The sequence below is a fragment of the Eulemur rufifrons genome, chromosome 3, assembly GCF_041146395.1.
Source record: "Eulemur rufifrons isolate Redbay chromosome 3, OSU_ERuf_1, whole genome shotgun sequence".
NCBI lineage: Eukaryota > Metazoa > Chordata > Mammalia > Primates > Lemuridae > Eulemur > Eulemur rufifrons.
This window is the reverse complement of record NC_090985.1, coordinates 95,999,803-96,071,891: the sequence shown is the minus strand read 5'-3', so window position 1 is coordinate 96,071,891 and position 72,089 is coordinate 95,999,803. Positions and strand designations below refer to the sequence as shown.

Genomic DNA, 72,089 nt, shown 5'->3' with positions numbered 1-72,089 from the left:
CAAGCTGGGTGTACACGAAAGATTTCTAGGAGGTATGTGTAAGGTTTTTTTGAAGTAGCCGGCACCAGAGAAAGAAAGACGAGCAGAGTTGAAAGGGATAAGTAAAGAGGCTTTATTGGAGCGCTCCCGGGTGGGGGTAACGAGTCCAAGGGACTCGGGCGAGCCTCACGGGACCCACGGAGGGGGACTCAGAGAAGCTGCCCCGCCCAGAAGTCTGAGTGGGTTTATATAGATTCTTAGGGCTGGGGGATGGGAGCGTCTTCGGCCAGGAGATGTCGGTGGGAGGAGTGAGGAATTTCTTTGTTTCAGCTTTGGGGCGGGTATTGAGGGATAGGAGGGACTTCTTTTTTCATTAGGGAAGGGAGGGGCCTGCCACCAGCCTTACAGTATGCAGACTGGATAATTTTAAGGGCATCGATTTCCAGGTCTTCAAACTCCACACGTGCTCTTTTCTAAAACTGATCTGCTGGAGAACAGCCTGTGGTCTGCTGGTTCTCCTTTCTCACCTCTCCTCATAATCAACCTTGTCCTATTGTATAAAACGTGAGAGTACCTCTCACCCTCTCTGAATCTTACTCTGTGCGATGAGGCACAGTAATCTCTATAGCTCTGTGAGCCACAGTGAAGCCATCTTGTATGCAGGCTAGTGCAGCCATCTTGTGTACGGACTCACTGTTGTGTGAAGTTAAAAAGAAAAAAAAAATACATGAATAACAAAAAAAAAATTATACAGTGATTAACTTATAAGTGATTGTTTAAAATCATTAGGTATGTATAGTTACATTGTAGTACGCTTGGCAGTTCCTTAGAAAAATGTTCCTTGGATGTTCCTCAAGGAAATGTTCCTTGATTTAACAGATGCTATTTGCTTCTGTAAGTTTGCTTGCTTATGAATTATTGTAATCAACATATTTTTAGCCATATGTGTATTATTAATATTGTTAGTGGTGAAGATATATAACCCCTGCTCACTTTAAGATCGGGGCCATTCTCTGTCTCTGGACTTTCCCAGAACAGGGGGAGGTGGTCGCTGGCCAGCTAATAAAGACTCCTAATTTGGCTCAATTCGGTCTTTAGGTGGTCATTTCTGGCATCTTAGGCTATAACACTCTGGTTTTGCTCTGGGCTACAAACACCTCCTGGGTGACAGTTGACTAATTCAAAAATGGATAGGTGCCAAGGAAGAGCTCCACAAGGGCAAAAGCAAAACTAGCCACAGTGCAAAGTGCTAAAGAGGACAGTGCCTTTTTCATCCAGGTGGGAGACTCAACACTTCATGCCTTCTCTGTCTGTGTTAGAGCTAGAATTTAGAAGTGAGATTATTGTCATGGGAATGCATATTAACACTTTCATTTTCAAGGCAAAGTCAGACGTTTCCTAACACTAAGTGTAAATTTGTTTTGGCTCTTTGGTTTGACAGTGAAAACTGGCTTTGTCCTTTGCATGGCAGATTCATCTCACGTGAATGAGATGAATGTTAATGATAAAAAATATGCTTAAAGTATGTGCAATACACAGTACACTGGAAATTGCATCTTTTCAATTTCTTACATTTATGATTGAAAGATTTATAGGTGCCAGATTAAAGTGTGTGAGGAGATATATAATTTTAAAAGTTTTTCTAGGCATTTTCCCAACAAGTTTGAAGACCATTGACATGTACGGTGCCATTTTTTCTTTATGTTTTTGTCTTTTTAATTGCTTTTACAATTACTGTTTTGGTATTTCATCATTTTGGTAATTTTAATAATAGACTTGGAATTCATGGTTCTAACTTCGTAAAACTTTTAAAACCTGTTTCATCTAGCTGGAAACTATGGAAAAAATAAGCAGAGGGACTATCCAGTTATCAAATACAGTAGATTTGTATGTAACTCAGCTCCCTGATGAACAGTGCATATATGGCAATATTTAATAATAACAATACTATAATGGCTCGTATGTGATAATACCAATACAGTGTAATACTGTAATAATAATACGCTTGTAGTGTAATAAGTTACAGAAACTATTGTGCTTTTTTTAATTCAAACAAACAACATAAAAACAAATTCATATAAAAAGTTTAGACAGGAGATAGGAGAAATTTCAAAAAAGAATATTAAAGGTTAGTACTCACCGAATGCTGCATCTGTGTCTTGCTTACTGAAAGGGGCATTTTTGAGGCAAAAGATAGGCTGACATTAATCAGCAGATGGTGGAGATGGTGCTGGGGAGGACGGAGATGGTGCTGGAAATCAGGATTTGATTCTGGTGCTGGGGGAGGGGAACTTATCACTGAAGTTGGTTTCTTTTTTTTTTTTTTTAAATGAAGACTTTTTTATTTATTTATTTTTTTCAGGTATAATATATATATATATTTTATATTTCAGCTTATCATGGGGCTACAAAAGTTCAGGTTATATATATTGCCCATGTCCCGCCCATCCCCCCGAGTCAGAGCTTCAAGCGTGTCCATTCCCCAGACAGTGCACATCGCACTCATCATGTAGGTGTGCACCCATCCCCTCCCCCCACCCCCCACCTCAGTCCGAAACCCAGTTGGTGTTATTCCCAAATGTGCACTTAGGTGATGATCAGGGAAACCAATTTGCTGGTGAGTACATGTGGTGCTTATTTTTCCATTCTTGGGATACTTCACTTAATGGAATGGGTTCCAACTCTCTCCAGGAGAACAAAAGGGATTCTATATCACCATTATTTCTTATAGCTGAGTAATATTCCATGGTATACATATACCACATTTTACTAATCCACTCATGAATTGATGGGCATTTGGGTTGTTTCCACATCTTTGCAATTGTGAATTGTGCTGCTATAAACATTCTGGTGCAGGTGTCCTTTTTATAGAATGACTTTTGTTCTTCTGGGTAGATGCCCAATAATGGGATTGCTGGATCGAATGGTAGGTCTACTTGAATCTGTTTAAGGTGTCTCCATATTGCTTTCCATAGGGGTTGTACTAGTTTGCAGTCCCACCAGCAGTGTATGAGTGTTCCTGTCTCTCCGCATCCACGCCAACATGTATTGTTTGGGGACTTTTTGGTAAAGGCCATTCTCACTGGAGTTAAGTGATATCTCATTGTGGTTTTGATTTGTATTTCCCTGATGATTAGAGATGTTGAGCATTTTTTCAAGCTTCTGCACAGCCAAAGAAACAGTCACGAGAATAAACAGACAACCTACAGAATGGGAAAAAATTTTCGCGTACTACACATCAGATAAAGGAGTGATAACAAGAATCTATTTAGAACTCAGGAAAATCAGTAATAAAAAATCGAACAACCCTATCAAAAAGTGGGCAAAGGACAGGAATAGAAATTTTTCAAATGAAGTTGGTTTCTTGAAAGAGGTATCTAGGGGTGTTTGCACAGCCTTTTTTCCTCTTTTCATCATTAATGGCCTTGTAGCAGTGGATGTTCTCACTAACTGCACAGTATACCTTTGTAAACCGCTCAGTGTTAGGATCTTGCTCCTGAAGCTTAGCAGATCCCGCTTCACTGAGACCAAAGGCATTCCGTGAATTCCCTTTGTCATGAACTTTCGTGGCTCTGCATCTTCTGATTCTTTGTGCTCTAGTGTTTCCATCAGCTGCTTCTCTATCTACCCATGAGATTAGCTGCTAAAAGATGCTGTGCAGATGAATGCTTACGCCATGCAGGTTTGTTCCTGAATTGCTAATTTAATTACTTCATTATAAATTATCCTTATAGGGAGGCTTGGGAGCCCATTCATAAGGACGTAACTCCGTAAGTCTGGTCGTCCGTAACCCGGGGACTGCCTGTACCAATCTGTGTGATAGGAATGGGAACAGTGATTACCTAGGGACTCTTAACTGACAGAGGGCACAGTGGAGGTTTCTGAGGTGCTGTCATGTTCTACATCTTGACCTGGCCAGTGGTTACACAATTGTGTTCACTATTTAAAAACTTATCCAGCTGTATACACTTGTGTACACTTTTCGGAATGTATGTTCTATGTCAATAAAAAGTTTACTTAAAAAAGACTGTGAGCTTCTTATCACCAAAAGAAAACTGTGGCCCCTATTTGATGTTAAATATTCTTTGTTGTATCTATTGTTTGTGGTTACTGATGAAGATGTTGGTGTTCAGGTGAACACTGTCACCTGGAATATTATTTTGCCTTAGGCTGTGCAGACAATGCAGCTTTCTCTGCCAAGTTCCACCTTGTTAAGGATTCATGTCTGTCTGCAGGCCTTCTGGTTGATACGATCACTGGAAGCAGGTATCATTGTGTGTGGGATCATTATGTAACAGGCTTTCACCTGACCTCTGTTTCCTGCAGCATTTTTCATTTCTGGCAGGATGGAGGTGGTATTCGAAATGTCAGGTTCATTGTGGATTTTTTTTTGTCCAGTTGCACAGGCCTGTGCATGGCATGGACCCTGTGAACCTTTCCTGCTGGACCTTTGGGGCCTTAAGCATCTGGGGGTCAGCTGCTGGCTTCCAGAGACGCCCCCGAGCACAATGGACCACACCCCCAGGCAAGGCGCAGGGGGCTCCCCGCTGGAGCTCTTGGCACCCTTTCCTGGCACCAAGGGCACGGCTCTCCACCCTCCCTTCCACCACCACCCTGCCCTGCCCATGTCTTTCCACCCACCCACTGTCAACTAAAGGAAAAAACATCAGGCTTTTAAAGAATGAAAGTTAGTTTTATTCAGGGTCTTACTGAAGATTGATTGCAACCTGAGGGAGTCTTCCCGGGAGTTTCTGTTAGACGGCTCCGAAGTGTTGTCTCAGCCCACAGCTTACCCATCAGGTGCTGGAGTTTCTGCAGGTGCTCGGAAGTTACATCAGCGCAGAATCTCATCAAAGTTTGGGTGCAAGGGTACCTGTGGCTGTAGATTACAGAGCATGATCATTAATCCTGCCAGATGTTATGTACAGGAAAGGGTAAGGGCTAGGATCATTGAATTTATCTTTTCTAAAAATGCAGTGATTCAGGCAAGAGACATGGGAGCCTGTGTTCTATCGTGCTTCACACCACCCACCTCTGCAGTGCTTCCAGGGGACTCTGCCGTGCTCCCAGGGCAGCACCCTACTTGCAGCAGGAGCCTCCGGTGCCAAGACAGCTCATCTCCTGCTTTTAGACTTAGCTGCTCCCTCAGAGGCTTAGCAGTAGCCTCACATTCTTAAGACAGAGTCATTCACAGAGAGCTTCCATGTTATCGAATGCATAAGTTTGGTTTCCCACATACCGTGCCACAATCTTATCTTTACAATTTGAAAAATGACACTAGTAATAACTTCTGGAGAGTCACCTCTTTTAGATTTGCTAGTGTGAAGGGCTATCCTCCCCAATTGGGGCCAATGACACCCCTCCCCTGCCAGGACTAGCAGCCTATGTACCTGACTTCTCTCCCACCGTCGGGGGCCCTTCCTTTGCCCTTTCTCTGCCGCCACCCATGCGCTCCTCTGCATCCCAGCCTGGCCCCTCCCCAAACATGCCTGTTTCTGAGGATCAGGGTCCCAAGGATGAAGAAGAGGAGGAGGAGAGAGCCATAAGATAACAATCACATCTGGCTCAGCAAAAACCGAGGAGGAAGCTGAACTCGGGGCTTGTGGTAGAGGCTGACGGGCGGCATCGTCATGTAATTGCACACCATCATCCTGGGTGTGCGGATACACCTAACCTGTCGTGGGTAGTTCAGGTATGTCAGTATATACTGGGGAAATTGCAGATGAGTGAAATTCACATGTAGAAAAGCCAACATAATGTTTGCAGCAACTTGGATGGAACTGGAGACCAATATCCTAAGTAAAGTATCTCAGAAATGGAAAACCAAACACCTTATGTTCTCCCTAATAAGGGGGAGCTAAACAATGGGTACACATAGGCACAAAGAGATATAAAGGACATTGGAAATCAAGTTGGGGAGGATAGGATGGTGGGAGATAAAAACTTACCTGTTGGGTACAATGAACACTATTTTGGTGATGAACACACTAAAAGCCCTCACTTAAGCTTTATACAAGTTAGCTATGTAACAAAAACATTTGTACCTCCTTGTATTTTGTAAACAAAAAATTAAAAAATATATACTCAGGAAAAAAAAAAAAGAAAGAAAAACCAAGGAGGTGATGTAATATGATTTTGACTTTTATGGCATGTTAGAGCTGGAGGGAAAGGATTTTGGAAATCAGTTAAAGCCAGACGTTTTCTGTGGATTTGCAGAAGTAACATGGGAGATGTGGGACCCTCACCACCAAATTAACTAGATCAGTTCTGCTTAGAATGTTCTGTATATGGGGGAATAGCAAAGGTTATGAGCTTAGCTTTTGGAATCCGCCCGAGCTGGATAGAGGTTGTAAAGCCTTGTGCTTGCGACCTAGTTCTACCCCTTATTGACAGCGTGACCTTGGGTAAACTGCTACGTGATCTCTCAGTTTCAGTCTTCTCATCTATAAAGTGGGCATAACAGCACATACCTATTCTGGTGGTTGTGAGGAATAAATTATGATAATGAAAAATATTCATAGCTAACATAGCTGAGTACTTATAATGCACCAGGCATTTTTATAAGTTCTCTATATGTTCTAACCATTGAGTTTTATTACAGATGAGGAACCTGAAGCACGGAGAGATTAACTTGCTTGGACTTACAGTTAGCAGTTAGTGGCACCAGAATCGCTTCCAGACAGGAATAATCTTAACCACAGCCATACTCTTAACCATGAGGCTCTCTTCCCTCTTGTCATAGGTAACAAAATATTGAGAGCTATAATTTACTGTGCATTTACTCTGTGCTAGGCACTGTGCTAAGAACTTTACATGGATTGCTGCAAAGCAATTCCTATAGCAATTGAGTTGTGGCTTGTTATTATTCCCATTTTACAGAGAATAAAACTGGGTCTTTGCAACTCTAGTTGGTCAGTTGGGAGTTTGAATTTGAAGCAGGGAGTCTGACGCCACCACGTGACCTTTCTCCCAGAAGATTCAGCACGGTGTGTGACACAGAGGGGCGGGGCCAGCTTCAGGAACCTGTTAGGCTGCATAGAGTCTTCTGCTTAGAAGGGCCCTCTGCTTAGTTTAATGCTTTGCATTTACTGCCTTAAAATTCTTCATAATTTATCTTTGAACTTGTGTTTTGTAGGTGAAGTTCAATGGGACAATGGTGCGCGCACATGTGCACAGATGGTGTGCCTGGTGGCAGCGTGCACACGGGGTTGTGGTCCAGGAGCAGCCTATGTGTGACCATCAGGTTCTGGGCAGAGCGGGCTCTGCACGCAGTCGCATGCCTTAGGGGAGTTTAGAGTCCTGCAGGGCCCCAAGGAGGTGGCTAAGCCTGGACCTGGGCTCAGACTGGGGGGCTGTGGAGTCAGCAGCAGCAGAATCGGGGGAGGCGGGGGCTGTGCCCACAGGAGAGAGAACCGTTCCACATGGGGGCAGTACCGGGATCAGGGTGGAAGGCTGGCTTGCCTGTCATCTCCCGAGTCTATCCTCAGGCATATGCACAGAATATTAACTTTCCCACCTGAGCACCAGAACAGGAAAAGCCGGTGCCTAGGCAGTAAGCTTTGTCAGTAAGTCATTACTAAATAAGATTGTATGCATAGACATTTCAAGACAGCATTTCACAGAGTTATTAGAAGTCTTCAAAGATTTAGGATTTCTGGTTTTGAGAACTGCTGCTACATTACAAAGCAAACATTTACAGACTTATAGAGATTCACAAGTTACAGGAAAAGTCAGAGGAAACATTAAAATGCCATTGTATAAATTAGCACTGAAAATTAGACTTCCATGTAACTGATGTGTATGAAGAGTTAAATATTAGAAAAATTTTTCCATGAGATTCATCAGTTCTAGATGTACTAAAATTTATGTTTTGAAGTAATTTGTCAGAAATACATCTTAATGTTGTCACAGCCTATAACATACTCTGAACAGTGGCATCAGCAGAAAGTTCCTTCTCAAAATTAAAAATTATTAAAAATTATCTGCAATCTTTAATTTGCCTAGAGTGACAGGTGTCATTTTCAATTATATTGACCGAACATGAAGTTGCTGAAAGTGTAGATTTTGATGATCTAACAAGTAAATTTGCAAAAAACAAGTGAGTCTGAAAAATCTTCTGACCAATCAAGTCATCACATTAATAAATTATTGTTTATTGTATTATATGAAAATTATAAAACTCCAAGTTTTACAATTATTTGTAATTTATAAGTTTCTGTTGTTACCCATGTATGAGAATTATCACTAGTCTATTTTATAAGTAATGCAATTTTTTAAAGAAAAATGCTTTATATTTTAGTACCTTGTCTGGCACTTTTTCCCCGCTTTTTCAACAGAGGCCCCACGTTTTTATTTTGCCCTGGGCCCTGAACTTCCTGTCCCCGCTTTGCACAGCAGTTCTCTCGACTCTCAGCTCCCTCTTCGTGGTGGCGCCTTGAAGCTGCCTGGAACCCTGGCCCCTGGAAACCTCTTTCTTGCTCCTGAACCTGTGGTGTTTTGAGAGGAAATTGTGGATAGCACATGCTTTAGTTTCCTCGTCATTTCTTTGATTGCCTCCAGTATTTTTTTTTTTTCTTTGTCATCATGTGATCCAGGTATTGGGGTCTTTTATGGGCCAACTTTGCTTTTACCCTGGATACACTTGAAGGCCATACTTAGCAATTTAATAGCATCACCCCAAACAGATCCGTCTAAATAGGGCTCTAACTGAAAAATTTTGTGAAGAAATGAGAAAGATAATGCATATCACATAACACGTATCAGAAACACAATAAACCCCCCATTTCAGGACTTGCCCTTTCCCTCAAAGTTTCTCTTTTCTCTAGCTAGCTTATCACATTTTTTTTCTCCACACAGTCTCTCAAGAACCCTTCCAATGTCCTAAGCGATTCAGATCTACCCCTAAGCTTGCACCACACCTGAGCAAACCAAAGGCCAGTGGTGAGTCAGAGGCCACCTGCTCTTTTCAGTCCTGCTTCCTGGTTCAGGGCCGGGGATGGGGTCATCCTTCGTTCCAAAAAGTTTCTAAAACTCCCCCCAGAAAAAGCATGTTTCATCCTAAGGTATAATTCTTCTAAGAAAAGATATTCTCCATTTTCTTTTTGGCCTCTCCACTTACCTTTCATTGTTTATTTTTTCTAATTTCTTCAGAGTTATCCTTAGACTCTTTTCTTTTCTTTTTCTCTTACGGAGTTTTATTTGTGAGTCAAAAATATGTTTAATAATTTCACAAATATTTGTGCTTTACACTTAGTTTCTTAATAAAGATTTATTATAAGAACAAGCCCTATGTGATTCTATTACTCTTAGAGATTTTCAGGATTGGAAGGGGTCAGAAAATTTAATCATTAACCTCCTTTGATTTTTCAGAAATGGAAAACTTATTAACACTCAAAACAGTCACTATTATCTTGGGCAGCTGTTATTATTAGAAAGCTCTTTCTTATATGTTAAAGCCAAAATCTGCCTTGTTTCCAGTACTAAAGAAAAGAAAAGGAAAGAAAAGGCTTATTTAAAAAAATGAACTCAGGCAAAAGAAAAATGTTATTTTTCAAAGCCCGTGGGAGATTCTAAGTAGTCTCTTTTAGAATCATCACAAACTTATATTTCATCAGCTTTTAAAATATTTTCAAGCGTTTGATTTTAAAATGGTTAATTCATTATTAAACACTGTTTTCACAGATTTTAATTTTTAATATTTCAGACTATTTTTACTGCATTAGACTGGGAAGACTTTTGTAGGATGAGAGTAACTACCAATTGTAATATTGTGCTAATGTAAAAGTGAATCTTCAATTCTCCAAACTGACATGCTTGTGAAGTGTTCTAAGTGCAGAGTGCTAGTAAGGTGGGGGCTATGCATGAAAAGTCTTATCATAACCATGTGCTTTTTGAGAACTTGCTGGAAGGAAATAATAGAAGTGACCAAATTACAGACCCACTCAATTCAGTGTTGTTGCTTTTGTTAGATTTCATGAGCGTGAGAGAAGATTTAGAGAAAAGTTACATGGACAACTACTATGTACTCCGAAATTTCAAGGATATCAAAACAGGAGGAAAAAGTACAATGCTCACTAGGGAGACTTTTTAAGTTCAACTCAACATTCAGGCTCAGAAGACAAGCATGGGTGAGAGCCTGCTCAGAGGATGAGAGAAGGAGCCACAGGTGTCAGTGGGTGGTGTTGGGCAGCCCTCCCACCTGATGGGGTAGGCCTCCCAGCAGTCCACGCAGCAGTCAGCATGCACAGGTTTTCTCCTCAGATGCCAGCTTCAGTGTGGGGAGACACATAGGGCAGGTGTGTACTTGCCCTCACGTCCCATAGAGCCAGTAACTCCATGAGCACAGCTTCCAAGTTCCCAGTTACCAGGATCCCTAGCCTAGGGAAGCCCAAAGTGTGGTGTCCCACCTCATTGAGTATTTCTAGTTCATTTATAACTCCTCCCAGTTGATTGCAAGTTACCAACCAGGGATTCTTTTTATCATAAACAATGTTGCTTAGAAACATATTTGACATTTGATGCTTACTGGGTTACCAGGGGAACATAGCTAGGAAGTTAACCTAAAAGAAAATTTAATGCAGGAAGGCAATAGGTTTTGTTAACCTTTTATCCATAGTATGTAAATACAAATGAAATGTAACAGAGGAGTAGACTGTGCAGTTTCTAAATATTATAAACCTGACGAATGAGAATTTAGACTTTCAATAATATTAACCAGGGGACAGGTAAAACCAAATCAACCCAAAAGTTCTTGTGCAGCTAATAGCTATTAGATAGATTTTGTACCTTATTAAGTGACTGCCTTATTCAGTACTATATTTCTAGTACCATAATTAGTAGTCAGTAGATACATATTGATTGAATGAATAAGGGGATGAATAACAGACTCTCCTTAGACTAGACAATTAAAAATAAGTGAACAAATAACCATGCTCTCTCCAGTGCTAAAACCACCACATGCCCATATACAACCCTGGGGGCCTGAGGTCCAGCCTGCCTGAGATTTGCTACCATTGCCAGTGACTTCACCCCCTCCAGCACAGAGATGCTTCATGTATGTGCACATGCCCTGGAGCCCAAGGACTGGCTTGCAAGGCATCCCTTCCCTAAGGAAAACCACACCACAGTAACCACAGCTTAGGCCACTGGAACACTCACAGAAACTGCTAATGTTGGTTACAGCCAAAGAAATCATACAGAGACTACACTACTGTTTTCACCCAGAACAAAGCCAAAGCACCTTACCCAATTGACGCTACAGAACACATCTACAGGAAAAAGGTCTTTCTCTACAAAAGCTACTCCATAAAATTGAAAGAAGTGACTGTTCCACAGTTGTTCAGATATAGGGACACAGGAAATATGAAAATACAAGGAAACACGACACCTTCAAAGGAATGCAATACTGTAGTAACAGACTCCAAAGAAAAGGTAACTGATGAAATGCCTGAAAAAGAATTCAAAATAATAATCTTATAGAAACTCAAGAAGATATAAGAGAACACAGATGGACAGTTCAACAAAATTATAAAAATTCATTATCTGAATGAGAAATTCAACAGAGGTATTAATAGAAATCATAAAGATGAACCAAATGGAAATCTTCCTCAGACAATCAAAAACTGGGTAATTTAGTCATCACTAGACAAGCATTGAGAAATGCTTAATGGAGTGCTACATCTGAAAGCAAAAAGACAGTATCTACCATCATGAAAATATGCTCAACATAAATGGTAGATCATATTCACAAATAATAAAGAGAAAAGAATCAAATATAATCACTACAGAAAACCACTAACTACAGAGATAAACAATAAGAGAGGAAGAAACATATTATATTTAATACCCATTGAATATAATGGGCTTATTTACTAAACTAAAACGATGTGGGTTTTTTTTTTGTTTGTTTGTTTGTTTTTTGAGACAGAGTCTTGCTCTGTTGCCTGGGCTAGAGTGCCATGGTGTCAGCCTAGCTCACAGCAACCTCAAACTCCTGGGCTCAAGCAATCCTTCTGCCTCAGCCTCCCGAGTAGGTGGTACTACAGACACGTGCCACCATGCCCAGCTAATTTTTTCTATATATTTTTAGTTGTCCAGATAATTTCTTTCTATTTTTAGTAGAGACGGGGTCTCGCTCTTGCTCAGGCTGGTTTTGAACTCCTGAGCTCAGACGATCCTCCTGCCTCAGCCTCCCAGAGTGCTAGGATGACAGGCGGGAGTCACTGAGCCCGGCCTAAAATGATGTTCTTACTTATCAAACTAAAAAATGATAGAAAAGACTAGATAGGTAGTTTGAATACTTAGAAAAACAATTGGTATGTAATTTGTGTCCTGGGAATAAAGTCAGCACATTTGAAAGCTTCAGTGATCCTTGGTAGACTGGAATGCTTTAAGCATTACGAGGAATTCCAAATAGTCTATCCTTAGAACACTTTGATCACCACATTTGCGGCTTCAGTTATTGGTGATTTCTTTTGGTTTCAGTCAAGTTCATTTGCTTGCTCTCTGTTTTTGAAAGAATCCATGCAAGTGTCCACTCCAAGGTATTCACTAACGACAATCATCATTTTTGGAGATATTATTCTAGAGGGAAGCAGAGAAAAAATTATCCTTAAGAGGTGTAGAAGAGACTACTTTGCAAAGATTAGGTGCAAATTACACAAAGTTCAAAATATCACTTAGTGGGCGGCCTGAACAGAGAAGTGCTGTGTCACATCTGAGTGCCATCAACATCTGCAATGCCAATGGCTGTCAACTCTGGCTACACCTTGGAATCACCTCTGTAGCTCTGAAAAGTCCCAATGGTCAGACCACAATTTATCCATATATCACACTGAGTGGGTTCTGTGGAAAGACTACATATATTTTTATTTAATAGACTAACAAACAAATAGTAGCAAGAACTAGAAAGAAAACCAGACCAATTAAAGGAGAATCTCTGGGAGGTAGGGCCCAGGAATCAGTAGTTTTAAATGTTCACCAGGTGATTCCAATGTGTACCCAAGCCGAAGAACCATTGCTTCAGTTCCTTGAGGATAGAGGCTGTATCTTCAGCTCAGTTCTGCTTAGATCAGCTCAGTTTTGCTCAACTCAGCTCAACTTATCAAATGTTTATTGCATGGTTATTAAATGTTGGGTACTGTCTTGTGCCATAAGCATGGAGCAGGAAACAATTCAGACAATGTGCCTCAGGGAAGATGTAAGCTAGCAAGCAAGCATTGGTGCAATGAGTGCTCCAAAAGGCAGGGACAGGTGTGATAGAATGGTACAATGAGGAACTTTGACCTACCTAAGCAATCAGGGCAGCTAAGGATGAATAGAAAATATGTTGAATAGATATAAATAAAATATTGTATTTATCAATAACCATAATTTTATAATAGTGAATCTCTGCTAGTACTTATAGCAGAGGATGATGGTAAGAGCTTAAGCTCTGTAATCAGATTGGAAACTTTGGTTTGAAACTTTGTTCCAGCATGTATTAGCTGTTTAACCCTGAAAAAATTACTTATTCTCTTTAATACTCAGATTTCCTAAATGTGACACAAATTCATGCAAAGCTGTAAGTGTAGTAGCTGGCACATAGTAGGCACCCCATAAATGTTAGATGTGGGCCTGAGCAGAATCCATTTACAAATACCTTGGAGCTCATAGCACAGGCCTTGTCTGAAGTTGTAGGAGCTCTTTCACTAAAAGAAATGAAGAAATTGCCAAATACTCTTAATGTTTTTCTGGGAAGGAAACACACTTGGGTTTTCTGGCCCTTGTTTTCAAAATAGAACTCTACATTAGTCAAACTAAATATGTGACTAAAATCAAAAACATAAAAACAAAAACCTCCAAACAATTTATGTGCTATATGTTTCTGTGTTGAAACAAAGTATGCTCTGCAAGGCCTAAATAGTTGCTAAATTTTGGTTCAATGTCTGAAGTAACCAAGACACAGCTTGTAATAGTACAATAAATTGTCCTTTCACTATTAATGTTCTTCCTCTCATCATTTAAAAAAAATAAGAAGTTGCTTTCTAGGCAAGATAGTGATGACTGGACAATTTGTTCACAAATAACCAAGGTGATGTTGAGGCCATTATTAACTTACTGTTTAAGGATCAATGTGAAAGATAAAAATTTAGGTATTGGTACATAAACTTGTTCCTCTAAAATAGCATTTACAATTGTTTTGGCCACATACTCCTTCTCCAGTAATGGCAACAGAAATGGACGCCTGGAATAACAATAACAAAAAGTGAGATCATCAGAATGGCAATTTTTATTGTCATTATGAGCATCAATTAATAAATTTCAGATATGGAATTATAATACATATATATATATATATATATATCTCAAACAAATGTAACTCTTAGGAATTACCTCGTGTTTTCTCTCATGATCAATATGGGACCAGTGCTAATATATTTAATTTCCTAGAGTAATTCTTCCTGCTTTTGTTGATTTTCTGCTATTGGGTGGTCTGGACATACAGAAGCAATTGCTTTTAGATTTTTGGGGGCTATCTTTTTTCCCCTCTTTCTTCCTCCCAAATGTCAAATAATTGTATGCCATTAAGAAGCAAAAATTGAAAAATTATCTACTGAAAAAAATCTTTTCAGCATGTGTAATGTATCATTTTAGGCAGATCATTGTTATAGCATTAAGCAGAAATAGATATTTGTGAAATAAATAGGAGTTGAAATGGATAAGAATATAAATAAAGATCCTCTAAAGTATTACTTTGACATTTTATACCTTTATATTATTCTTTTTAATTACTTGAACCACACCCCCTCAAAAATTCTATTTTGGGTGATTCTTGGAATCTGATTCATTTTCCATTATTGAATGTTGGCAATTAGTCTTTATATTTTATTCTCCCAAAGGTTCTTTAGAACTATAACCTAAAGGGCTCTAACATTTATTTAAAAATATAGGCTACATATCATTGTTTCATTCTCTAACATTTAGGAGTATTAATCTTTCTTTTTCTGGAGACTCCTTTTTTAGCTTTTGTGGATCTAAGAATCCCAGGTTTATGAAAATCATCATTTAACATCATTGCCTCCACTAGCTACTATGCCCCCATCCTGGCTGGTCTCATTCCTTCTGTGATCTTGATAATTTAGCCTTTAATTGCACTTAGTCACATGTTATTATCAATTCTTACTAATATTGTTATTTTAATAATAATGTTAGAAAGAAGATAACAATTTAAAAAATATATATGTATTTTGAAGCAGATGAGAAAAAAAAGACAAAAAAAACGAAAAAAAATATATATGTAATATACTTACCTTATATATGCATACATATGCATAAATACCTAAGTTTATTATAAATATTACTGATATAAAGTATGTATAGTACATGATTTACTATGACTAATAAAATGCAATACTTTTTGTTATAAATTCCATATAGTCAATTACTTCTCAAAGCATGCTTTTATCAATTTTTGTGGAATTCTTATGTCACATATATTCTATGGTAGGGATATGCAACATTTTGGTTAACCATTCATCAGTTGGATATTTGGATTGTTTTTGCTTTTTAGCTGTTATGAATAATGCTGCATGAACATTTGTGTACAAGTTTTTGTGAGGACGTGTGTTTTCATTTCTTTTGGGTATATACCTCAGAATGGAATTGATGGGCCATGTGGTAACTTATGGTATATTTAACATTTTGAGGAACCGTCAAACTAATTTCCAAAATAGTTGCACCAAATTACAGTACCACTAGCAAAGTATGAGGGTTCCAATTTCTGCATATCCTCACCAACACATGTTAATGTCTGTCTTTTTTATCATAGCCCTAGTTGATGTGAAGAGTTGCTCATTGTGTTTTATTATAATAGCTTTATTGAGATATAACTAATATGCCATAAAATTCACTCTTTTAAAGTATTCAATTTAGTGATTTTTAGTATATTCGTAAAGTTCTTCATTACTATCTAATTCTAGAACATTTTTCATCATTGCCCCCCAAAAAACCTCATACCCATTGTCAGTCACTCCCAATTGGCCCTTTCTCCATTCCCTGGCAACCAATAATCTACTTTCTGTCTCTATATGCTATGGATTTGCCTATTCTGTACATACATATTTCATGTAAATAGAATCATAAAATATGTGGCCTTTCGTGTCTGGTTTCTCCCACTTAAAATAATGTTGTCAAGGTACATCTTTGTGGTAACATGTACCAGAATTTCATTCCTTTTTATGGCTGAATAATATTTAACTTATGAATATGTCACATTTTGTTTATTCATCACTTGATAGACATTTGAGTTGTTACCACCTTTTGGATACTATGAATAATGCTGCTGTGAACATTTATGTACAAGTTTTTGTTCTAATTTCTCTTGGGTATATATCTAAGAGTGGAAATATGGTAACTTTATGTTTACTTTTTTCAGGATCTGTCAAACTGTGTTCCAAAGTGGCTGCAGCATTTACAATCCCACCAGCAATATACGAGGGTTTCAATTTCTCCACATTCTCATCAACATTTGTCACTGTCTATTTGAGTATAGCCATCCTAGTGAGTGTGAAGTGGTTTCTTATAGCAGCTTTGATTTATGATTTCCTAATGACTGATGATATTGAGCATCTTTTAGTGTGCACATTGGCCACTCATACATCTTCTTTGGAGAAATGCCTATTCAGATCTTTTGCCAATTTTTAAAATTGGGTTATTTTTATTTTTATTATTAAGAATTCTTTAGTCTGGATACAAGTCTTTTATAATCTATGAGATTTGAAAATTTTTTCTCTCATTCTTTGAGTTGTGTTTTCACTTTATTGATGTTCTTTCAAGCACAGTTTTTAATTTCTATGAACCCAATTTATTTATCTTCTGCTGTTGTTGCTTATATTTCAGTGTCATAGCTAATAAACCATTGCCTAATCCAAGGTCATGGAAATGTACATCACTTTTAAAAGAGTTTTGTGGTTTTGTCTTTTACATTTAGTTTTTTAATTTATTTTGAGTTAATTTTTGTATATGATGTGGGAATTGGGGTCCAATTTCATTCTTTTGTGTATGGCTGTCCAGTTGTCTCAGCACTATTTGTTGAATAGAGTATTATTTCCCTGTTGAATTGTCTTTGCATCCCTGTTGAAAATCAGTTGAGCATAAATGTAAGAGTTTATTTCTATACTCTCAATTCTATTCAGTTGATCTGTATATGTCTATGTTAGTACCACACCATCTTAATTAGAGTAGCTTTGTAGTAAATTTTCAGATTGTTTTGCCCATTTTTAAATCAGATTATTTATTTATTTTGCTACTAAGTTGAAATCCTTATATATTCTAGTTATTATGCCATTGTTGGATAGTTTGCAAATATTTCCTCACATTTTTTGGGTTGTTTATTCACTTTATTTATTGTTTTTTTTTTTTTTTTCGTTTTGTGCTGTGCAGAAGCTTTTCAGCTTGATATAATTTCAATTGTCTATTCTTGCTTTGGTTGTCTGTGCTTTTGTGGTATTACAAAACAAATCTTTTCCCAGACCAATGTCCTGGAATTTTCCTCAATGCTTTCTTCTAGTAGTTTCACAGTTTCAGGTCTTGGATTCAATTCTTCAATCCACTTTGATTTGATTTTTGTGTGTGCTGAGAGATTGCAGTAAGTTTTGAAATAGAAAAATGTGATTCGGTCCAACTGTCTTCTTCCTTTTCAAGATTGCTTTGGCTTTCTGGGTCCCTTGCATTTTCATATAAATTTTAGGATCTACTTGTCAATTCTTGCAAAAAAGACAGCTAGAATTCTGATAGGAATTGTGTTCAATCTGTAGATTAGTTTGGAGAGTATTAACATCTTAACGATATTAAGTCTTCCAATCTATGAACGTGGGATTTTTCCTATTTATTTAAGTTTTATTTAATCTCTTTCAAAGATATTTTGTAATTTTCATAGTGTAAGTTTTGTACTTTTTTTGTTAAATTTAAATTTATTTTTAAGTATTATTTTTGATGCTATTGTAAATGGACTTGTTTTATTAATTTCATTTTTGGATTGTTCATTACAAGTATATAGAAATATATAATGAGTTTTATATATAGATTTTATATATTGATCCTGGAACCTTGCTGAATTCATTTCAAAGATATATATATATAGTTGATAATAGTTGAGTATGTGTGTGTGTGTGTGTGTGTGTGTGTTTGCATTCCTCAGGATTTTCTATATACAAGGTCATGTCATATGAGAATAAAGATAGTTTTACTTCTTTCTTTCCAATCCATATACCTTTTATTTCACACTGCCTAAATGTTCTGTTGAACCAGAGTTCAATCAGAGTGGTGAAGATGAACAGCCTTGTTTTGTTCTTGATAATCGGGGCAAAGACATTTAGTCTTTCACCACTAAGTATGGTGTTAACTGTGTGTTTTTCACAGATGCTGCTTATCAGTTTTTAGATGTTCCTTTATATTTCTAGTTTCTTTAGTGTTTTATCAAGAAAGAGCATTGGATTTTGTAAAATGCTTTTTCTGTGCGTGTTGAGATGGTCATGCAGCTTTTGTTCTTTAGTCTACTGATAATGATATATTACATTAATTTCTTTTAAAATATTCATCCAATTTTGCAAGCCCAGGATAAATCCTATTTGATCATGATGTATTATCATTATTATATGGTGCCAGATTCAGTTTGCTAGTATTTTTTTTTCCTTTTTTTTTTTTTTTTTTTTTTTATTTCAGCTCATTATGGGGGTACAAAAGTTCAGGTTATATATATTTCCCATTCCCCCCCTATTCCCCGAGTCTGAGCTTCAAGCGTGTCCATTCCCTAGACAGTGCACATCGCACTCATCATGTATAAGTTTTGTTAGTTTGTGTCTCTCTGGGAATTATTCCATTTCATCTAACTTAACTATTAAATAGTTTTTTTGCATGCTGGTTTTTAAACAGTATTTCCTTATGGTCCTTTTTTTTTCTGTAATGTCAATAGTGATTTCCCTTCTTTTTCATTCCTGATTTTAGTAGTTTGAGTCTTCTCTTTTTTTGTCTTTCTTGGTCAATCTAGCTAAAGTTTTATTAATTTTGTTGGTCGTTTCAAAGAAACAACTTTTGGTTTCATTGATGTTCTCTAGTTTTCTACTCTGTTTCATATATTTCTGCTATAATTTTTATTATTTCTGCTTGCTTTGGATTTACTGTGCTCTTTTTTTTATAGTTTCTTAAGGTGGAAGTTTAGGTATTTATTTAAAATCTTTTTTTATGTATTCATTTACAGCTACAAATTTCCCTGTAAGCACTGCTTTAGCTGTATCACAACTAAAGCACATAATTTACAACATAAATTCTGATAGGTTTTATTTTCACATATCTGTAAATTCAAAAAAATTTCTTCTTTCATTTCTAATTTCATTTCATTTTAGTTGGAGAACATATTTTATATGATTTCATTCCTTTCAAGTTTATTGATGGTTGTTTTATGGCTCAGTTTACACTCTATGCCAGAGAATATTCTCTGTGTACTTGAGAAGAATATGCATTCTGCTGTTGTTGGGTGGAGTGTTCTATAGATGTCTATTAGGACTACTTAATTTATAGTGTTTTATGCCCTTTTGATCACAGGGGCATCCACTGATAATTTTTAAATTATATTTTAAAAGTTATTTTCTTAGTGGTTTTTCTAGGGCATATAATGTACATCTTAACCTATCAGAATGAACTTCAGATTTATATTCTCTTAATTCTAGTAAGATAGAGAAACTTATACAGTTGTATGACTTCTCCCACTTTTATGCTATTATTGTCATACATATTATGTCTATATATGTTATAAAACCAATAACATGTTGTTGAAGTTATCGCTTTATAGATTTTATGTTTTAAAGAAGTTGAGAGGATAAGGAGAACAAGTAAATATTTATAGAGTTTATTATATCAAACTTCTCTATTTCCAGTTTTCTTCATCTCTTCCTGTAGATTTGAGTCATCATTTGGTGTCATTTACTTACTTTAATACAGCTTTGTCTCCACCCAGATCCTTTGTTCCCTTATAGTAAAAAATATTACATTTCTATATGTTGTAGGCCCAACAATACTATTATGTATGTATTATTTATGCAATTGTATTTATAACCAAGAGAAGAAAGAAGAAGTATGTATTTGTGCTGTCTTTTAAAAATTACCTACTTTATTACCTTTACTGTCACTCTGTTTTTTTCATGTGGATTCAGATTATTCCTTGGTATCACTCACTTTCACCCTAAAGAAATTCCTTAGTATTTCTTGTAAGGCAGGGTGCTAAGCAACAAATTCTCCACTTTGATTTGCCTCCATTTTTTGAGAAATAGTTTTTGCTGGATATAAGATTCTTGGTTGACAATTTTCTCCCAGCACTCCGACTATGTCATCCCACTGCATTTTGGATTCCATTGTTTCTGTTGAAGAGTTGGCTGTTAATCACATTTGGGTTCCTTTGTATATGATGAGACTTTTTTCTCTTGCTTCTTTTAAGATTATCTTTTTGTTTTTATTTTTCAACATTTTTACTATGACGTATCTGGCTATGGGACCCCCTGTGTTTATCCAATGAACTTGGAGTTCATTGAGTTTCTTGAATATGGAAATTAAAGTTTTTTTTTTTTTTGTAAATCAAATTTAGGAAGTTTTTAGCCATTGTTTCTTTGAATATTTTTTCCTGCTCCTTTCTCTGTACTCTTTCTTTATGTTATTCTCCTCATGTATATGTTTACATATTTAATGGTGTCCCAGATTTCTTTAAGGCTCTGTTTGTCTTTCTTCATTTTGTTTTCTCTCTTTTCTTCTCATTGCATAATCTCTATTCATCTATCTTCAAGTTCACTCAGTCTTTCTTCAGCTAGTTCAATTCTACTATTGAGCTTCTCTAGTGAATCTTTCTTTTCAGTTATTTTTCTTTTCTATTTCCAAATTTATGTTCATTTTTTTCTTTATACTTTGTATTAAGATTTGATGAGACATTGTCATCATATCTTCTTCTTGTTTTGAAACATAGATTCTTTTTGATCTTTGAACCTATTTATAACAGCCCCTTGAAGTTTGTTTGCTAAGTTCAACATCTGGACCCCCTTAAAAGTAATTTATATTATTTATGTTTTTTCCTGTATATAGGTTATACTTTCCTGTTTCTTTCCATGTCTCATAACATTTTTGCTAAAAAGTGGGCATTACCGATAATGTATTTTAGGAACTCTGTATAATACTTTCCCATAGGGCTTATTGTTATGGTTGTTTGCTTGTTTATTTAGTGACTTGGTAGACTATTTCAGTAAAGCCTACCTTTCTCTTCTACTGTCAATGTGCAGCTTTTATGTCATCCCTCAGAGGATGCAGTCTTGGACATGCACACAACATTTCTGACTGCTAGGAATGATTGTGGTTTTAGACAGGCAATCTTTTACTATCTATTTCACTTCATCTCCAATTAAACTTCTGGCTGGTCTGCTTATACTCATATCACAGCCAGCTCTTAACCTCCACAATTTGCTAGCTGGCAATGCTGTTCTTTTTGTACTTTGATTCATGCTCTTATACAATTAAAGTTAGGTCCTGTGGCAGGGGTGGAGAGTTGCCAATCTTTGAGGTTGGTTTTGACTCTCACCTGGCAGAACATCTGTGCTATGGAACAGGAGATAGGAATGATAGGAAGCTTACTTTTCACCAGCTATTCCACCCAAATTGTCCCTATCAGTCAGGATGTGAAGGTTGGAGGCAGGATGGCAGGAAATAGTGCTGCCAACCAGCTGCTGCCATCACCCTGTATGGATCTTCCACAGCCCAGAGCCTGGGAGGATGGGGTCTGCTGATATTAACTGCCTGGTAAATCTACCCAAAGAGGTCTTCTGTCTTAAGAAGCTGGGGAAGATGGGACCTATCACGTGACTGCTGAGCTTACTGGAGTAGTTCTCTCACAAGAAAGAGCTGTTCTGGGAAAAGGAATTGCCCTGTCCACCAAGAGCCCTTCTCTGGATTTTCCCTATCTAGTGGGAGTTGGGGGTGGAGGAACAAGCACTGTCTAGATGAGGTTATTCACTCAGTATAGGCCTTCTCCTGCATGGAGCTGTCAAAATGGGACTTGTTCATGTTTCCCCACTGCCAAACTATCCAGAATAGCTCTTCTACCCCAGAGAGCTGAGAGAGGTGGGAACTGCCACTTGGTTGCCAAGTCTACTGAAACAGTTATCCCACAAAGCAAAGGTGTAGTCCCTAGCCCCAGTGCCATGGCCTTCCAGTGTTCTTATTGAATTTCCATAGATTTTATTGAAGAGATGCATCTCAATTTGTGGCATGTCCTTTGATCAATCTCCTGAGATTTTAAATGATTGTCTTTCCTAATTTTGACCAGCTTAGTAGATGTCTCTTTGGAGGAGACCTTTCCTTTTTACATTCTGTCAACTCTTCACCACTGGTTTTGGAACTCTTCATTTAATTTTATAGTATCGCTAGACTGTAAATAATTTCATTGCCAGCCTTTTTATTGGCTGTCTCTCTCTCTTTTGCAAATATAGATGATTCATGTCATTTGGATCATATCAGTCCCTTTTTTAACAATTGTAATGACAACACTTGTCGTCATATCTAATTTACATTTTCCAACATACTCAACTAATTGACTCCCTGTGTAAAATCTCTCACATTTCGTTTGTATCCTAGTTTGGACTATTCTAGCCAAATTTAACCTTTATACTACAATGTCACTCTGTAATAGTTCCCCACATATCTTAATAATTCTTACAAAATATTTTATTTTTGCAGTTATTTATACCTTCTTTTTAGGAAAAAATTATCTTCTCAATACCACAATGCTAAATATTTTAAAAAGTTCTCACCACCAATTTCTCTGTTATATTTTATATTCTGATTAGTATTTCTGTTTAGTTTTTTACCACATCATAAACTTTATAACTATATTATCTTTAAATTGAATAAATTTATAAATTTCATACATACTGAAATTTTTTTCTTTTACTAAATTAGCCATTCAAATAGTTTCTTTTGTTTTACTGTCGATATTTCAAAATGATCAGGTGATGACATATATTGGAAAATTATTATAAGAGAAAAGATTATTGTAAGAGTTCACTTACTTGGTTTTACAGCCCTCAAACATTCCAGTTTTGATGAAATATGGGCAAATGATGGTGGTTTTAACGTCACTTTTCTTTAACATACTTAATTCAAGAAAGAGAGATTCAGCAAAGCCAAAGGCTGCAAATTTACTTGCAGAATAATCTGAAACAAAATAAGGAGCTATTAGTAATAGAGTTTGAAAAGTTAATTCTTGGAATTATTTTGAAAATTGAAACTCTCTCCCCTTTCTCTGGCTCGTTCTTGGGGACAAAGCGTCACTGCTAAAGTTATTTATGTGGACAAATATTCCACCCCTGTATCACCACACTCTATCCCAACAAAAAAATGGAAATCATTTGGATTTCTATTAACTCCCCAAAACCAATGAGCCAATAGGCACATTTTTTTTTTTTTTAAAGATGAGAATGTCTCTTCTTATGGAAATGGAAGTGAATGCTGACATTATAAACAGAACCAAATGTTCCAGAGATTTCCCCTGGTGCAGGAAGAGCTTCTGTCTATCTCGGAAGAGTCCTAAGTTTTGTGTGCTGTAGATTGGGGAATACAAAGGCACATGGTGAAACAAAGTACTCACCTGATAGTCTACTAATACCAACTAGTCCTGCTGCACTTGAAATACAGACCAAGTGACCATGGTTAGCTTTAATCATGGCAGGAAGGAAGGCCTTGTAAGTCTGGAAGGTATAAATATACTGTGTCAACATGTCATTGATGTATTACTTTATTTGTTCAATAAGTATTTGATGAAAATTTACTAATTCATTTAACAAATATCTAACAGTTGTAATGTTTTAAATTATGGGGCAATACAAAAGCAGGTACCATATTGTCACTGTTCTCAAGGATATTAGAGTTTATTATGTGTTAATCTATGAGATATTATTTGATTTCTTTTTCCTTTGAAGTAAACTATATGAACATTTTATATTTATGGTTGGCTAAAAATTTTAAAGCCTAATTTTTCTGTTATGCTGAGCTCTTCCATATAGTCTTCAACAGTTTGTATTAAAATTTAATTGCATTTACCTTCCTGGCTTTACCATAAACAAGATTTGCCCTCACCTCAATGGACTGCCAGAATGGAAGAAATTGCTTGAGGAAAGGTGAATTTCAAAGCAAGGTAAACACACTCTGGTAAATAAAGGGATTTGGAATTGTCTCCCATGACTTAGGGATAATATATTCTTAGCCATTTTGGTAAACTTCACTCATTCATCCTCAAGCAAGATGGTAATTCAATGTTTTATGTCCCCAGGCCATGGCCAGTCTCCGATAGACTCTGTGCTGTTGGGGATCATAGTTGGCTGAAACTTGGATGCTCCGGGTTCTTTGGCAATAAGTCCTGAAACTTGGGAAAGCCTGTTGTTAAGGGAACTATTTCTTTCTGGCTGTGTGCCATTGCTTGTTGTTTTGATTCCATTTTGGGACTGTTGTTCTCTTTTGTCCCATCATTACTGTTCACTCCTACATTCCTCACCCTGTATTCAGGTCGGGTAATTGCATTAGCAGCCAGTCCCGGTTTTGTTTCATTTTTATCAGATATGGAACCCCCCTGTGCTCTTTGTCAGTGTTTTCTTTGCTTTTGTTGCCACATGGCCCATTCTCTGTGGCCCCTGTCAGTCTGTCCCAAGGTCAAGACTTATTTCTTTCCCCAGCAACCGGTTGATTTTCGTCCTCAGGGTTGCTTGCTCTGCCATGGTCAAAATAGCCATCAGAAGGAACAGAACTTAAAGGATTTAGTTTTGCTTTATTATAATCATCATATAGATCAGTGGCACCTATTTAGAACTCTAAGGCTCCAGATTTATCTTTGGTTTTTACGACGGGCAAGAACTTTGTCTGTTTAGCCTATTTGGAGACTTCCGCTTGTTGGCATTCTGGTCATTTCTTTTGTTGCCAGCTTTTATTCCTTTGCCCGCAACCAAAGCACCTTTTCCTGTTTGTGCGGAGGTCAGATTATAATCGTCTTTTTGGTCCTTGTTGCTCTATTTGTAGGGAAAACTCACAACTTTTACAACTAAATGTCCCCCCCTCAGTTGCCTCGCTTACCCAAATATCTTTTTTGGTTGTATCCCGTTTGTGGGACCCCAAGGCCCTCATTCTTCTTCCAACTCTTTTTGTATAATTAAAGTGCACTGTGCCTTGTGAGCCTCCTCGTTTCCCCACCCCTTGAAGGTACTTGCCGCACTATCACTACTTTCTTTTCCGGAGGAGAGGGGAGGTGGAATCTGAGAGACCAGACAACTGCTTTTTGCCAGGCTTAGGAAGACCCTTGTGTCAAACCGAAACCCTAATCAGACATGGGGACATCCATAAGCATTCCAAAGGATTTCCTGCTAGGTTGCATCAACAACTGGGAAAATTTAAGCTAGAAAGTCTAAAAAGGAAAAAGCTCATTTTCTATTGCAGTACTACCTGGTCTCAGTACCAACTTGGAGGCCAGGAAATTTGGCCCAAAAATGGTTATTCAAACTATATAACACATTTTTACAATTGGAATTATTCCATAAAAAGAAGGGGAAATGAGGAGAAGTCCCTTACGTATAGGCTTTTACAGCTCTCTACCAAGATCCAAATTTGAGAAATAGCTGTAGGATGTGTCTGGCTTGAATTACTCCCAGGCACCAAGAAACTGCGGGGGACATTCTAGGTGATCCCCTTTTAGCTGTCCCCCCAGAAGGTCTGCATCCACTCCAACAGACCTGCCAGTTGCCGACTCTGAGGGGTGTTCTCCCGCACAGGTCTCTGCCTCAAGGTCATTAGATACCCCTCCTCCTTATCCAGCCAGCTGCAGTCTATACCCCCTGCTGCCTGAGGAAGTCAGCCCTACTGGCACCACCAGGAGTGGGGCCCCATGTCAATCTGTCAAATCAAACCTGTGTCTGTTGTGGGAAGTGGCAGACAGAGATGGGGGGATGATCAGAGTAAATGTGCCTTTTTCTATGTCTAATTCAGCCTTATGCAAAGAAAAATTTGGCCAGTTTTTGGAGGATCCAGGAAAGTTTATTGAGGAATTTGTTACGTTGACTATGTCCCTTGACCCGACTTGGCATGACTTACAGATCTCACCGTCCACCTGTTGTACTGTGGAGGTGAAACAGAGGATGCTTGGTAATGCTCGTGGGCATGCAGATGGAACAGCCACTCAAAATCAGGGCCACGTCATCTACCATGTGGGGGAAAATGTGGTCGCAGACCTTGACCCCCAGGGGAATTACCAGAGAGGTTCCCAAGACCTCGAGCACAGGAACCACATGATAACTTGTCTGATACAGGGTGTGAAAAGGGTGTGATCAAGCTGGTCAACTATGAAGGGTTAGGGAAGTGACCCAGGGAGAGGATACAAACCCTGCTCTGTTTCAGTACTATCTAGTAGAGGAGCTTAGAAAACATATTATACCAATGCAGACCCTGAAACTTCAGAGGGATGTGCTCTTCTGGGCCTGTATTTTATCACATGGTCTATTCCTGATATTAGAAGGAAATTGCAAAAGCAGCAATGGGACCCCAAACACCCACGAGCCAACATTTAGACATGGCCTTTGGAGTTTATAACAATAGGGACAGAGCAAAGGAAGTGTAGAAAACCAAGAAAGACCTAAAGGCACAATTGTTGGTAACTGCTTTAAGACCTCTGCTGCCTCAGGGTTACCCATCCTGAGAAAGTACCATGAGGTCGGAATCTGGGAAGTCCAAAGTAATAAAATGTCTCTTTTCTTCTCCCTCTCCCACCAAAAAAAGAAGAGGAAATGCCCTTTCAAAAATTGCATATCTCCCGAGACTCCTTGGCCAATGTTGTGTTGGACAACTGAACAAGGGAGAGGTTTTGCTGTTATCAACACCTCATTTTGCACGAGTCAACACTTCCGGGGAAGTAAAAGCAGACATCCCACAAATCTACCAATAGGCTAAATTGTACGTAATTTCAATAACCCTTCTGTTCAAACCATCTGGGACTTTATTAAAGGATGCCTACCATGTGCTACTTGGTTTCTGCTTCTGCTGGGCCTCTTAGTAGCCATATTATCATTGTTGCTTTTTGGCCCTTACTTGTTTAACCTTCTTATAAAGTTTATGTCTTCTAGAGTACAATTCCACATAAACACGGTGCTGACAGCAGGCTTCCAACCCATCCCAACTTCTGATCCAGAAAATTAAAAAAAATCCTGCCTTTGGGCTCTTTGGATCAGACATCCAGAGATTTATACTCCTCCAATACTAGACAGGCCTATGCCCATAACATTAGCAAGTTAGAGAGAAGATAGACCCTGACCTTCTACAACCCCTTAAGATTAAGGAGGAGTATATAATCTCTGAGGGAGGAATGAGATAGGAGCTCAGCAGGACTAGTTTCACAAGACACAGATCACACGACCCCACTAATAAAACAAGATGAGTAAAGGAGCCAGCCAAAACAGCTAAAACCAAAATGGTGATGAAAGCAACTTCTGGTTACCCTCACTACTCATTATACACTAATTATAATACATTAGCAAGCTAAAAGAAACTCCTACCAGTGCCATGACAGTTTATGAATACCATGGCAACTCCCAGAATTTACCCTAAATGGCTTAAGAACCCTCAATTCTGAAAACTCCCCACACCTTTCCCCCCAAAATCCATGAATATTCTGCCCCTTACTTAACACACAATGTGGAGATAACCTTAAATATAGATAACCGGCTACCAGCCCTGCCTGTGCAGTGGCCTTCTTTTTGTTTCGTTGTTTCTTCAATAAACTTACTTTTGCTTTACTCTGTTGATTCACTCGCTCTTGAATTCTTTCCTTCATGAAGCCAAGAACCAGCTTGGCCTACTGGGCTAAGCCCCGGTTTCCAGATTTGCCTACATCAACTCCTCTTGCTCGGTCTTATACTTTTTCAATGTTATCTCTTTGAGTATCTTTTAATATCACCAGCGATCATGTTGTTCTGTAGTGTTGACTTAAATTACTTGAAGATTTTAGGGTAATATCATATTAAGTTGGGTGAATTTATGAGAAATCCTTCATTACCTATACAATTTTTTTAGAAAATTAAAATTTATATTAATAGAGAAAAGGTATCAAGTCACCAAGCACAGTTTTGACTTGTTTTTTTGTAAAGCTTCAATTGAGATGATAAATTCAAAGTATTAATAGTATATACCTTGCCTTTTAATATGTTGATAGAGTTATTTATATTTTTAAGTTATTGTTGAAAGCTAAAATGATAGTTACATAAGTATATGTATATTTTGTATGTTTAAGCTCATGCATACATATAAGCACATATTACAAGCACATATTACAGTGAATGAGCAAAAGCAACTATTTATGATAAAGATGAGGGACCTGGTAGCTTAAAATTGGTCCTGGAGTATTTATTCTGCTGTAAACAAGAGGTATTAAAAGATTATTCTTCGCCTTTGTGTATTCTACCTGGAGAGCAGAGATTCTTATCTTGTCAGAATATACTCACTCTGAGCACTTGAGCCCTAACTAACTTTTGTTATGCCATTGAATTGTTAAATCAAATAACCCAAAATTGTCACATCTCAAAGATCTAAAGTCCCTTAATAATTATATTAGCTGCTGTTAGGTTTATTTAAAAAAAATAAAACTATTGTCACTCTAGCTCTTAAGGTAGCCATTTACAACGATTCAGGATTTTTGTTTAGAAAAATAAAACTGTGGAGGTATTTTGCATTCAAAGTTACCTCTGGCACTTCTTAGGTGACCACGGTCTGCTCCCTAGCCCGAAATTTGTGACATGGCCAACAGCAGCAACAGGGGTGCTAGAAACATGAGGTGCATTTGGTGTGCTACATTTCTTAATTAGCTGAACCCTATTTTAGGACCTTCCATGAGGAAATGTGGGGGAAAAACTATCAAATCTAAAAGAGAACCTCACCTTTTCTGGGGTGAATTTATTAATACAGATATGTTCCCACAGAGACGGCCCACTTGCTGGGATGCATAGCAAGGGCCTGGGGCTTTGTCCGTGCTCTCACTGTAGTAATTAACCAAATCCTTATAAGATAACTATGTCTTACACCCCGATAGCTGTTTATACGTTCTCTAATTTGGTATTTTTGGTTATTGAAATAGATTAACTAGAGCCATTCAGTTTTGTTATCCATAGGAAGTTTCTGGGCTCCCCCTTCTTGCCTGAAGGCTTCTGATACTACATATCAGAAGTTGAGCCTTGAGAAGACATGGCACAGAAGGACATACTCAAAGTCACAATGTGGCTTGGACTGTTTCAAGGACGGACTTGTTGGTACAGGCATCCTAGTGTAAGTGCTATTGTTGCGAGAAGGCCCTCGTAAGGCTATGCCCAGGGCTGAATCAGGTCAGGAGAATCTGCTTGGTCCAGGAGCAGATGGCTGAGTGAAAGCAGATTCTGACCAGGATGGAGCAGGACAGAATTAATTACATAGCACTGGATCATGGAATCAAAGGGAAATTTAATGTGGTCAAGGGTCTATTTTCTGATAAGCATATGAAGAAACCCTTTTTCTTTCTTCTTGATCTATTTCTAATCCTCTCTTCAGGAAGCTATAGATATGCAAGCTGGAATGAAACTCTTTTTGGACGGTATCTTAATCGAACTGATACCCCCTGAAATCAGGGAAAATACCTTACAGGGAATCTTAATTGAGATTATAAATTGAGTGAGTCATCAAATGAAAGATGATAATTCTAGTAATTTTAAGATGAATGTTTCCACAATGGGTTAAGCTTAGAAAAACATATGGAATAAAATTTAACTTATCCTAATCACCATATATCCATAAACAATCAAACCATTTTATAGATAACACAACGGGTATTGATTGCCTTTGTCCACAAATCTACTTGGGGCAGTAGGCAGACTCTATTACCATGGCTCTTCTGAGATCCTTTATCTTTCATGGTGAGGGACCAAGCATACATTCAGTAAGAACCAGGCTTTCTTTATACTAGGATATAAATGAAGAGTTTGATAATGCAACCACAGCATACGTGTGCCCTATTTAAGAATAAGTTTCATGTAATCATGTATGACAAGCCCACTCTTTAGGAACACTGGTTGTAGTTAATATGTGGAACTGATGCCAACCAAGCTGCCTCCCCAGGAAACTGGGCTGATACTTGTTCTATGGCTTACACAACCCCTTCCAACCTTCTAGGTTGTAAGGGAAGTCACTTCCTAGCAGGCCAGGAACCTTGGCAGATTTGAGTTACCTCAAGAAAAAAAGGAAACTTCTCACTAGAAGTACTGCAGGCAAAACCTGTGGAGACATATTTCTTGGGTTTGGTTTCCTAGCCACGGAATAAATGGGCTAATAGGAGTTGCAGAAAAAATTTTTTAAAATCTCTTGAATTCTAGGATGAATGAAGATTCCTTCCATAATCTTCAGATGGAAGTTGATTCCCTGGTTTTACTGGTTACTCAGAATCATTGTCTCTGGATGTGCTGACATACAACAAGAAGGCTTATGTGTGTTTATTAATACCTCTTACTGTTAACTATGTAGATGATTCAAGGCAACAACAGAACACACACAACATAAAGGGACAAGTTCAAAGACTACATGAGGCCTGAAGAATGAGAGGGAGCTACTACGTTAGTCAGGAGAAGGAACGTTCTTGTCAGAGAGAGAATAGCTTGTGCAAAGACCCTCAAATGAGAAAGAGACGATGTGCTGTGGGCTTTATTGCTGGATCCTAGGAGTATAAAAAGTCAGCAAAAAGTAGAGAAAATAAGAGATGGGAGACAGACAGGGAAGGGTGTTGCTACATCCTGCCCAGGCTTACAGATTACTCTGAGTACATTTGGAAGCCTCTGAATATGTTTGAGCAGGGGAGTGAGATGATCTGATCGATATGTTTAAGATCGCCTTGTCCCCTTGTGAAGACAGGTTAGAAGGCACCAGTGTTGAAGATGCAGGGCCATGAGGAGTGTTGGCGAGAGATGAGGATGGCTTGGCGAGAAGTGCGCTTGGGTGTGTCATGCCGGGAGGGCCAAGATGCTGGTGTTGGGGGAAAGGGAGGAATCCAGGATGGTCTCTAGATATGCGGTGCGATTAGGAACAGGTGCACCCTGGCGCCATTGACCAAGCAGGAATTCCCCTTTCCAAAAGGAAAGGGTTAGGAGTGGGAGGGACAGGGAAGGAATCAATAGTTTTCACGTGTTTATAGAATACCTATTACATGTCGAGCACTGTGTTAGGTGCCCAGTGGGTCTCCCACTGGCTTCCTGGTGACCAAGAAAGAAGACGGAGGAAACAGCTCTGAGACTGGAAAGTTGAGTGGAAAGAGGAAGGAGCAGGGACACTTAAAACAAGCCCATTTCAGGGTTGGTGCTAGTTTCAGAGACACAGAAGACCGAAGTTCTTCCTGCCCCTACTCCCTTCCCCATGTCTCCCATGGCTGGGGTTCCAGCCGCCTGTCCCTCCTGTGAGCCCTCCCAGCAGAAACACCTCTGGTAGCTCAAGTCTCCTGCGACTCCAACCCGTTTTCTAGGCTTGCTCTGACCAAGGCGGCAGCCTCTAGGCTTGCGTGGCTCTTTAAGCATGCATTTAAGTGAATTATATGACATAAAGTTAAAAGTTTAGTGACTCAGCCCCATTAATCACATTACCAGCACTCAATAGCCACAGACGACTAGAGGCTACTGTACCAGGAAGCACAGACGAAGCACATTTCCATCGCCAGAGACGGTCCTGCCGGCCCGAGCCGGCCAGCCACTCCAGGCCTCGGGAAGACATTTCTGAGTTATAAATTCACCAATTCCCCTCATGTCAAGAGTCCCTCCTCACTCACTTCTCCCTTCTGGAAGGTTAGGCCGCCCTCTTACCAGTTGCATGACCTTGGGGAATTTATTTAAACACTTTGGGCCTCAGTTTCATTATTTGTAAATGAGAATGAAAATGGTGCTGTGGTTAAAGCACTTAGAACAGTGCCCAGCATAGAGGAAGCGCTCAGTAACTGGTGGCTGTCGTGATTCCACTGCCTTTGTTTCCCTCGTGATGACGCACAGTCTGGCGTGCACACAGTCACCTCTCTAAAGACACCCTGCTCTCCACACATGCGCCTCTTTCCCTCCTGAGCAGGTGGAAGCTCTCGTGTATAACTTGCTGTCTCATTCTCAGCCTGCCTTTTGGTAGGAAGATTTCTGCACAGCCTAATAAGTCTTGGGACAAAACCAGAGAGGGTGGAGGGAAAGGACTTTCTCTGAGAATTTGGAATAGGGCAAGATCAGGAAAAATACAGATGGGAGTGGCAGAGTGAAACCTAGTGAGGATGAGACCCTTCCAGTCTCTCAACAGAAAACTCCCAAATGGTATATTTACAGACAAAAGCATGAACAGATGTTTACAGAAATACATGGAATTCCATAAACCCCAGTAAGAGAAAATGAAAAAGAAAGAAGATTTACCCAGAAATGAGAGATGGCATTCACAAGGAATGATCTCTCCACCATGTGGTCTGGAATGTTGAGGAGGAGCTGTCCCGTTACCACGCCAGCGTTGTTAATGAGGATGGTCACATCGCCAACTTCTTTTCTGACCTGGTCAGAAGTGAGGCAAATATTAATTCAATTGAAGTATTGCATTTTGATATTTGTTTTCCTAAGTCACGATTTTTTTTTTCTCATTTTGTTCAGGTAGTTTGTTTACAACTAGATATTTTATCCTGAAATATAGAAAGTTGGCAGTTATAAAGTAACCTTATGAGGAATTATATTTTTAAAAAAACACACTTAGATTTGGCAGTTTTGTTTAAAGAATCTTGATTTTTGAGTGGAGATGACTTGCAGTATATTGCAGCATATTGTCTTTACCTCCTATTTCTGCTGTGTTGATGCCCTTTCCCGGGGCACTAATGGCGGTGGGGTCTGAGCAAGTCCAGAATGGCTGCGTGTCTCAGAACGGCTTCCTCCAGATGGCGTTAGGTTTTCCCTCGGCACAGCAGGTGTCTGCTGGTCATTTCTATGGGGTTTTCTCCCAGACTCCTCTGTGAGCAGAAAGGTAAGAGCACATCCGAGCGCCCTAGGGGCAGGCCAGTATTTGGCATGAAGACATTCCAAACATGGATGTGTTTGCTCCACTGCCCATAGACTTCTGGGATGCTGTGCACTCTGTCCCAAGGACCACACCCAATTTAATTCCTATCCAGGACTGATACTTCCCAGAGGTCCACAGCTTTGCTGCTGCTACTGTGCCTTGCCAGTCCTCAGTGTTTTCCTTCACTCTCCCCCTATAAACTGTCCACATCGCCTGCTCGTATAATCTACAATCCACCATGAGCCCTGCTCAGGGGAAAGTGTGCTCCAGGAAACACTTGGAGGGACTGTTTTTCTCTTTTACCATTTTGTCCCACATTATGGCTTTGTAGGGGACATTGATAAAGCTGACCCAGCAGCAAAGCATGGAGCATGTTTAAACAATCACTTGAGGACTTTTTTTTTTTCCTTCCTTTTTTCCCTGAACCGGATCTTTTGGCTGATATGACAATCTGGTTTTTTTTTTTTTTTTCCCCCCAAACAGGAAGCATTGCCTGCCCTGACTTGGTTTCCGCATTCCTGGTCCATGTACTGCTGTGTGTTGAGCCTGCCAGGTAACACGGTGTGGAGATATTAGGTAGATATTGCTGCTGATGTGGTCAGCTGGAATGAGCTAGAAAAGGAGAGTTCGTACTGCTGAGCTGCTGTTCGAAGGAGGAATTAGACTCCTCTGTTTTGGAGAGAGGCAGGACAGAGGAAAACATCCACGAGAGGCTAACTTTTAAAGAAAGACATCCCATTGGCTTGGTGGAGTAATCAGTGTGAGCATGTACTCCATCTCAGACCAACGAGAGAGGTACAGGGGCCCAAGAAGGAGTTGGAATCTTTGGCTTAAAGCTTTCCTGAATACATAAGAAAAACAGTATTTGCCGTCATCCACTTCAAGAAGCTCTGAGCCTTGGGGACATCAGATCTAAGGGGAGTTTTATCTAGATCCTAAGATTTAATTTTTACTGTAACTTTGAGAGGCAGTTTAGGAAGGCATTATTATTCTAGTTTACAGATAAGGAAACAGAGCTTCTGAGAAATTAAGAATTAAGATCTTGCCAAAAGACCCACAGCTTTTGAGAGGAACAGCAGTGATTCATATCCAATTTGGATTCACACACAAAAGCTGTTTTCAACGAAATTTACTACTGTCTTTAGCCAAAATGATTATTGCTGCAACAAACAATTCTCATATGTGTGCATGTGCACACACACACATATACAAATAAATTGTTCCCGATTGATCGGACCTGGAAACTTTGGAATAAATTGCAAACCTGGTTATTGTAAGGTTTCTTTGAAGTAGCCGGTGCCAGAGAAAGAAAGACGAGCAGAGTTGAAAGGGATAAGTAAAGAGGCTTTATTGGAGCGCTCCTGGGTGGGGGTAACAAGTCCCTGAGAGAGGGACCCGGGCGAGTCTCACAGTCCCACGAGTGGAACTAGAGAAGCCGCCCTGCCCAGGAGTCTGAGTGGGTTTATATAGGTTCTTAGGGCTGGGGGATGGGAGCTTCCTTGGCCAGGAGATGTCGGTGGGAGGAGTGAGGAATTTCTTTGTTTCAGCTTTGGGGCAGGTATTGAGGGATAGGAGGGACTTCTTTTTTCATTAGGGAAGGGAGGGGTGCCTGCCCCCAGCCTTACAGTTATTCCAACAAAAACAGTTCATTTGTATATGGGCTTTCTATGTTGGAGATGAGCGTGTTACTTCAATCTAATCTTGGGACGTTAATTACTGTGCCCGTTGAATGCTGTCATTGCTATTTGACTCCCTCACAAATTTCAAGGATTTGGGTAATGCCTGTGGTTTGTTGAAATTCTTGTAGGTAAAGTCTAACATTAGTATTTGGGTTTCTTGGAAGTTGATAAGTAATGGAAATTAAACAAAAAAGCAGATAAAAAGTAGTTGACTTAGACAAATTCTATTTATCGAATCGTGGAAAAGAAGGAATGTTTAAGACACATTTCAGTGGTGAAAAGATAATTTTAGGTTAAATTTTTAGCTTGGTTTTCTACTAAATAGCAAACAAATTTTAATCAAGAAGGAAAGATGGGGGCGGGGAGCAGGAGTTAGCAATACTTTTGATCAAAGGAAGGGGATTATGAAGGGGTCTTTCCATTGCTCACGCATTTGCCGATGGCCCTCTGGGGATCGCAGGGGCTGTGATCCCAGATGGGGTCATCACTTAGCTCTGTCACTTACCTGCTCTGTGGCCTGGACAAGTTTCTTAAACTCTCTCTGCCTTTTTTTCTTAATGAATAAAATGGAGATAATATAGATATAAAAGACATCATAAAAAGTGACATATGGCCGGGCGTGGTGGCTCATGCCTGTAATCCTAGCACTCTGGGAGGCCGAGGCGAGAGGATCGCTCAAGGTCAGGAGTTTGAGACTAGCCTGAGCAAGAGCAAGACCCCATCTCTACTAAAAATAGAAAGAAATGATGTGGACAGCTAAAAATATATAGAAAAAATTATCTGGGCATGGTGGCGCATGCCTGTAGTCCCAGCTACTCGGGAGGCTGAGGCAGGAGGATTGCTTGAGCCCAGGAGTTTGAGGTTGCTGTGAGCTAGGCTGATGCCACGGCACTCTACCCAGGCAACAGAACGAGACTCTGTCTTAAAAAAAAAAAAAAAAAAAAGGTGACGTATGATAATACTTCAGCAGAGAAGACTTTTTGCAAGGTCTTGATCTGCCTAGTTGGTGACAGTGGGACTGGAGCCCCTGAAAGGTAGACAGACTGTTTCTTTCAGCTTGACACCAAGAGACTTATCTGTGTACTTTTCCTGCCATGTGTCTTTCTCTTTTGCAAAATTAAAACTAATTTTGATTCCACTTGCTATGTTCTAAAATATACTTAGATATCTGTATACACATATTCACATTAGCTGGTGGTGGATTACAAAGAGCAAATCCTATGGGGCCCCCAAACAGCAAAGGAGGCAATAGAAAATGAAGGAGAAGCGTGACGAGGTTGGTTCAGAAGGTAAGTGTTACAGAGTAGTGATTAAATCAATATTTTTTGAATGGATCAAGAAGCAAATTTTATATATGGAGCTCAGATTGCCAAGGGGAAGGAAAATCCCTTGGGGATTCTGTTATGAAATTGGGTGCACCCTTTTGTGTCACGCATAAGAGAGCAGACTTTGGCTCCAGCCTGTCTGGGTTGGAATCTTGGCTCTGCCAATCACTAGTTTCATGATGTTGGGCAAATTGCACATTCACTCTGTTCCTCAGTCTCCTCATTTGTAAATAGAAATGATGATAATGATATACACCTAAGAGGATAATGTTGTGTAGATTAAATGAGCTATTATATATACAAAATTCTTAGAATAGAAACCATTTGTAATTTTTTTGGGGGGGGGTGCTAACCTTGACCCTAGCTAGAGGCTGATCATTTCCTCTTCTTGAGCAGCCAATTAAGTCCACATGTCCAACCACTTCACTTATTGGGCTCTCACACTCCACGCTACTATATGTCCAACCCAGTCGCCCCAGGGCCAGGTACCCGACTGCCAGGGACAGCCCCATGAAATTATTCAGATTAGCCAGTGCGAAACCTGTTTACCCTGCCTAACCTACTCCTTCCTGTGGAAACACCGCCCCCTCTCCCTCTGCCTCGTGACTGACCCAGTGCTTCCCTGCGGTCCTGCGTGCTGTGCTGTGTTTTCCCCAGGGAATTGTGAGTGTCACAAAACTGTAGAACTCTGCCCTGTTCCTCTCTCTCAATCTGCGTCTAGCCTCACCACACCTTACTCAAGGGAAGATGGTTAAAGCACTACTTGAAAGCTTACCCATTGCTGTCAGAGTACGTGGTAACTACACAGTAAGTGTTCGCTGATATTTAGAGTGTTTATCAATATTTAGTTGGAGTTAGAACAGATATCAATAGGCTAAGTCTAGGAGGGAATGCACTTAGCATATTTTTATTTTAACTTTTCTCCCTTATATTTCATATTCTTTATATCCTCAATACATGTTGATAATGGATCTGCATTAGAATTATGAAGTATAGAAAGTTAAGTTAAAGTCGAGTATGATGAAGATTATCTGGTTCAATCCTTTCATGTCACAGATGAAGAAACAGGAACCTAGAGAAGGTGAGTAACTTGACAAAAATTGCACAACCACCCAGCAGCAGAGCCAGGACCAAGCCCAGTTGCTACGAACGCCCGACGGTAAACGAGCCACCCAGAAGGGCATCTGGGGACATTGGGCTCGGAAGGCTTATCAGATTCCCACTTGCATTGCTTTGTGCTGTATTCCTTTTTTGGACGTTACAAAGTCCTATTTCTGACATGCAGAATTAAGCAGGAGACACATAGAGATCTTGGGGGAAGTTTATGACAAACTCCTCTCCTCCTCCCTTCGTAAAAGTGCATAGGAGATGCAGTATCTTTTTCAGGCATAGGAGCAAAGCACACCAGTCAGCTTACCTGATCAGCGACTCTGTAGACTTCTTGCCTGTTGCTACAGTCACATGTGTAGACAAATACTTTCATGGCACCCTTTTCCTTGGCCAGTCTACATGTTTCCATACTGCCTTCTTGATTAATGTCCCATAGAACTAAAGTGGCTCCAAGGCTGGCAAAATGTATGGCCAAGAGCCTCCCAAGTCCTCTTCCAGCTCCTGTTATAAGTACTATCTCTCCAGCAACATTCTTTTTTCTCTTGGGAATTATCTTGTAAGCGAAAGATTCTAAAAAGTAATATAGAAATTTTCCCAAAAATATGGAGGTGTCCACAATCATATCCATGTTGATTGACAGAAGAAAGGAATGTCCTAATAAGGAAAAAGGTAACTGATAAATCGATTACACTATGACAACAACTGCAGTACAAGTAAAGCATTTAGCACAAGGAAATTTATTAATACCTTTGAGACATTAATTCTCCAAAATATGTCTTTTAGCAACAATTGCCATAATTGTTGAATTTTTAAATTATATAAATAATGATTATGAGAATTTTTTATGTTAACAGGAACCTTCCCAATTTATAGGGCACTTTCTTGCTTATGTAGACTTTTCTGGCTCAAGCACAATCCTGGAAACGTCATTACAATGATGGAATGAAATCATATCTTGTCATCTATGAAAAACCAACACAGGTATGATGGAGAAGGGCATTCTGGGTCACAGGATTTTTATGTGGAGAATAAGAGAGGATTGGAACTTTCCTCATAACTTTTCTGCACAAGAAAGTTTGTTTTCAAGGTAGATGATTTATCTTGAAAAGAATTCAAGTAGCTTGCTATGACAATTATTAAATTTCAGCAACATATTGTTATGCTTTGGGACACTCTGAGGACAAGAGTCTTGACATTTTTCCAATCATTCACTGTTTCAATGTTCCCTGAACTAATAGACCGCACTCTCAGACCATTGAGAGTGTTCAATTTTGGAACAAAGGAAAAAAGTACATCTGACCCCTGATGTGGGAAGTGCTGGCTAGAAGAGACGATTGTTCCCAGGTGGGTCCTCGGGCAGTTGTGGCAAGCAGGCAGTTAGAAAAACAATCCTGAAGCATTACGATGAGCAGACATGTATCAGGCACTAAATGGCTCTGTGTGCTTTTCATGTCTCATTTTATTTAATCCTCAAAATAGCCCTGTGGGGTAAATATGAGGCTCAGGTAGGGACATAACTCACCAAGGGTTGCACTACTTGTAAGTAGAAGTGGGATTGAGCCCAGACTCTGTGACGCCAGCACCCCTACTCTTTTGACCACTACGTATGTAATGCCCTAAAATAACTTTCAGTTAACTGGACTTTGAATCACAAAGACCTTCTTTCGTTTTTCAGGCATGTACTACTGAGTGCTTCGGGTTAAAGGCTAGCCCATGAGAATGAGGTAAGTGTTAGTACCATCGTCACACATGCCGTGCAGGGGGCATGAGCAGGATTCACCTTTGGAGGCACAGACTCGACTGCTGGCCCTGCTACTGACTAGCTGAGTGCAAGTTTTGCCTTTTTGACCTTCAGTGTGTTTGTCTGTGAAGTGGGCATAATATTGAACTCCCAGGAATGTGATGTATATTGAAATAACAAATGTTAATGAAGAACTTTATAAACTGTAAAATGCCATGCAAATATTAGTTTCTATCACTTGCCCAGAATCCTCTTTGACAATGGCACCATCTTTGCAGTCAGCCTGCCATAAATAAAGATGTCCAACACCAAGGCATGGGAAGCTTTTCTCTACAGCTTGGGGGTGTGCCACAGAAGGGTGAGGAGGGCTCGGGAGAGGGGTGTGCTGGCAGCGTCGGACCCTGCTGCACAGTGGCACCCACGCACTTTCCCTCCCCCCCCAGCTTTCTTTCTCATCTTTTCACAACCTCTTCCCCTCAACCCACCAAAAGCTTTAAAAGTGAACAAGAACAATTAGAAAAGAGAAATAAAGAGACATTGGAGATGATAACTAGAATTCCTTTCTGCTCCTATTTAGAAATTGCACTACCCTGTGCTCAGAGACACTGATTCTCAACAGTAGGCATGCAGAATGTTCTCCCAAGAAGCCAAAGAACCTAATCTTACCTGCAGAAATGCTGCACTTGGTAGCATAGGTGTCCTCACAGGGGCTGAGCAAACAGAGCTTGTGTCAGCAGCTAGAAGCTGTCTCTTAAATAACTTTGGTTTTCCTCATCCTCCCACACCTTTCCATGTCACCGAGGGTACCATATAAGGCAGTGTCAGTCACGAGGACTTGCCTGGGCTTCTCCCGTGCTTGCGCAATCTGTGGCATAGGGTCTGCATTTTCAACCCCCACAGTGGCTGGAGTAGAGGCATGTCCTGTGAAGGCGTATGCTCAGTCATTGACAGGCCTAACATTACATCAGACCTCCAGGAAGTGTCCAGAAATCTTTATTTCTACATTGAGAACACGAACATTTCTTTAGCTCAGTTAGGAAAATGGGAAATACAGTTGCAGATACATCTAAACAATTTGATGGTTAGGATACAATATTGTCACCCAATTTTCATTATGGAAATTTACCAATTTTACCATAATTTACCAATACAGAAAATTTGAGGAAATGGTGCATAAGTGTTCCAAGAACCTACAGTTGAGCTAAACCATTGGACCCAACATTTTACTACATAGCTTTCTAACTCCTCCTCTCTACCTCTGGCTGAACCATTTGAAAGTCAATTGTGGATATCATGATATTGTATTGTGAATACTCAACCCTCATCTTCTAAGGAGATAGCCTATATAACCCCAAGAAAATGATCAGACCTGATAAAACTAATATTAATTCCATATTATCATTTAATATTAATCCATATTAAAATTTCCCCATTTGTCCCAAAGATCCAATTAAGATCTAGGTATTGCATCTGGTTATGGTATCTCTTTAATATCTTTTTTGTTTAGAATAGCTCTGCCCCATCTTTCTAAAATATTTATTTATTTCTATGTCACTGACTTTTTTTAATTTCAGCTTATTATGGGGGTACAAAAGTTTAGGTTATATATATTGCCCATGCTCCCCCCTTCTCCCCTAGTCAGAGCTTCAAGCCTGTCCATTCCCCAGACGGTGCACATCGTACTCATCATGTAGGTATGCACCCATCCCCTCCCCCCACCCCCCACCTCTGTCCAATACCCAATTGGTGTTATTCCCAAATGTGCACTTAGGTGATGATCAGGGAAACCAATTTGCTGGTGAGTACATGTGGTGCTTATTTTTCCATTCTTGGGATACTTCACTTAATGGAATGGGTTCCAACTCTCTCCAGGAGAACAAAAGGGATTCTATATCACCATTATTTCTTATAGCTGAGCAATATTCCATGGTATACATATACCACATTTTACTAATCCACTCGTGTATTGATGGGCATTTGGGTTGTTTCCACATCTTTTCAATTGTGAATTGTGCTGCTATAAACATTTGGGTGCAGGTGTCTTTTTTATAGAATGACTTTTGTTCTTTTGGGTAGATGCCCAATAATGGGATTGCTGGATCAAATGGTAGGTCTACTTGAATCTGTTTAAGATATCTCCATATTGCTTTCCACAGGGGTTGCACTAGTTTGCAGTCCCACCAGCAGTGTATGAGTGTTCCTGTCTCTCCGCATCCACGCCAACATGTATTGTTTTGGAACTTTTTGGTAAAGGCCATTCTCACTGGAGTTAAGTGATATCTCATTGTGGTTTTGATTTGCATTTCCCTGATGATTAGAGTATATCACTGGCTTTTTGAAGAGTTCAGGCCAGGTGTCATATAGAATGTCCCATATTCTCTATTTGTCTTAGTTTCTTTTCTCATGGTGTCATTTAATTGGACTTCTTTTTCCTGTATCTTCTGCAAACTTCAAGTTAGAGTTAGAGGCTTGATTATGTGCAGATTAAACATTTTTGGCAAGACAACGTCATACAGGATGTTGCACACCTCATCGTAACACATCGTAATATCTACTGTGAGGCTGTTCCCCTATTAGTGATGCTGAATTCAGTCTTTAGGAGAAGGAGGCAGCCACAAGCTTTCTCCAACATAAAGGCACATTTCCTCCTTTACAATCACTAGAAGTCTCTGGAATGGTACTCAGGTACTACGTGACTATCTTGCTCCCCATGATCTTTCGTCTAATAATTCTTTAAATGATAGACTTTGTTTTTTAGAGCAGTTTTAGCTTCACAGGAAATTGAGTAAGAGCACAGAGTTCCCGTGCCCACCTGCCCCAGCCTCCCCACCATCAACAGCCCCCACATGCTTCATTGGTTACAGCTGATGCACCTGTGCTGGTACGTCATTACTGCTCCAAGTCCATGGTTTATGTTAGGACTCAACCTTGATGCTGTATGTTCTGTGGGTTTTGACAGATGTGTCTACCACTGTAATATCATACAGAGTAGTTTCACTGCTCTAAAAATCCCCTGTGCTCCACCAATTTACCCCTCCTCCCTCCTAACCCCTGGAAATCACTGATCTTTTTACTGTCTCCATAGTTTTGCCTTTTCCAGAATGTCATATAGCTGGAGTCATACAGTATGCAGCCTTTTCAGATTAGTTTCCTTCACTTAAGTAATATGCGTTAGTAATATGCATTTAAATTTCCTCTATGTCTTTTCATGGCTTTATAGCTCATTTCTTTTTAGCGCTGAATAATATTCCATTGTCTGGAGGTACCGTAGTTTTTTATTTATCCATTCATCTACTTAAAAGCATCTTTGTTGCTTCCAAGTTTTGGAAATTATAAATAAAGCTGTTATAAATATCTATGTGCAGGTTTTCATGAGGGCATAAGTTTTCAGCTCCTTCAGATAAGTACCAAGGAGCACAACTGCAGGGTCATATGGTAAGAGTAAGTTCAGTTTTGTAAGAAACTTCCAAACTGTCTTCCACAGTAGCTGTACCATTTTGCATTCCCACCAGCAATGAATGGGAGTTCTTGTTGCTCTATATCCTTGCCAGCATTTGATGTTGTCAGTGCTTTGGAGTTTAGCCATTCTAATAGGTATGTATTGCAGCTAATGATGTTATTAATAATATCTATTCATGACCTTTGCTCAAACTGATGATTACAATGGGGTATGCAAAATGGTGATTTTCTAATGTAGCATTCTCTCTACACGTATTAACTGGCCTTCCTCTACAACAGGTATTATTTTGCTGTATTTTTTTTTAAAGTCTCTCTCACAAAGAAAGAGTCTAAAGAAAAGAATGACTCTCTTGGCCATGTGGATTTATCATGCTTAGTGTCTCAGGCACTCACAGAAAGCTATATGAAGGCTGACTATTATTCCAACATTTTTGTATGCCCCATAAAACCTAGCCAATGCCTTACACATGACAAGTACTCAGTAATTATTTGTTGAATTTCATTTAAGAATGATTCTCAAATGCTGTTATGAATATGGTCAGTCAACTCTAAATGTATTTGAAAGTTCTTGGAAAATGGAAAAATGATATGAATTAAATATATTATGGCAGAAGAGACACAGCTTGAAGAACAATAGCTATAGAAGCTCAGAGTTTGCTACAGCATTTTAAAAAGATTATTTATCATCCTGTAATTACTGGTTTACTGTCTCTCTCTTCCACTAGGCTATGAATTTCTCAAGGGGAAGGAGTGGCCCAATTCACTTTGTATTCCCAGTACCCAATGAGGGGTTTAACTCACCGTCAGTTCTCCATAAATATTTGCTGTATCCATGAAATAAAGATGTAAGATTGGTTCACTGCTGGGCTATTTTTTAAAAAGTAATCATTGCTCTTTAAATTTAGATACACATAGAGTGGCTAGATGGTCCTGGACTAATGTATTAGCTCTCCCAAGTCATCAGGATTCCAGCCTCCTTCTGTCCTCCTAGGGTGTCTTTTTTGGCCTATAGCTTTCTTCCTCAGGTTCACAAAAAGGCTGCTGGTGCCTCAACCATTACATTTGAGTTCCAGCAAGAAAGAAGGGAGAGGGGGGCAGAAGCAAAAAGAGCGTTTTCCCTGAAGCCAGCTTCTACTACTTCTTTTTACATCTTCGTGGCCACTCCTCTCTGCAGAGGAAGTTAGGAAATGTCATCTCTTAGTTGGGCAATATTGCTTCTCCAATAAAAGTAACATTCTGCTACTAGGTAAACAGTGGTTAGTATTTGGGCACAATCAGTTCGGGGCAAAATTTCCTATTTTCTATCTTGAAATATTTTTGTAGAGTTTTCTTGACTTCAGTTGAATTCATCCTTCCAATTTCTCTTCTGACATGATTTTGTGGAGACAGTACTTTGATATATACATATACGATATACACATATACATGTCTATATATGTATACACATATATGCACATAGAGTGCACATACATAGGTACACAAACACATATATGTATGCATTTATATTCATTACATATGCACATAGAAATCTATGTTTAAATACATGTGTACATAAAAGCATACATTTTGTATTTACTATCAATCATCTATGTACATATTCGCGCACACACACACATACACACACACGCACATTTTTGTCATGGCCTTCTGGGAGTTTTTTGGGGTTGTCTGGGAATGATGTTGAGGAGAAGGTGTGAAGGGTCAGAAGCAGTGAGTGCAGGCTGTAGAGTTAGGACCCTCTCCTGAAATGTCCAGGAGTGGCTCTGATTAGCACAGTACTCAGGTGTTTGCTCTTTTATTCAGTAATTACTGAATTTACACTATACGCAAGTCTTCCAAATCATCACTGTGTTTTCGGTTGTAATCATTGAGATCAGGGTGCCAAGTGTCCACTCCTCAGCAGCGGCACAGCTCTCGGGGAGCCACTGCCCAGCTGCACAGGAGGCCCGAGCTTAGTGAGGCCCCAGACACCGCTGGTCAGAAGAGTGAGAGCACAGGTGGGTGGACTACCTATGCTCCTTTGTCTACCCTCATCCCTTTGCCCATAGAGGTTTGTCCTCAAAACCCCATTCCTGTCGAGAAACTTTACCTTTGTCACTGGCAGTTTAATCATCACTTCACTGCAGCACACCTACACCCCACACAGCCACAAGGGCCACAAGACCCAGGTACAGAAATAGCACTTTATGGCTGGGCATGGCGGCTCATACCTGTGATAGTACTTTGGGAGGCTGAGATGGGAGGATCCCTTGAGCCCAGGAGCTTGAGAACAGCCTGGACCACATAGCAAGAACCTGTCTCTAAAATAAAATATAAAAAACTTTTAAAGAAATAGCACTTTAGCTCCCTAAATTGTCTTAGCTCTCAAGCCTTCATTTCTACTAATGGCAGATAATTAATCTTACCAATTCAAAAATATTCCCTATGTCTTCTAGGTTACAGCCTAGTCTCTTTTGGATAGATAGTCAATTCAAAACTCTACACCTTGCCTCACTCCATTGGGTGGCATGAAGACATTGCAGGGAGCTGTGGGTCTCCCTGGTTGAGTTTCCTCACGGCTTTTGGTGTTGAGGTGATACCCCTTTGTGGGCTTCTATTGTATGGTGTCTCCTACTGGTATCTCCACCCGTCCTGCTGCACAGAGGCTGGGTCACACACATCACTCTGCCTCCTGAGCCCAGCAGCAATTTTCTCTCTCCTCTCTGAGTTCTCTCTAGGCCTTTTCCTGAAAAACTGGTTGTCAGGTTGGTATGTTCTCTTTGTGTAGTGGCCCATTGGGCTTGCAACATCCTGTGCCCCTTCCTTTCCTTGGCTGAATCTTCTAAGCTCAATGTCTTTGGGGAGCTCATGAAACATTTATCTCTTAAGTTTTTATCTCAACATAAACTCAACTTCGAACAGCCTTCAAAGGTTTGTTTTGCAACTCAGAGCCCTGATTTTGACCCTTTGTTCTGGTTACGTAATTTTTAAATCTTCTTTTCACTTGGGCAATAAACCTCAAGCACCGAAGATTCCCCACTAGGAACACTAGATTGGGCACTATTTCATAGTACCTTTCTCTGCAATTCCTTGAGTCATCGCTGGTCACCGGAGGGGGCATGCACAGGCTGACAGCTGGCCGGACTATGCCTCTCAGACCTTACTACCACCTTGCAGTTGTTAACTGGGAAGTAACACTACGGAAACAATGCCTTAGGAGGAGACATTTCATGTGAGGAAAAACTCGGGAGCAACGTTACCAAAGCCTCATTATGATGATCTTCGCCGTAGCCCTTGGATAGGGGTGCACGACATTAAACATCCAGGGCAGAAAAGTGTACTGAAGGGAGGAGTCCAAACCCAGATGAATCTGCCTCCTGTCCAAAGAGGAACCAGTGTTCTCAGCAAAGCATTTAGTCTGAGAGAATGTAGAGCATCTTTTGACTCAGACACAGGCTTTCGGGAGATGGGTTAGGGTCCAGGAACTTTGATAGGGGTTGGAATTTGCTGTAAGCGGCCAAAGCTGTGTTCAACAAAATTGCCACTGGCCATCTGCTATGGTCTGATGCCCTCCAAAACTCCTGTGTTAGAGGTTAATCTCTGACGTGGTGGTATTAAGAGGTGGAGCCTTTAGGGGATAATTAGATCATAAGGGCTCCACCCTCATGAATGGATTTGAGCCCTTACAAAAGGGCTCAAGGGAACTAGCTACCTTGTTTTGTTTGTTTTTGTCCTTTCCGTTGCCTTTGCCATGTGAGGACATGGACTTCATCCCCTCTGGAGGATGCAGCAATAAGGCATCATCTTGCAAGCAGAGGGCGGCCTTCACCGGACACTGGATCTGCTGGTGCCTTGACCTTGAACTCCACAGATCCATAACTATGAGAAATACTTTTCTATTATTTATAAATTACCCTGTCTCAGGTATTTGTTATAGCAGTGCAAACAAACTAAGACAGAAACTGGTACTAAAGAGTGGGGTTTTGTTAATAACAAATGTATGAAAGCATGGAAGTGGCTTTGGAACTTGGTAGCCGATTGAGGCTGGAACAGTTTGGAAGTGCATGCTGGAGAACGTCTAGATTTCTGTGAACAGATTAAGGGAGATTTTGATGAGAGCACAACCTCAGTCTTCTTCGAGATTATGTAAGTGGTCATGATCAGATTGTTGTGAGAAATATGGACAGGAAAGGCTGTTATGGTAAGGTCTTAGATTAAAATGTGGAATATCTTATTGGAGACTAGAGGAAAGGCCATCTTGTTACAAAGTGGCAAAAACTTGCTGAATTGTGTTCGTGTCCTAATCTTTGTGCAAGGCAGAACTTGCAAGCAATGAACTAGAATATTTGGCAGAAGAAATCTCCAAGCAAAGTGTTCAAGGTGCTTCACGACTTCTCTTGAGTGCTGATAGTAAAATGGGAGAGAAGAGAAATACATTGAAGAAGAATTTATAATCCAAAGGGAAGCATATGTTAAAGAGTTAGAAATTCTGCAGCCTGGCCATGTAGTAAAGAAAGAAAAGTCTTATAGGGGAGAGAACACCAAAGGTCTGGGCAAGCGACAATGGTATTCATCAAAACTGTGGAAGAATGACCCCATATACATTTCAGAAATCTTCCAGGCTGCCACTCCCATCACAGGCTCAGAATACCAGGATGTTGAGGTGCAGCACTCCTCAACTGCCCCAGCTGTGGCTCAAAGCCGGCCAGGTGGGGCGTGGGCTGTGGTAAACCTTGGCTGAGTGGGCGCAGTGTCAATCTGTGGGTGGACTGAGTGAACAAGCTGTGGAGGGATGGCTGCCTCCACCTAGAAACGAATTTCTGTTGTTTATAAATTACCCCAGTATCAGGTGTTTTGTTACAGCAGCATGAATGGACTGAGGCCTGAAGATCCTGTAATTCCTTTAGCTGAGTTTTAGAAGAAACGTGACATGCAATGGGAAACACTCACGCATTGGGGCAGGAAGCAGCAGTGCATGATGGGAGTTCAAGGTGACAGTCACTTCCACTGGGCTGTGCAAACAGCTGTGGGGTTTGGAGTGAACGTGAATGGAGTTATAGAAGAAGTATCTGGCTGGGAATGTGAGCACTGCCCTTGTCAGACAGACTCTGCCCTCGAAAGAACTCAGGGAAGGGAAATTACCAGCCTAAAGGAGGAAAGTGGTTGTGACAAAATGGATGAAGATGTCCCAAAAGAAGTGATGCCATCAAAAAACTCCACATTAAAGGAATTTTCAGAGATATTTTTATAGCATGAAAGTATAACATGTTGAAAGCTGATCCAAATTTAGAAATGTGTGTGACAATTCACCAAAGCACAGAAAGGCTACCCTCCCCGTATGTAATTTATGAGGAAAGAAAACACCTAAATTCTCAAAATTTTAAATGTTTTAAATTACACTGCACAGAGTAAATACTAGTTTTACTATTTTTAACTTTCACCATACATTTATAACCAACAGGAAGAGAACTTTTAACATTTTGACAAATTGTTACAACACTGCTCCTGGTGTGTTTTCTAAATTTGAAATAATTTCAAACTTACAGAAAATTGGCAGGAACAGAACAGAGAACTCCTCTATTTCTTTACCCCAGATTCTCTCTCTCTTTCCTTCTCTCTCTCTTTCTCTCTCTCTCTATGTAATGTAAAATATAAATACATATATGTTTATTTTTTAATCCATTATCATTTCTCTTATTCTGCATGGTGTCCCATGGTCCTATTGCCCCTTAATCCTCCAGTGTGAATTTCCACAAAACAAGGACATGCGCCTGCATAACCACAATAGGACCATTCAAATCAGGAAGTCAACATCTAATTCACAGCCTCCATTCAAATTTCTGCAAACATACAAAACAAGTAAAAATGTTTTCTCTTTTTCCTTTTTGGTCCATGACCTAATCCAGGATTATGTGTGGTTTGTAGCTGTCATCCTTTTTAGTCTCCTTTAATCTAGAACTGTCTGTCCCTCAGTCTCTCCTGGGTTTCCATGACCCTGGCAGTGTTGGAAAGTGTGGGGCTTTCATTCTGTAGGAAGACCCTCAGCCTGGCCCCTCCATGTGTCCTTGTGTCCAGACTTAGGCCTTTCATGTATTGTTGAGGAGAATACAGAAATCATGTTCCTGCCTCCTCCGTGGCCCCTGACCTTGCCACCCTGTCACCTCACCCCTGCCTCTGAGGGGAGGGAGGGGAAGCCCCATCACTGTAGGGAACGACCTTGCTCTCTGGCACAAGATGCCCGGGACCACTTTAAACTTCCCTGCTCCAGAACTGGAACTGGAAGCAGCCATTTATGTAAGGAATCTTGGTTCCTTTCCGTGAGTTATCAGATGCCAAACCTGGAGTCTAGCGTTGCTCGTCACTACTGGAGTAGTAATGGATTCTCGGCCTTTTTTTTTTTTGAGTGGCAGAACCAGATAACATATATATTTTTAAAAAGTCCAGACTTATTTATATTTTCAAATGAATTTTAGTACTGGATCATTTTTACTTGTTTTTTATTCTATGTACATCTTTTCCCTCTTACATTGAAAATCTTTATTTCTACCCCGTATCTCTCATTTCTTTTCTTTCAATATATGGGGAATAATTGCAAAACAGTTTGCAATTATATTGCTACAAACAACAAAACTGCTGAGGAGGTTTAAAATTTCCTTGGAGTTTCTTTTCATCTCTAGAAGGTCTTCCACTATGAGCACGTGGTTTAATTACTACATTCTCAAGTCAACTGAGGTAAATCCTTTTCCACGTGGCTACATTATCAATTTGATGTACAGTTAGGTACATTTGTTTCAGCTTGTTTAAAATTGAAAACATTTTTTACAAGTTTCATTTTATCATATGGAATAGGTAATTAACCTTTATTATTCAAAGGACAAAATTATACAGAAAGGTATGTACGGTGGATTTCCTTCCCCTCCAGCCAGGACTACCCCATCCCATTTTCTCTGCGCTCTCTCTCTCTCTCTCTCTCTGTATGTGTGTATATATATGAGTATACACACATATATACACACATACATGTATATACAATATGTTAGTATCTTTTTGTTTCTCATTCTTATACTTCTTTTCACAAATACAAACACTTGTGTTTGCATGTGTGTGTTTATATATTTAATTATTCCTCACTTATTCCCCCCACAAAGGTAACACTGTAAGCATTGTGCTATGTCCTAAATGTTTGTGTCTTCCCCAGATTCATATGTTGAAATGCTAGCCCCCAAGGTGATGGATGGTGTTAGGAGGGGGGTCTTTAGGAGGTGATTAGGTCATAAGGGCAGAGCGTTCATGAATGGGATTGGTGCCTTTATAAAAGAGACATTTTATAAGGAGCTCATTCACCCCTTCCATCATCTGAAGACACAGGGAGAAGTTGCCATTTATGAGGAACAGGCTCTCAGCAGACATCAAATCTGTCGGCACCTTGATCTTAGACTTCCCAGCATCCAGAGCAGTGAGAAATTAATTTCTGTTTTTATGAGTGTAACCACATCAGGCTAACCTGGTTCCACTTTTACATAACAGTTGCCATGGACTCCTGGGTTGCAGGTCACATAATGTAAGCATTCGCAGGTGCACCAGGTGTGCAAGTGTGGGCAGAAGCTAAGTTCTCAGACCAAGGAACAGGGACTGAATTAAGAAGCCAGCACTGCATGGCAGGATCCGGGATCCAATGAGATAGAGCCCTGGTGTCACCCCGTGGGAGGATCTAGTCAGACCATGCCTCATTATCCTATGCTTGTAAAACCTGACCCACCCTCTAGCTCAGGGAGACAGATTTGAGCCTGACTCCTGTCTCTTTGCTCAACTGTCTGACAAATTTTCTCACTATAAAAACCTAGTGCTTCGTTGCTTGGCTTTTCATTGTAAGTGGGCAAAACAGACTGGATTTGGTTCAGTGCCATAAGCTACCCAGTCTATAGTATTTCATTATAGCAGCCTAAATGGACTAAGACACATAACTTGGTGCTTTAATCTTTTTCCTTGAAAATATACCCAAGTGACATTTACATATTTTTACACAGAGACCTTTCTCATTTTTTTCACTTCTATGTAGTATTTCATTATGTTGATAGTTTCCAATCTTTGCCATTTCAAACAATGCTACAACCAATAACTTTGAATAACTGTTAGTTTGTACTTTTGCAGGTATATAACTAGGATAGATTCCTATGTGTAGGCTTGCTGGATCCCAGGGTAACTGCACTTAATATTGTTGGGTATTGCCAAATTCTTGCCTGGGGTGTGTACTCCTTGTATTCCCACGTATAAGGGTACCTTTTTTCCCAGTCTCACCAATAGTCTGTCTGTGTTTTCAAATTTTTAGATTTTTACCAATCTAATGAATGAAAACCAGAGTCCCAAGGTACTTTTAATTTTTTTTCTAATAATTAGTTTGGTATTTTTTCATTTGTCTAAGGGCCATTTGTGATTCTTTTTTTGCAAATTGTCATTTATGATATATATTGATTTTTACTCTTGAATTTTACCAGCACGATATATGTATCAGTCACATCACCTCTTTAACTCTGACGGGTGTACTAAATATTCTTTCCCAGTTTGCTTTTGTCCTTGGACTATTTATATATATTTTTTGCCACAGAAAATTTTTTAAGTAGTTGAATTTATCTATGTTTTATTTATAGTTTCTAAATTTTGAGCTATAGTTTGAAAGGCCTACCACAGCACAAGTTTAAAAGTAAAGGAAATCACATGTGCTCTCTTCTGACAGTAGTCTGTTTTTAAAACTTTTAGATCTTTGATCATTTGGATCTAGTGATAAAAATCCTATAGAAGAAGATTCGGCAATATCTAATAATACCAGGGATACATTTTCCCTTTATCTCAGTAATCTCTAATTTATATGTATATGACATGAAATGTGGGTACAATTTTACCTTTTCAAATGATTACCAGTTACACAAACATAATTTCTGTTAAAAGTCCATCTTTAACACATTGGATTGAAATTATGCTTTAGCATATGCTAAATCCTCATATATATTTGTGTCTGTTTCTACATTTCTATTATGTTTCTTGGTTTGTCCATTTATTCATGTACCATTCTGTTTTTAAACAGAGGGTTTATGTTTTTGTTTTACTATCTAGTAGGGCCAGTCTTCAACATTTGCTGTTCTTTTTTTCTCACATCACCTCAAACATTTATCTTTTCTTTGTGTTGGAGACATTACAATTCTTCTCTTCTAGCTATTTTAAAATATACAATAAATTATTTTCAACTATAATCTCCCTACTGTACTATTGAATACTAGAACTTTCCTTCTAACTGTGTGCTCTTCTTTTTCACTGTTTTCTTATTTTGTTCTTACAAAATTTAGAATCAACCTGTTTTGTTCCAGGAAGAAACGCTATTGGTATTTTTATTGGGATCAAAGGTATAAGCTGACGCAAGAAGAATCAATATCTTTATGATTTTAGAACATCTTTCCTAGAACACTAGTATTTCTTCCTTTATATGCCAGGTCTAATTTTGTGTCTCTCTGCAATGTTTGTAAATTTCCTAATACAGATTTCTCACTTTTTAACCTTTTTTACTGCTATTGTGAAAAGTCAGGCCATGCTGTGGTAAGTAGTAAGACCCTGAAGCTCAGTGAGAAAATAAAACACAGGTCTGGGTCTCGCCCTGGCACGGCTCTGCCGCCACTGCTGCTTCTGTGTCCCCTCGTGGCACCTCCATCAATTTCACCACTTCACACTTGCCCCTGAAGAGGGAGAAAGAGCACAGAGGTGGCTCACTGATTCTTAAGTGTCTGGGCTGGAAGTGACACTTGCCTGTATTCTATTCATATTCTGAGTTAGTCACATGGTCTGCCTACCTGCAGGAGGGCTGGGAAGTAGAGTTTTCCTGTGTGCGCCAGAAAGAAGTGAGCACCAGGTAGAGGGGAGCACTGTTTAATCTTAGTTATATTTTCTAACTAGCTGTTTATATGTGCATATAGTATTATTTTCTGTATGTTAATTTTATATTGTGCTATTTTACTGCATTTTCTTACTGTAGCTTTTCAATTGATAGTCTTGGATTTTGCAGGTATACAATTATACCATCTGTACATAGACATAGTTTTATCTCTTCCTTTTCATTTCTCATACCTGTGATTTCTCTTGTCAAATTGCGTTGACTAATGCCTCCAGGACAATGTTAAACAGTAGTGTTAATAGTGGGCCTTCTTGCCTGGTTCCTGCCCTCTGTATTTTCTCATTAGATTGGATGCTTTCTCGCCAGTCTTTACTCATGAAGACATGCTTCTGCTCTGAAGCAGGGGTTACTTGCAGCCATCCTGCATCCCACCCCATGACAGATATTGCTACCCAGTATCTACTGTTAAAATAATTAATTGGGAGGCCATCAGGCTGAAATGGTTGCAGTACCTTTAGCTCCTACTTAAGCAAACTGAAACTCAACTAACTCAAGAGTGAATGGTCATACCCTAGGAAAACAAAACTTAAGCTTATCAATCAGAAATAATCAACTAGTCTCTTACTAGAGACTTTACCAATTAGAAACCTCAACTAGCCTCTAACTAGGGACTTTCTGCTGTAACCAGTCAAATATTTTTGTTGTCTTGCTTCTTTGAACACCTTATAACAGTTTTCCTCTTGTGCCTCCTTTGGTGGAGCCCTGAACCACTTGCAGTTTGGTGCTGCCTGTCATGAATTGATATCTGCTCAAACAAACTCTTTAAACTTGATAAACCTAAGTTTGTCTTTTAATACTGCTGAACTCTGACATGGCCTAGAATTTTTGTCACCCCTTCCTAGAGATTAATCACACTTGGCAACTGGGAAATCTCTGTACTATGCATGCCTGGACAAAGCTCTGCTAGATGTTCTACTCAAGTCCTTGTGGATTCAGCTGCATCTGGCACAAGACAGGGCAGAGATGACTCTGTGATTTATTGCAAGTTCCAGTGCCAGGACGTGAAGTACCTGCCTTGTTTACAATTGCATCCCCTGGCACATATTATGTGCTTAATAAATATTTGCTGAATATATTAAATCGCAGCCACCATGAAGAGAAATCCGATGGCCTGAAACCTGAGCTGCTAAGGTGTTTGGATGCTGGCTAGCAAGCCCATCAGAAGATGGGGATGCCAAGAAGATCTCTACAAAGACCTGTGTGGGTCCTGGATAGTCAGTGGTGATGAGGAGACTCAGGATAAAAGTCAACTCACTTCTCTGGCAACGTTTCAGTAGCTGAATATTTTCTACTCAGGTGAAGACGTGTAAGAGGTAGTGACAAGGAGTAAGCTGTTTATATTACTAACTCTATCCAGCCTGAAATGACTTCCCTTTTCTTCTTCCACAATTGACAGTTGATAACCCCGATTGACAATTTAGGGATAGAGGGAGACAGGTGGCTCTTCTATGTATTGTGTCTACTGAATATTAAAGGGTGAAGAAATGCCAAATAAGAGTTACCAAAACTGTGGTTTTAAAAATTATTTAATAAGTCACATTTTAACCCAGAAAACACAATGCAGTAAGTATAATTTTGATAATGACACACTACCAGATTTATTAAAAAATATTAATTCATGATGCTTGCTCTCCAGGTCATGTGTTCTATAATGAACATAAACTTCCAGATCTTTGGGTACACTTCTGTGACTGAATATGTGTAGGATTTAGCTACATGAGGCCCAGGCCTATCTCCCAGCACCTCGCTACCATCCCCCACATCAAGTCTTGGGATGGGCTGACCCTCGACCCTCTGTCTCCCACAACTCTCATTTCATCCTCCATTTCAGTGCACAGGGACACCTTTTTTCTTGAATTATTGTCTGACCTGTTCATTTTTTCCTTCTATTGATAATTGACTTTAAAACATATGTGTGTTGCCCTTCCAACTAATTTTTAAGTCACGCATTCATTCAGCAAATATTTTTCAAATGCCTATTTTGTTGAGATCTGTGTGCTAGGCTCCAGGGATAATAGCTATGACAAAGTAACAAGGATTATTTTTTTTTCTTATAAAGGTTAGTGGAAGACAGAAAACACCTAATTGAGCAAAAATATTTCATTCCAATTGCATGTGATGGAGGAAAAATGCAATGTGCTCAGAGAGTCTAAAATAGATCTTACCTGGTAAGATCAATATGCTTCTTTACTCTGTAGCATCTCACATCATGGGTATTCAATAGCTACTTATTAATTGAATAATGGGCACACCAACATTTCTGTCATTCATAAAGCACATAAAACTTAATTCTTGACATCAAATGGATGAAAAAATGACAGACTTTAAGATAAACTTTGATCGTTTTTGTACTTAAAGGAAAGTTTGTTATATGCAGATACATGGTTTCTTTTTATCTCTTGGAATTTACTGAAATATGTCCCATGGTTCCAAAATGGAATTATAGGACAGAAATGAATATTTTGAGGTTATTTGGTCTATGCCCGAATTTTAACATCTGACTAAAGCTTAATAGCCAGCCAAACACTAAGAAACCAAATGGCATAGAAGACTTGATAGAACATTTAGTATTTTGGGCTGTTGTGAAATTTTCTTAATTGCACAAATTGATTTTGAAAGTTTTACAACATCATAGGCAAGGCGAACTGTAACAATTGTAGTTTTCTCAGACTAGTTAGGCTAGATGCATAGTGATAGCAAAGAATAAGTAAAAGTCATTTTCAAGAAATATTTTTAGTTGAAAATAAAAATGTAAATATGATCTACTTTAATAAAATTTACAGAAGCGTTTATCCCTTATCAGAATACTAGGCTTTGTTGTATGTAGAGCACAGCATGTACCCAGTCCAGGTCTCAAGAGCTTGGGAAACTGAAATAAAGACGCTGATTGCATCACACCCACACCGAGATTGAGTGCTCCCTCGCCTGACTGATCAGAAGCCCAGAGCTCAGGGAGGTCATGCCTCTGTCACGCAGAAGACCCAACGCTGGACCCTGTTCCCTCACCCACAGCCTAGTACTCTTTCCACGACACCACGTCTGAAAAATCTACACAATTAAATGTATATTTAATAAGTCACATTTAACCTAGAAAACACAATGTAGTATAATTTTGATAGTGACACTACTAGATTTATTTAAAAAATATTAATTCATGATGCTTGCTCTCCAGGTGAAGTGTTCTATAATGAGCATAAGCTTCCAGATCTTTGGGTAGATTTCTAAAATTAAAAATATACACATAGGTAAAAACTCTACTAGAACAAAATCCATTGAAAAGCAAAAGGAGTTGCGGAACATAACATTCTATATCAATTCAGATCTGGTAAATTCCAAGAGCTTCGGGGTACTGGAAAGTTATGCATCACTAATCCCCCTTAAAAGACTGTGTGTGTGTTTAGATTCAAAATAAGGTCTCTTTCCTGGAGCTGGGTATTCCTCCCTGTGAGTAGGTTCAAATGTTGTTACAATATGTTTTGATGGGCTCTGAGAAGGGAAGGAAAGACCCAGAGTAGAAATGGTCACAATTCTGGTCATCTGAGGAATCTGAAATCTGTCTGACCCCACAGTGATCTCACCAGTCACAGTTCTCTAGTTTCCTGACCAGCGTGGCTGTGCACACGACCGGTCTCACTCAATGGCCTGGTCTGAAGGTGGGCGCTGTCTCGCCGTGGGCGCTGCTTCTCTGCAATCTTTCCTTCTCCTCCGCCTCTGGGATCTTTATCTGCTCATCGGTGCGTGCTGGGTCCCAGCCTCTGCACAGTTAGGGCCCCAGCAGGGACCCCTCAAATTAAGGTAACTCAAGTAGAGTTTAATGAAGAGACTATTTGCAGAGATGTGGGCAGGGCATGAGTTAACCGCCTGGGAGAATGTGGTACTGGTGCCCGGTGACAGCAGGCCTCGTTGCCACCCCTGGGTCTAAAGGAGCAGAGGCAGGGAGTGTTACCAGAACCGAGGCAGAGAGAGAGGCAGGGTGGAGAGGAATCGGAGACCTTTAGTCCATGGACACAGCCAGTGGCAACCCTGCAGGGAGGAGCTGGAGGTAAAAATAATTTGTCACTTACTCTCTCATGGGCTGGTGCTTCTGCTCAGCCAACCCAACAGGAAGCCAGAGAGCAATGCAGCCCGGGATGTCATCCTCTTAGGTGGGCTGGATCGAGGGTTTTGGGGTACTGGGGGGAGGGAGGAGCAGGGCCAAGAGGAGGCTGTTTATCAGAAAGTCACTCACAAGCCTAAATCAAAATCTGGCCACTTTAAGAGAGGTGAGGCAAAGCTTGTCTTGGTTTCGTGACAATGACTTTTGAGACTTTGGTATACTTCGCTTTGTCCCAATCCCCAACTTCAGCCCTCCTCTGGCTGCCCCCTCCCCACAATGACTTTTGAGCGAGCTTCTTGTTGTTTTTGTGACCAAGCACTTCCACTCTGAATACATTTTCAAGTAGACACAACCTACAAGAATGCCTAAAAACTATTTGTTTGAGAAGTGAGTAGGCGTAATTATTTATTAATAGCTTAGTCCTATCTCAACTAGTCCTCTGTTCAACTTGTCTGTCTTTCTTGGGCAGCACTCTTGGTTTCCAAAGCCCAAGTTCCTTCCTTGGTCAACAGCCTCACTGCATTCCTTGGTTATAGGTTTTCATTCTGTCCCTATCCTGATTGGGTGGGAAGAAGGAACTTCTGGGCAAGGTATACCTGAGAAGAATGAAGTCTGGAAACATTGACTTTTGCACCTTCTTTCCTATTCTTTTAAGAATTTTTACCTTCTCCTCCAGATTCCCACTTTTGGAAGCATATTTTCGACATAGCTACTATGTTAAGGAGGCTTTATTTGTCAGACACCGTGGCTCACATCTATTTTCTATGCATTTTGAGGCCCTTTTAGTATTTATCACTTTCTTGCTCTAGACAGACACTCCTTTCTGAGCTTTCAAAGTTGGGCAAATGTTGAAACATCTCTTAAAAAATGAGAGGGTAGACCATGGAGTGTATGGTATAAGCCTCACTTATATTGAAACTCAATTTCTAGTTTTAATTAAATAGATAAAAAGTCTAGAGTTGACTTGGTAGATGGGTTGGGTCATTGACTGAGCCAAGCTCTGCTTATTCTTTCAGCTCTTCCTGGAACCTGGGAGGAACCCTAGGGTGGCTGCCAGGAAGGCTTGGAGCTCATGGTTGATGCCACCCAGTATTAAACACCTTGAATATTTTAGAAAGAATGGCACAAGGACTTGGAAAGCATGCTTATGAATTGTGGCAGGATTTTGCTTCTGAGATGTGTTTAGTGGCAGGTCCCTGAAACAAACAAGAAAAGGAGAATGGTAGCTGGTTTCCAGAGCCCTCCCTAGATGTTGTCTGTCCTTTCTTTTGCAATACATACGAGTAATTACAAGCTCTGGAAGTGGACCGCCTAGGTTGCAATGTTGGTATTTCAGTAACCAATTATGTAATCTTGAACAAGTTACCCAAGCTTTAGTGCTCTAAATGAGATAACAATATTGCCTAACTTATATGTCTGTTATGAGAGAAAATGAGATAATGTATGTAAAATACCTTACAGTGTTTGGCACAGGTACAAACTCTGGGACAACTTTAAGACTATATATATATATCTATATATAGATATATAGATATATATATGGAGTTTCTGAAGGAAAGAGAAGAGATAGAATAACATACTTGAAGATATATTGGCTAATAATTGTCTAAATTTGGTGAAAACTATAAATCTATAGATTCAAGGAGCTCAACAAACCCCAATCACAAGAAATGTGAAAGCCAGCTACACCAAAGCATATCATAATCAAATTGCTTAAAACCAGTGATAGAACCTCCTAAAAGCAGTCAAAGGAAAAAGACATCTTACATACATAGGAACAAAGCTAAGGATGACAGTATACTTACTAAATGAAGCCTTTAGGCATGAAGACAATGAAGCAGCATCTTTAAAGTACAGAAAGAAAATAAAACGCCCATCAAACTAAAGTTATATACCTAGCTAAAATATCTTTCAAACACCCAAAGGCATAATAGGCACTTTTCAGATGCACAAAAGGTAAAAGGATTCCTCACCACTAGTCCTACACTACAAGAAAATTAAAATCATAAAGAAAGCCCTTCACACAAAAAGAAAATAATACCAGGTGGAAATCTGAATTTATACAAAGGAATTAGTGCAGTGGAAAATAAACATTTTTTTTTCTTATTTTAACCCTCTTTAAAAGATAATTGCCCAGGTAAAGCAAAAAACAGTAATGATTTATTGAAGAGGTTAAATCATATGTAGAAGTAAAATGTATGACAATAAACATCAAGGCCAGGAGAGGGTTAATGGAAGCATATTGTTGAGGTTCTTATACTATACATGAAGCGATATAATATTACTTGAAGGTAGATTGTGACAAGTTAAAGAAATATCTATAAACCCAAAAGCAACCATTAAAAAAAAAAAAACAGAGATTAGCTAATATTTCAACAAAAGAAATAAAAGGGAATAGTAATTAAAAATACTCATTTACTCCAAAAGTAGGCAGTAAAGAGGAGAAAGAGAATGAAAAAATAGATGAGACCATTATATAATAATCAGCAATATGGTAAATGTAAATTCATTCATATAAATAATCACATTAAATGTAATGATCTAGAAAGCCCAGTTAAAAAGCGGCGATTGTCACATTGGATAAAGAAAAGCAAGACCCAACTAAATATAATGACTCAAATAGGTTAAAAGCAAAAGGTTAGAAAAAGTAATGCCATTTTAATAGTAATTTTTAAAAAACTATAATGGTTATATTAATTTCAGACAAAGTGGATGTCAGAACAAGGAATAAAGAGGGTCACTTCATAATAATAAAATGATCATTTAATCAAGAGGATGTAGTAACAGTAAATGCTTATATACCTAATAACAGAGCTTAAAAATACGTATTTTAAAACCCAATAGAACCGTAAGGAGAAATAGACAAATCTGCAAGTATAGCCAGAGATTCAACATCCCACTAACAATAATCAATACAACAAATAAACAGAAAATCACCACGGACAAAGAAGACTTGACAACTCAACCAAGCAGTTGGGTCTAAATGACATTTAGAGTGTGCTCTACTCAACAAGTGTAGAATACACAGAATGTTTACCAAGATAGACCATATTTTGGCCCTAAAACAAGTCTCAGTTAATATAAAGATATTCAGATTATGTAAAGTGTGTTCTCTGATCACAGTGGAATTAAATTAGCTATCAGTAGAAAAATAATTATCTGGAAAATACTTAAATATCTGGAAACTAAATAACTCACTTCTAAACAATTGAATCAAAGAGAAAACCAAAAGAGAAACTAGAAAGAGCTTTGAGGTGAATAAAAATGAAAACATTACATCAAAATTTGTGAGATTTAGATAAAACAGTGCTTAAAAAGGAATGTGTAGTACTAAATGCCTGTATTAGGAAACAGAAAGATCTCAGGTGAATTCCCTAAGCTTTAAGCCCAAGAAACCAAAAAAAAAAAAAAAAAAACCAAAGTAAACAGTAAAACAAAATAAGAAGGAAGAGTAGAAATGAATAAAACATAACACAGAAAATAAAAAAGAAAGTTAATGAAACCAAAGCTGGTTCTTTGATAACATCTATACAACTAGTAAATCCTTAGGTGAATAGATCAGGAAAAGAAGAGAGAAGACACACATTGTCAATACTAGGAGTGTGAGAGAGGAAACATCATTACAGATCTCCTGGACAAAAAGGATAAAAGGTAATATTATGAACAACTTTATGCCAATACACTTTATAAGCATTTATAACATCTTTATGCCAACAAATTGGGTGAAATACACATTTTTTGAAAGATACAAACTACCAAATTTCACTCAAGAAGAAACAGATAACCTAAATAGCCTTATAATTATTAAAGAATCTGAATTTGTAGTTAAAAATTGTCTCCTTCCTTCACCTAAAAAAGTTTACTCCAGGTCAAGAGAGCTTCGCTGGTGAATTCTACTAATATTTAAAGAAGAAATAATACTAATTCTATGCAATATTTCTAGAAAATTAAACAGAAAAGACTACTTCTCAACTCATTCTATAAATCCAGCATTACCCTAATACCAAAACCAGAAAAAGATATTGACAGAAAAATAAAACTACAGAGCAACATCTTCACAAAGAGGCAAATATTCGTATTGATATTTTAGTGAATTCAATCCATCAATACATAAAAAGCATAATACTTTATGGCTTAGTGGCTTTTATTACAGGAATGCAAGGATAGTTTAACATAAAAAATGTAACTTACCACAGTTGTATATATATCTCATACCTCATCATTTAAAATTTTATTTTAACATTTCAATAGATATAGTCAAGATTTTGATAAAATAAAACATTTATTCCTCTTAAAAAATTCTGGCAAATTAAAAATAAAAGGAAACTTTCTCAATGTGATAAAATACAACTGTGAAAAACCTGTAACTAACACCATAATTAATGATGAAAGTCTAAATTCTTTCCCTCTGAGATGTGGAACAAGGTAAGGATCAACTATTATATTTTTTGGAAGTTCCAGCCAGTGAAATAAGGCAAGAAAATGAAATAACGTGCATACAAATTGGAAATTGAGAACTGAAAATATTTTTATTCACAGATGACATCATTGTCCATGTAAAAAATCTAAATCCAAAGAAATATACAAAAATAAGCTATTAGAACCAAAAAATATAAAATAGCATAAACACTTTGCGAGAGTTTGCAAACAAGTTTTAATAGTTTCTTAAAAGGTTAAACATATATCTCCTGTACCATTTTGTCATTCTTCTCACAGGTATTCATCTAATAAAAATAAAAGCATATGTCCATACAAAAATTGTATATGAATGTTCATGACAGCTTTATTTGCAAGAGCACTAAACCGGAAGCAATAAAAAAATTCATCAACAGGTGAATGGAGAAACAAATTGTGGCTTATCCATAAAAACGAATGAACTGTTGATACATGCAACATCATGGATGGATTTCAAAACAGTAATGCTGAGTGAAAGGAGCTAGATAAAAAAGAGTATTTTCCACATGATTCCATTTACATTATATTTTAGAAAAGGCAACTAATGTCTAGTGACTGAAGTAGATGGTGGATGGGGAAAGGCAGGGCTAGGAAGGAAAGGAGGGATTAAAAAGTGGCACTAGAAAATTTTTTAGGAGTATGATTATGTTTATTATTTTGATTTTGATGATAATTTCACAGTTGTAGACATATGTCATAACTTACCAAAATTTCAACCTTAAATATATGCAGTTTATTACGTATCAGTTACATACTAATAAAGCTATTAAAATTTTTATTAGCCTCATAAAGAGAATTGAGTAGCTTGCTTTCCACTCTTGCTATTTTTAATTGCTGTATAATAGTTGTACATATTTTTGGGGCACATGTGATTTTTTGATACCTACATATAATGTGTGTGAAAAAATCAGGGTAATGGGGATATCTGTAACCTCAAACATTTATCTTTTATTTGTGTTGGGAACATTATAATTCATGTCTTCTAGCTATTTTGAAATATATAACACATTATTAACTATAATTTCTTACTGTACTCTTGAATCGTAGAAATATTCCTTCTATCTAGTTGTATTTTTGTACCCCTTCACCAACTTCTTTTCATCCCCCCCACTTCCTTTTCCAGCCTCTGGTAACCACCATTGTCTACCTCAGTGAGATCTACTTTTTTAGCTCCCACATATGAGTGAGGTCATGTGATATTTGTTTTTCTGTGCCTGGCTTATTTCACTTACCATAATGACCATGTTGCTGTAAATGACAGGACTTCATTCTGTTTTATGGCTAATATTCCATTGTGTATACATACCATATTTTCTTTATCCATTCATCCATTGATAGACATTTAGGCTGATTCCATATCTTGGTTATTGTGCATAGTGCTACAATAAACATGGAAGTGCAGATATCTCTTCAGTATACTGATTTCCTTTTTTAAAGGTATACCTGGCAGTAGGATTGCTGTATCATATGGTAGTTCTATATTTTAGTTTTTTCAGGAATCTCCATACTTTTTTCTGTAGTGGGTGTGCTAATTTACATTTCCACCAACAGTGTACGAATATTTCCCTTTCTCTGCATCTTCTCCAGCCTTTGTTATTTTTTGTCTTTTTGATAATAGCCATTCTAATTGGGGTGAGATGATATCTCACTGGGTTTTGATTTGTATTTCCCTGATAATTAGTGATGTTAAGTATTTTTTTTCATGTACTTATTGGCCATTTGTATAATATGTCTTCTTTTGAGAAATGTCTATTTAGTTCTTTTGCCCGTTTTTAATCTGATTATTTTTATTTTTATTTATTTATTTTTTTGCTCTTGTATTGTTTGATCTCCTTAATTCTGGCTAGAAATGGATAGTTTGCAATATTTTCTCACATTCTGTAGCTGTCTCTTTATTTGTTGATTTTTTCCTTTGCTGTGCAAAAGCTTTTCAGTTTAATATAATCCCATTTATCTATTTTTATTTTTGCTGCCTAGCTTTTGAGGTCCTTATCCAAAATCCTTTTGCCCAGTCCAATCTCCTGTAGCTTTTACCCAGTGTTTTCTTCTAGTGGTTTTGTAGTCTCAAGTATTATATTTAAGTCTTGAAGACATTGTGAGTTGGTTTTTACATATGTTGGGTGTTAAGGATAGATCTTATTATTTTTGAAAACAGTTTTGGATCTAGCACTATTTAGTCAACCGAATTTTTTGCCTCCTCTCCCTCATTATTTTTGTCTGGAATTTTTGTTTTGCTTTAAAAATATATAAAATTTCCTTTTTGAAACAGTACTAATTAATATTATGGTTGCTGGAATGATAAAGAGATAAGTTATAAAAGAGTCTCAATGTTAATTATACTTAATTTTTTGTTTACCTGTTTCTAGATTTACCTTTTTTCTTTCCTCTTTTCCTTCTCCATTCACTATTCTTGCTGAAGTACATCTTTTAGTTTATCTTCTAGGAAGAGTTACAAAGTTTCTTAATATTTGTATTATTCAAATTATCTTCATTTTACACACTTAAATGCTAGTTTAACAAGATATAGGATTTTGGCTTGAATTACTTCCTCCTCTCCATATCCCTCTTTTCCTCCACTACCTTTAAAAGATATTTTCCAATGCCTTCTAGTGTATATTATATGTGACATAAAACCTTCAGTTTGCTTAACTGTTACTCCTTTGTAGGTAATTTGTCTTTTATTTCTGGTAGTTTTGATATTTTTTCTTTCCTGATGAAATTATAAATTTCACTGTAGTGTACCAGATACAGATTTACTTTATGTAACCTACTTGGCACCCTCTTCATATTTTCTATTTTCAGATTAAAGTCTGTTTTCAATCCCACAAAATATGCAGCCACTTTAAAAAAAATAACAGCTTTATTTAGGCATAATTTACATACTGCAAAATTCACCCTTTTAAAGTGTACAACTCAGTAGTTTATTAGTATATTCACCAATGTGCAACCATCACAAGTTAATTCCAGAACATTTTAATCACTCCCAAAAGACACATCATAACCGTTAATAGTCACTCCCCATTCCCTCTGTCCCTGAACCACTGGCAACCATTAATCTGCTTTGTACCTCTATGGATTTATCTATTCTGGATATTTGATATAAATGGAATCATACAATATATGACTTTTGTGTCTGACTTCTTTTATCTAGCATAATGTTTTCAAGGTTCATGCATGTTGTAGCATGTATCAGCATTTCTTTCTCTTTTGTTGTCAAATAATATTCCCTTGTATGGATATACTACATTTTATTTATCCATTCATCTGTTGATGGACATTTGGGTTGTTTCCATTTTGTGGCTATTATGAATAATGTTATTTTTGTGTGGACATATCTTTTCAATTCTCTTGGTATATACCTAAGAATGGAATTTCTGGGTTAGATGGCAACTTTATATTTAACTTTTTGAGGAATTATGAAACTGTTTTCCAGCTATGTATCAGAGTTTCAACTTTTTCACATACTTGTGAACAAATGTTATTACTTTTTTTTTTTTTTTTTTTAGATACAGAGTCTTGCTTTGTCACCTGGGCTGGGGTACAGTGTTGCCATCACAGCTCACTGTAGCCTTGAACTCCTGGGCTCAACCCATCCTCCTGCCTCAGCCTCTCAAGTAGCTGGGACTGCAGGTACACACCACCACACTTGGCTAATTTTTCTCTTTTCTTTTTATGAGACAGTGTCTCGCTATGTTGCCCAGGCTGGTCTCAAACTCCTGGCATCAAGTTATCCTCCCGCCTCAGCCTCCCAAAGTGCTGGGATTACAGGTGTGAACCATGGTGCCCAGCCTTTTATTCATGTTTTTGGTTATCATCCCTGTAGCTTTGAGGGGCTACTGTTTTTTCACAATTTCTTCTCTGTCATACTTTGTAGTCTCATCTTCTGGAATTTCTAAAAGATATTTTTGAAGCAATTCAATCTATTCTTGTCATTTGTATTTCTTTTTTTTTTTTACTTAAAAAAATTTCGTTTTGTTATGGGTTAGCTTCTCATCACTTTTGATTAATGTCTTTAACTGTGTTTAGTCTAGAATTTATCCCCAATGACTATGGACTTCATCTATTGCTAACACATCTTAATTTCATAATTTCTTGCTCCTTTTTCATGAATGGCCTTCCTATTTTTATCTCTTTAAAAATATTGAAATACATGTTTTAGATTTTTTTCAGATTGCTTTACTATTTGCATTTCATCAGGCATGAAGTCATGTTGCATTTGTTGGCTCTCTTTCTTAATATTATTTTCCTTATATACTTCAGAATTTTATAGTGTTACTCATATCAAATAGGAGTGCTTATTTCTTTCCTCACTCTTTAGTAATTTTGCAGTTTTGTTTCAGGAATAAATTTTACATTGAAGTTTTGGGACCACTTCCCCAAAATGACATCAATAATATTGCCAATCTAATGGCTAAGCTGGCAAGTGGCTTTGTCCAGATCCTGATTCCTCAATTGCATCTGATTACTCCTACTGCCTCCTTTGATAGATGGGAGAGACCTGCCCTTATCTGAGGTCACTGGCAGTGGCCCTGGCTCTTGTACCTGGCCTCTTGGTCCAATTATCACGAAGAAATGAAGGAGGCTGCCCCCATCAGACACCAGCCTCAGAGCCAGGAGCCCACCATTTCAGCTCCTACTCAGTGTGCTGTTTATCTATTCTCTTTCTCTGCTGCACATAGTTCATTATTTCTAGGCATAATTATGTCTTTTAAATTAAAATGATTTACATATCTTTGCTATGAGTTTGGATGGGAACAAGGACTCATAATGATACCTATTGAATGCCTATGGCAAGCAAAACAGACATAGTTCCTACTTTCCTAGGGCTGTCTGCTTGTTCAAACAGAAATTAATTATACAAATTAATAGTTACAAAATGAAACAAGTGCTGTGATGACAAAAGCACTAACAAACCTCCAAACAAAAAAGAGTATTCTATGAGAGCTATAATGAAGGGAGCTAACTAGACTGAATCTGAGCAGGAGGAGTGTGGAAGTGGACCTTTGGAAGTCATTAATAACAGGATAAACAAGTATTAAGGACTAGGTTTCTAGTGCAATTCATTTGTAGTGCTTGACTAATATAGAGTGAAAGGTTTTATTTTAGTGGCTCTTAAATTCTGATCAAATTCTATAAAGTTTTTTCCCTTGCTAGAATATCTATTAAGACCCTGGACAGCAAAAATTCAGTCATATGTAATCCAGTTTTTGTTTCATTTGACGACCTTCAGGTATAGTAGATGCTCAACTTGAAAAATCTTTCTGTGCTGCTTCAAGGAGGATGACAGGCTTCAATTAGAGACCCCTAATAATATCAAACAATTTCTTCTTGGTGCTCCTTTCATAGCTCAATATTCTTCTGTCCAAAGGTGCTATGCATTTCATTTGCTATAGTAGCCATTACTAGACCATGCTACAATTCTGGAAAGTTGATTAGGTCAATAATTTAATGCATGGATTGGTGGTTGCCAGATTGTTTTATGAGATTATCTATGCACAAAGGAGTTTCCATGTGATGTAGTCAAATTCTCGAATACTTCTACTTTTTTGTGCTTTATTGTACAAAGCATGATTTAACATTATAGCTATCAGTTTACCATGAGGAGAGAGTTAAACTTGTTTCCTATTTGGAGTAATGTACCATGTCAAACATATGTGATTCCTGGAATTTTAAGAAAGTTAAACTGCAAAGGTTTTTCAAGAGACTTATAATTTGAGGCATTCCATGGATAGCTTAAGAAATATAAGGATAAAAAGTTTCAACTTCTTAATTACATAATCCAATATATATGGAAAAAAGAATTATTTGATACATTATGTTAAAAGTTACCTATACATCGGTAAGAAAAAGACAAACAATAAAACAGATAAATAGGCAAAGAAATAAACAAGAAATTTATAGAATGTTCAGCAAACATAAAAGGAAGATCAGACTCATTAGTACACAGAGACGTAGCACAAATCAATACAGATACTATTAAGCATCATGATGGCAAAAATTAAGTGACTGAAATTATGTAACACTGAAAAAAGTGTGGGGAAAGGGCACATATATATTGTAGCTGGGCTTATAAATTGATAGAGCAATTTTAGAAGCTATGACCAAAACTATAAAATATTAAATATGTATATCCTTTGATACTGCAATTTTACTTTCAGGAGTTAATCCTATGGAATACTTGCAATATACACTACTACTACTCACATACACACGCACAGATCCCTTTTATATAGCATAAGCTATATAGTGCATTACATATAATAATGTTTACTACAGCACTGTTTGTTACATGAAAAAATTAATTGCTAGTGGAGTTGTTAAAAAACACAAAGCATACATATTACACAATACTATGCAGTAGTTAAAGAGCATTGGGTAGACTTACATGTTTATGTAGAAATATTGCCAAGATATAAGTAAAAAATAAGGTGGCAGAATAATATGCACAGAATTATTTTATTCATGTTAACAAAAACTGTGTGTGTGTGTCCATGCATGCATGTGTGTGTATTCATTAATGAAAAAAATATTTAGATTAAACACCAAGCTGTGGGAGGTAGAGAAGGTGAAAGTAATTTCACTTTTAACACTGTATAAAATTACATCTAAAAAGATTTTTCCAAAGAACAAGCATAGCACATAGAACTACCTGAAGTCACCTTGTTTATTTGTTTGTTGTTTATTGCCTTCCACTACACATAGAATGTAAGTTTTGAGAAAGAAGAGAATTTGGAGACATTTCATTTTCTGTAGCTTCTGAACTGAGGATTGTGTTGCCTTTAGCGTGTGCCCCATAAATATTTATCCAATGAATCATTCGGGTAGTAAAAAGGAAACAATGACTTGCTGGGCAAATTCTCTGTTGCCAACTCCAAATTCACCTAAGCTGCTGCCTTCCCAGACAATTCTTTAACAAGAGCGTTGTCTCCTATCACCTCGAGGCTGATTTCACATTGTGCACCTTCCTCAGGGTCTGTCCCCTCCTCCTGGCCCTTTTTGGATACATGGGAGATCCGGCCTTCTACCTGATTGATACATTGAAGGAGGAATTCTGCAAAGTTGGCTTTTTCAGTTCATGTCTGCAACTCCCTCTCCCTTCTAATTTTCTTTCTTGACTACTATCAAAATGACTGCAGGTGGAGAGTCTTCTAGAGGTCCTGGAGTTCTTCTTCCAGGCTTGAACCTGGTGTGGCTAAGGGAAGAGGGTGCTTCATGGCAGGCCTGGGATGAAATGGCTCCTTGAAATGTCTCAGTCATCAAAAACTGCAACCCCTGTGGAAAGCATTATGGAGGTATCTTAAACAGATTCAAGTAGACCTGCCATTTGACCCAGCAATCCCATTACTGGGCATATACCCAAAGGAAAAAAGGTCATTCTGTAACAAAGACACATGTACCCGAATGTTTATAGCAGCACAATTCACAATAGCAAAGATGTGGAAACAACCCAAATGCCCATCAATACATGATTGGATTAGTAAGCTGTGGTATATGTATACCATGGAATATTACTCAGCTATAAGGAATGATGAAGCTACGACATCTCTATGGTTCTCCTGGAGAGAGTTGGAACCCATTATATTAAGTGAAGTATCCCAAGAATGGAAAAACAAGCATCACATGTACTCACCAGAAAATTGGTTTCCCTGATCATCACCTAAATACACATCTGGGAACGACACCAATTGGATATCAGACTGAGGTGGGGGGTGGGGGAGGGGATGGGGGTATGCCTACACAATGAGTGCATTGCGCACCGTTTGGGGATTGGTAACGCTTGAAGGTGCTGACTCGGGAAGGGGGGGTGGGGAAGGGAGGAATATATACCTACATGATGGATGCAACGTGCACTACCTGGGGAACAGACACGCCTGGAGCTCTGACTTGGGGGGAAAGGTGGTACAGGAGCAACGTATGTAACCTGCAATTCTGTATCCCCCATAATAAGATGAAATAAAACAAACAAACAAACAAACAAAAAAACTGTGAATCCCCTCAGAAATAGTCTGTCCTGCTTGCCTGATTGAGGAAGGTCCTGGGAGGACCTGCCCAATTCTGCTGATCCCAGGGAGCCTTCAGGGAGGCCAGGAGACTCCTGCTGGGAGAGGGCTGCTCTAAACACCACACTCCACCTAGATATTCCAAACACACAAAAAAGTGGAAGAAACAGCAGAAAGCATCTCTAGTATTTTGCTAGGCAGGGAATGCTTAGGCAGCAATGTCATGGAGTAAGTCTATAGTCAGGGTGATGGATAGGTTTGTGTAGATTCTAACAAGGAGATAAAAAATTACTCCTGAAGGTATTTTATAGTTTAAAAAACTCATGCATTTCATGGGTATAAGGCAATTCACCATAGAGCAGAACATAGTTCAGATGTGTTCTCTGAAAAATACATTTGAAAAGCAAAAGAATAGCTAAGGATATGCAGATGGTTAATAAACATATCAAATGATGCAAATTAAAAACAAAAGGACTGAAATTCGAAAAGAGCGATAAAAAAGTATTGGTAGGGCTTACACTATAGGTAGGAGTCCACATTAGTGCAAACTCTTTAAAAGCTCTCTGACACTGTAAACTATATTTGAATATATGCATACCCTATGATCTGGCCAATCTACTCCTACTTATATGCCAGGAGAACTGTGTTATGTGTGCTAAGAGACCCAGTCAAGGATTTTTATAGTAGCATTATTTGCAATAGCCTAAACATGGGAACAATGTAAGCATCCACCGACAATGAAATGGAACTGCAGGATTTTCATACCGTGGAATACTATATGGAAGTAAAAATACTAAACCACAGCTATATGCAACAGCGTGGGGGAATCTCACAAATAAAATATTGAGGCAAATGGATAAAAAAAGTATGTTTCCATCTATATAAAATTTAAAAATAGGCAGACTAATCTGATTTTTTGAAGTCAGGAGCATGGTTACCTGGAGGGAGAAGAAGAATAGGAATCTGGAGGGGTCATGGGTCAGGTTTTTGAGGTGCTGGTGAAATTCTCTCTCTTGACCTGGATAGTGGTTCATGGTATGTTTGCTTCACAGAGGTCCAGTGAATGCACTTATGATGTGTGAAATTCTGTGTGTATGTTATACTTGATCAAAAAAAGAGAAAAAGTGTAAGCACAAGACATGGATGGGTGTGTCTAAGCTTTTGCCAGGCTCCCTCTGCAGGAATGATGTTTACATTCCTTCCTTGCGGAGACACACCTTCATGGTCGGTTATATTGTCGCGTGTTTTGTTTTGTTTGCATTTTTCATTCTCAAGGCAATGGGTGAGCATTGTAAGTTCTGATTTTTGGTGTAGGAATCGATAAAGAAAACTTATTCGTTTCATTTGTATTACAAAACACTGAAAGTTTTATGTAATTGTTTAAAGGTAAACTGAGATGCTTTCATAGATGCAAAATGGACGGATATGTAGTACATTCTTCCCCCAGGGGAATGAAGTGAGAGGTAACTTGTTCTCCATGGCAGAAGGCAAGGTTTAAACATTTCAGCATATCCGGCCAACTCCCTGCTCTCAGCCTCAAATCGTTTTCTATCACCTTGAGAAGAAAACCCCAAACCCCTTCCTTTCCCAGGCTCCAGGAGGCCTCCCAAGGCTTGATGCTCCTCCATTAACACGCCATGTCCCCATTTCCGGGCATTGCACTTGCTCTTCCCTTCATCTGGAATCCTCTTCCGTCGGATGTGTCAAATACAGCTGGCTTCATGCACTTACTGAATGAATGAACTGATTTATGTGGGGATGCTTCTGTACATTTCAGGAGAAGAAGAAAAACAAACACATAAATGCAAGTATTAAAAAGTTTACACCCTTCCCCTGTCTTCTCCTAAGAAACCCTTGTATAGTAGCTCAAGGCTCAGAATCTTTATGCCTTTTATTTTTGCATAACTTCTTTTTTTTAAAAGATGTTATTTTTAGGGCAGTTTTAGGTTCACAGCAAAATTGAGATTTTACTCCATTTCCCGTGTACTCCCTTCCCCCACCCCCCCATCCTCGCCATTTGGAACTGTCTATTTGCTGCAGTTGGTGAACTTGCATTGACATATCATTGTCACCTGGACTCCATCATTTACATTGGGGTTCACTCTTGGTGTTTCACCTTCTATGGGTTTGGACAAATGTGTAATGCCATGTGGATAACTTTCTGATGACACAGATTTCACAGGTTTGTAATTAAAACTCGAGAGAGTGAAGAAGAGAGTATGAAGAGGTTCTGCAAGTAGTTTCTGCCTCCTGGGACACAACCCTTAGGAAACAAGCCCCCTACCTGGTGATCGTGACTGAGGCTGACAGATAGCATCTCACCCCCTAGAGTCCCAGGGTGAAGTGGGACCGGTGGGGAGAGCCCAAGAACCAACTGGAAAAACCGGGAGGCTGACCAAGAGCAGCAGCCAACCTTGCAAGTGCTGGGTATTTCTGTTGTGGCTTAAAGACTTTGCGCACCTTAACACACGTTTACTCACTACAACAACCTAGGGAGACACAGGAGGGGAGTAAGGCAGGGAGAGCTTCAGTTCACACAGCAGGCTGGGATCTCCGTGCAGGCAGCCTGACTCCAGAGCTCACAAATGAACTCTCAGAAGGAACCCAGACCAGAGCTCCTGCTTGGAGGTGAGACCTGGCAGGCCCAGCCGCGTGGGAATGAGGGAGCCCGAGCCCTGGGAGAGGCACCGCGTGGAGCTGCAGCGCCCTCTGCAGGTGGTGCGGGTTTCCATGCCGCCCTGGCCACGCAGCCTTCTCCCAGACGCTCACCAGCCAGCAGCGGTTCGGGTTGATCCCACCCTCAGCCCTGGTCCTAGGCTAGTCCCAACCCTAGTCCTTCTGTTTACAGAACTCAGTGCTGAGCATACACTGAGGGCCAAGGTCAGAGCCTGGTCATCTGAGTTTAGAATAGCATCCCAGGAGACCTGAGGCAGATGCTTCTCAGAATTTAAATAGGATGCTCTTGAAAACATCAAAGACTTTAAGAGTTAAAGAAGCAAAACTCTAATGACAGAATTTCAGATTGAAGGCTGGATAGCACCAGAGATATTTGGAGAGCGAGGGAGGCCTACACCGCACCCCTCAAGTCCTGTTGTGTGGACAACCCCCACACTCACGGTTAAGGACCGTCTGGGGCCGAGGGTCCCGCGTGAGTGGATGCTCCCTGCGGGCGTGCAGCCCTATAATGCTCTGCGGCGACTGTGCGGGTC

At 38.9% G+C, this 72,089-nt stretch overlaps 1 protein-coding gene across 1 annotated transcript; it reads right to left on the bottom strand.

Moving 5' to 3' along the window:
• Positions 1-12,458: 12,458 nt before the first annotated feature.
• LOC138381870 (short-chain dehydrogenase/reductase family 16C member 6-like) lies at positions 12,459-37,838 on the bottom strand. Its single transcript, XM_069466490.1, has 6 exons — positions 37,518-37,838; positions 32,469-32,600; positions 23,639-23,738; positions 23,061-23,205; positions 14,078-14,203; positions 12,459-12,561 (listed from the first exon to the last, which is right to left on the bottom strand). Exons 1-6 carry the CDS (start codon positions 37,836-37,838, stop codon positions 12,459-12,461), a joined length of 927 nt encoding a protein of 308 aa, XP_069322591.1.
• Positions 37,839-72,089: the final 34,251 nt, after the last annotated feature.

What these genes read in the sequence shown, in the direction of transcription:
- LOC138381870 (XM_069466490.1), bottom strand. Translation starts at nt 37,838, where the DNA reads ATGGATATGATTGTGGACACCTCCATATTTTTGGGAAAATTTCTATAT. An exon ending in TTTGAGGGCTGTAAAACCAA is followed by an intron (nt 14,204 to 23,060) that starts GTAAGTGAACTC and finishes TTGTTATTCCAG; the next exon opens with GCGTCCATTTCTGTTGCCAT. An exon ending in TTCACATTGATCCTTAAACA is followed by an intron (nt 12,562 to 14,077) that starts GTAAGTTAATAA and finishes GCTTCCCTCTAG; the next exon opens with AATAATATCTCCAAAAATGA.